The 72,089-nt window shown below is 45.7% G+C and overlaps 1 protein-coding gene across 1 annotated transcript; it reads right to left on the minus strand.

Annotated features, from left to right (window-relative positions):
* Positions 1-29,693: 29,693 nt before the first annotated feature.
* On the minus strand, positions 29,694-55,192 carry Thbs2 (thrombospondin 2). The gene is made up of 21 exons (XM_035440453.1): positions 55,047-55,192; positions 53,029-53,585; positions 51,256-51,340; positions 49,355-49,551; positions 47,645-47,785; positions 46,839-46,935; positions 44,582-44,752; positions 44,156-44,332; positions 43,204-43,377; positions 42,872-42,999; positions 42,643-42,795; positions 41,617-41,835; positions 40,497-40,604; positions 39,696-39,855; positions 37,510-37,628; positions 36,672-36,906; positions 34,792-35,019; positions 34,087-34,358; positions 33,449-33,546; positions 32,172-32,311; positions 29,694-31,060 (listed from the first exon to the last, which is right to left on the minus strand). The coding sequence occupies exons 1-21, from the start codon at positions 55,096-55,098 to the stop codon at positions 31,053-31,055; spliced, it is 3,519 nt and encodes a 1,172-aa protein (XP_035296344.1). The 5' UTR covers positions 55,099-55,192; the 3' UTR covers positions 29,694-31,052.
* Positions 55,193-72,089: the final 16,897 nt, after the last annotated feature.

Raw genomic sequence — 72,089 nt, forward strand, 5'->3', positions numbered from 1 at the left:
CAACTTGTCTTTCTTGGTCACTTCAGACTATTTTGACAAGTTAAATAGTATCCGCCTTTTGCTTTCCATTCCATAGGCCTCCTTCCAGAAGCTACACGCTCAAAGAAAAATATTTTCCAGACAGAGAAATGACCTACCCCCAGTGGAGAGGCATATTCAAAACAACCAGTAGGGAAGACTAAGAAATTCACACAGGAAAACCGCTGGAAGGGTCCTATGGAAAACTGAATTGGACCTGTACTTTGGAACATCTGTCACCTGTAATATTTCAAAAGCATCTGAATATACATTTCAGAAATGCAGCTAAAACTGCCCAATAAAAATATTTTTAAAGCTATCATATTCCCAAACTGTCTCTATAAATCAACACATACTCTTGTCATCGTCTATACATATGTTCTAAGTTAAAAGGAATTTTATGAGCTCTGAACATCTTTTATTCATTTTTTTAGTATCTTAGTACTAAACTAGTGTATTTTCCCTAGCAAGATCATGTACAGTGTGAAGCAATATTAACATGAGCAGAGAAAACAAACCTAAAATTTAAATTGGCATTGCAGGACATAGTATCAAGTCATGTTAGGTTACCCCTGTTTCATGGACTGCCAAGACTTAAGCAACACTAGCTGTAAATAGCCATATTCTCATAACATTTAAAATGAAGAAATGCCTTTGCCTTCTGAGAGGAAAAGATGGAAGTTCATATCAACTAATATGTCCACAAAATGTAAGTACACATTTATCTGTGTGTCATTCAGAATTCTTAGATGTCACGGATGTCCAGTTGGGCCCTCCAGATAGGATGAGGATCTTAAGCTAGGTGACACCTATTATCTCTGCTGTACCCCTTTATCTGAGTTGCCACAGTAAAGTTAACAGTGTTTTAAAGAACACTGTACAAAATTATCTTGGTTTTTTTTTTTTTTTTTGGTTTTTTGAGACAGGGTTTCTCTGTGTAGCTTTGGAGCCTATCCTGGCACTCGCTCTGGAGACCAGGCTGGCCTTGACTCACAGAGATCCACCTGCCTCTGCCTCCTGAGTGCTGGAATTAAAGGCATGTGCCACCAACACCCAGCACAAAATTATCTTGTGATATAGCTTCTCTTGCCGAAGTGAAGTAACAAACTATGAAAATGGACCCACTGTGGTAGGAAGAGGGACACACAATCAAGTGTGTGACTGAGAAAAAGGGGAAACCCAGACTTTACCCAAGAAACAAGGAGAAAGTACAACACACAGTGTACGAGTACAATGGCAAAGGCAGGGGACAGTTTGGCTGCTACCTAAATAAGCCACCAAAGTTCTCTACTGAGGATTTTATCAGCTCCGTGAGTTCCTTAACAACATGTCCCAGCTGCAACTAAACTTCTTAACCATCCACAGAACTAGAACAATCTAAAACAAAACACACAACACAACAAAACAACAACAGAAAGGGTGATCAACAAACACACAGATGACATAGACTTAGGGATTATCTGGTGAACTGTACAGCAGCCATTACAACAATGCTTCAAGAGGGGAGGTGATTCTGAGAACAGAAGGTCATGCCCATGGTGTTCCGTGAGCACAAAAAGTTCAAAGCACCCATCAGTGATGGAATTGCCTCCTCCCGTCTCTGTAAATTCCTCTTTATGTCAGCCAGGCTGATGTGCCCAGTGACTGGCGGACATCCCAGCTGCACCTGTGTCACACAGGCATGGTGCCCATTTGTCCTGGCTTCTCTCATAGAGACTAGAAGTGTCTTCTATGGGATTGCAATGAGAAAAAGTACAACAGGGAAGATTCTTTCTAGGCTACTATTCTCATCACCCTAGTGTCTTCCACTTTGAAACACTACTGATCTTGAATCTTGAGATCTTAAAAATAAATAGAAATAAACCTTCAGATACTTTCCAACTGAGCTTTCCCTGATGACAATATCTGCTCTTGGAGACTGAGGACTGATGGCCCCTACAAGTGGTCAAGGACACAGTAGTGGTCCACAAGGACTGTCAAGGTACCAACTGGCTCATAAAGCCCTACCAGGATAGCACTGTTGACTTGGTGGAAGTGTATCCAGCCTTGAGAACTCATTCGAGACTGCTTTGAGAAGCAATGCTGAGTGCCCTTTCCCTGTAAACATGGCTTCATTCACAGCTCAGGCATTAGAATGGCCATAGCATGGGAAAGCCACCAGCTGCATGAACACACATGAAGCCGAATTCCAACCTGTGGTGGCATATCTCACCATAAGTAGCCGTGACTTAGAAACAGGTCACCAACAAAACACATCCTGACAAAAGTCTGTGTCTGTATCTGCCGTCCTTTCTCTGTGGATGCACAGGTAGCCTGTGCCGCTCTCCTTCCAGAAATGCTTACACATGCATTCCTTGTCTACCTGTGAACATATTCTGTGGAAATTATAGGCCATATGTTGACTGAGGCTTAAAGATCAAGAAAACCAGAGGCAGCTTCTGGAATGACTGAAATGGAGAATGCAGGAAGCTGTGGTCTGTCAGTCCCAGGGCCATGGCTGCAGAGGAGGGGAGCATCTTAATCCAAACAAATAACATGTGAAGCCAATTGATCCTGGAACCCGTGAAAGCTCCTTCACACCTCTCCCGAGCATCCTATGCAGACCCTCACTTTAGACATGCCCCTGTGGCTATTCCTCTGTCAGAATGACCCAGAATGGGATCATGTTGAATGTGTTGAAGAGGGAGGAGAGAGAAGGAGAAATAGAGAAGAGAAATGTGGCCAGGTATTGGTGGCGCATGCCTTTAATCCCAGCACTTGGGAGGCAGAGGCAGGTGGATCTCTGTGAGTTCGAGACCTGCCTGGTCTACAAGAGCTAGTTCCAGGACAGCCTCCAAAGCCACAAAGAAACCCTGTCTCAAAAAACCAAGAGAGAGAGAGAGAGAGAGAAAGAGAGAGAGAGAGAGAGAGAGAGAGAGAGAGAGAGAGAGAGAGAAAAGAAATGTGGGAAGAGATGGTGAAAGATAGGAGGGGAATGAAAGGGAGGAAGAGAGACACTATAGGAGGCGAGAGGGAGAGGGGAGAATCAGAAGCAAGGTCAGTTCATGGATCTCAGCTTCTTGCAAAAGCAGGTAAGGTAGTGAATGTTTTCACAGTTGCCGCTGCTGTGCCATGGGAGAGACAACCAGAGCTATCAAATACAATCATCTCCTCTGGAGCCAATGTCTGGAGTGAGGGACTCGGGTGTTGGAGAGAAACATGACTATACTTCCTTAAGAATTCCTTTAGTAAAAAGGTCTAATTAAGGGCATACATTGGATTTGGTCTCCAATATCCCAGTTGTGTTTATGCATTTGTGGATCCCTGGATGACAGAACACCCTCTGTCTACTACCGAACAATATTCAATGATAATGTCCTACAAATGAAGCTTAAAACTGCATTCTAGAAGAGAGTTGTAAGTAGAGAGCTTAGGATCCCTGTCTTTTAAACAGTATAAGTGTGAGAGAGGCATACAAGAGAGAAAGAAATGGAGAGAAATGTAAAAAAAAAAAAGGAAGAGAGGGTTCGTGAGAGATAGAGAAAAAGAAAAGTGTTTAAGATGGAGGAGAAAGATAGAGAAATGGAGGGAAAGATGGGACAAGGTAGGAAACGACAGATGGGCAGGGATAGAAAGGGAAGAGGAGAGAAGAAGGTGGGAGAAGAGGGGGAGAAGGGAGAATAAGAAGCCTGGGAAGTGCCACATGAGGAATGGAAAGTGGTGATTCCAGTGAAGAGGAGTGGAAGGCTAATCTATCCTTGTGAAGGACACACCCACATGGGGAGCTGGAACAGGCTGAGTGGGTCAAGGAGCTGACACAGAACCAGTGTGGCTGAGCACCACAAGCAGTAAACTACACTGCTAACAGGATGGTGGTGAAGTGAGAGCTGACTTTGACTAGGTGCACAGTGAAGATATCACTGAAGCCACTGAGGTCAGGGTTGTATTTCTGGTGGCTATCATGTGTGTAATATGGATGTTGATTTAGCAGGAGACCAGAGCAGGCGTGTGTGTGTGTGTGTGTGTGTGTGTGTGTGTTCGCGCACGGGCTTGCAGGGTGGGGTGGGGGGGCACTAAGGTTCTACAGGGCCCAATACAGCATGACAGCTTCCTTTCCTGATGCCCTGGGGCTGGAAATGAGGTGAACCAAGAGGAACCGGAGAGGCAAAGCTGAACTGAACCAGGCAGTTGACTGAAATAACACAGCTGTCAACAACAGCACCACAGAAGAGAGTCGTGATTCGCTGAGTCACATCAGAGAATTCTGGTGAGCCAATGAGACAAGGGCAAGAAACAGAGCTGTGTGTGGATGGGAAAAGGGTATGGGGATGGCCTCTCTGGAGGCAGAGAATCCTGGGAGGTCTCACTCCTGTTTCAGCATAGTTAATCTAGGGAAATCTTCCGTGTGTTCTCAACCGAAAAACATACTCTGCAGTCTCTGTCTGCATGTGCTGGATGCCATGGGCAGAGTGTCAATGCCCTCTCAAATTCAGATGTTGAAATTCTTAGCCCTGACATGATGGTGCTGTGGGTGATGAGGTCATAAGGGTGAAGGTCCTGACTGCAATTGACACCCCTGTAAAAGGGACCTCCCAGGGCTCCTTGTCTTCTGTATCATGTGGCCCATAGTGAGATGGTGGTACCAGGACAGAGAGAGCTGATGTAGAAGAGGGGTATGGGGAAGCATCCTCACCACGCACCCTGTGAAGCTCTTATGACACCCTTCTGAGCAGATGTACCATCTCAATAACCAAGAAGCAACTCTCTGTTCTGTTGCACTCAGTGTAGTGTCTTCTGGTGGCTCCCACAGCCTGAGGACCAGGAGTCTTCCAGGTGGGGTCTTTCACCCCAGCTGCTTGTTGCTGTACTTCTTTCTTGGCCAGTTTCCTCAGTTATAGTATTGGATCTCTGTCATGTGGCTATGGTTTCTCAACTTTCTCTTCATGTCCATCTTTGCCTTATGTATTTTGAAACCACTTTTAGATGTTCTAAACAGCCTTTATTAAATTAAAACCTAAATTTTATTTATGTTGATAATCAGTACATCTTCTAAGGACATTCCTAGAAAAAAATAAGGGTCATAATACCATCTTTCTTATCTAGTAATGTTAGGAATGTTTTCCCTTTCCATGGTATCTTTCCTTCCCTTTGACCTCTGAATATTTTTTTTTTTTACTTTTTTAATCCAGTCCAACAGTATTTTTGATGGATTAGTATAACATCATCCCCACTATATTTGGATTTAAACTCTCTCATCCTGTTTTCCTTTATCCCCTCTCAATACTTTCCCTTTGCTAGTTTCATTATTTCTACATTAATCAAGTGTGCTAATTTTAATTGTCATCATTCTTTACTGTTTTTCTAAAGCATAACCCAAAGAGCAAGACACGCATTCTGAGCTTAATTCTGATTAATGTAAGCTGTCACAGTTGCTGGGACCTCAAAACACTTCAACATGGCGTCATGATCCTCCCGCTTGTGTGCTAATTTGGACATGTCTTAATTCTGTTTTATTTTTAGGGTCATCAAAACTGAGCCAATGCTCATCAGCAGAAAATGACCTTGATTTGCCTGGGGCACCCCTCTATCTGAGTTTCCAGGATCACATTCCTTCTGATTGCTGGACACTCTGAATTGAACAATGAGGTGGAAGCTGATGCAGAAAAATGTTTGTTTGCCCAAAATTCTTCATCTTTGTGGTTGAAGAAAATAGTCTTCCCATCAGTTACCTCCCCTCAACATTTACACATCACATTGGGTCTTCTGACACATCAGTGGTGTGTCTTTGGCCCCTGCTGTCCTCATCCCTGTCTCCCTCCACTCCCCTCCTCTTCCTCCTCTTTTTTTCCTCCTCCATTGGTGTTATCATTGTCAATGTCATCATTGTTCTCATCAATTACCCAGTCTTACCATCGATCATTTAGTTCTTAGGTTTTCTTATCAGTAGATTTGATTTGGATTTCTCTAAGAGCTGGCTGAGTTACCTACCTTTTACAGCTCACTGAATTCTCTGGGAAAACATGAGTTGGGGTCCTTTTCCCTTTCAGTGGTTCTGTCCCAACCCCCAACCCAACATCCACTGAGTTTCAGGACCTCTGAGTGAAATACCAATGTGGACAATCTCCAGCTCAGAACAGAGCTGAGCAGTACTCTCCGAGTCATCTGCAAGTCGAAATCACAGATATTTCCTTTTCATAATGGGATGCTGACGAATGTCATTCATTGAGCCCCTCCTGCAGAACCCCAGACTGCCAAGCAACTCTACTTCTGGGTCAATCCATTCACAAATATTTACGGGAAACCTTTATGTGTGAAGCACTTTAAGAGGCCTTAAACACAAATTCCAGTGAGATAAATAAAGAGATTATTAAATAAGACAGATGCAATGAATAAAAGGTACCTTGGAGGTCAGGAAGAGCTACATCAATAAAAGAGAAAAGAACACAGAGAGAGGCTGAGATGTAGGGCAGAGGATGACAGGTCCCCTGGAAAGTGGCATTTTAAAAAATCATGACAAAGAGAAGAAATTGGCCAGATGATTTCTCCAAGGGCCCACAGCCAAGCTTGCCTCATCCTGAGTCCCCAATCAAGATACCCCATAACTCTGCTTGGAGACTCAGCAGCCACCATGAGATGGTTGTCAAGGCTGGAGGCTTTTACTGCAGTAACTCTGACGTGGGAAAGTGGAGAAAGTTGACACCAAGCGCTGAGGAACTCCAGACCATTTGGCTGAGAGTTCTAAGACAAAGAAAAATCAGAGCCATCTCCCAAGTCCTTCCTGCACCTCATATCCCGACATAATTTTCACTGCTTGAATTACTTCCAGAAGAAAAGCCATTAAACTGAAAATGCCCATCACCCTAGAAATGGGCGAATGTTTGCCAGCTCCCAAGCAACACATGCCAGCATGCAGACACCCACTTATGACCTCTGCCTAGGTTTCATTTTTATTTTTTATTTTTTTTGAAGAAGAAGAAAATGAAAGCACACATATTAAGTTCTCATACTGTAATTCCTGGAAATCATTTTGGAGTCAAAGAATTTTGACTGTTAAGAGCAAAAACAAACATTGAGAGATTTCCTGCAGTTCCGGGAGTATTGCCAGTGCATGGGGCTTCAACCTCCTCCTGCTGCCAGAACTTCGACGTGGCAAGCAGAGGCCAGGCTTTGTGAGCAGGGACAAGGACTTACTGACAACTACAGCATGGCAGCTGGAAACCAGGCTCCAAGGTCAGGCAGCAGCTATCTGAGTGCAAAAACCAGCCTCCAAATACAGGGAGCAAACCTCCACTGAGAACTGCAACAGGCCTGTTGGAAGCCAAACTCTAGGGTCAGGCAGCCTCCAAGTATGGTGAACAGGTGACCACTCAAGCAGGACAGTGTTGGGGTTCTTGTGGTGGAGAGAGGTAACAATGAGAAGGAGACCTAGGAGGTGAAGGAAATTAAAAAAACAATCTAAAAGGTAAAACTTCAGTATGAATCAGGCCAACCCCATGTGACCATCTGTGGTCCTGATACTAACCTGTTAGCCAAAGGACAACCTAGAATTTAATATGTAAAGAGTCTTGGGATGGAGACAATTCAGCAATATTGCATTTAAAAGGAAGTATTTTGGATTTTCATTCATAAACCACGGATAGTGCCATGGCTTCCATTTACAGTGGGCTCCTGGGTGTTTCAGGCTGTAGTTAAAAGGAGTTTCTGGAGCCATCGGGACTAGTGTCTCACTAAAGTACTCCACCCATCAAAATCATCCTTGACAGATAAGTATTATAGATTTGGAACCTTCAGAGGCAGGTCACTGTCCTTCACAGCAAAGTGTTCATCCCATCTGCCTTAGGAATCATAGGATCTATGCATGTCTCAAGAACAGAAACCTTATAACTATTCATGATTGGTTCTGGAGGTTAATGCTGAGTCATTTTGTCAAGGTTTGAAAGTTACCCGGAAGTTAGTCTTAATTCCAGCCCCCACCAGAAAATTTGTAGTAATACTGACTGGCTTTACCAAACTCCATGAAGGCTCCTGTGATCTACAATAGAAGCATGGCACTGACCGTTGGCATTGCCTTTTCCTTTGGCGTTTCCCAGAGTTCCCGTGCCTTTGTCAAGTAGGATTTTGTAAGATCCCATCTATAATGACTACTGTCACAGCTCTGCTTCTGACTTGAGGGACTAAGGCAAGATGGCTGTGCAGAAGGAGGGGGGCAGGCAAAGTGGAAAGAACTTGGTTTTATGTTGTAAAATAAAGTGAGAATGGACATGCCCACACCCATTAACTCTGTCTTCTTGTAGACTAGGTCTTAGACAAGTAGCTATGAAGTAGGCAGGACCAAATGAGGATGCTACCCTTAAGGGATGCAGGACAGAAGGATCAAGGCATGGCTATCTTGGCAGACTAGAGCCATTCAGCTGCTGGCAGGACGTCCTTTCATGCTGTATTTGTAGTAGAAGACTATCCACCTTCTACTCAGGCACCTAGACTGTAGAAATGTTGTTACACCCCTTGAGTGCAGATCCTCATGCCATGCCATCTTGCAGGGTTCTGGGCTGGCAGAGCCCCCTCCTCCAGTCACCCCATTTAATTCTTGTAACAAGTGAAACAGCAAGGACTTCTGTTTCCCAAGTTTTCTGGAGGAGGACCGGGTTTTCAGAATCCAGCCTGGGGTGCATTCAAACTGGTGTGACCCTGAGCATTGAGAAACAAGTCTGGACAATTAAAAGATATACTGTCAGGGTCCCTGAAGCCTTATGGAACTACAGTTTGGGTGCTTGACTACTTTGATAGCATTTCTGGTTCTTCCTCACAGTGCGGTCATAGCAGCAGGTCAGTGACACTCAGTTCTACACGTGAGTAACTGACACAGAGCCTGGCTCCTTTCCACAGATCTGGAAGCCGGGGGTCAAAGCAAGGGACAGCTGACTGGTTTCTTCCCAGAATTCCTTTCCCAACTGCCAGACCACCTACTCCTAGAAGTGTCCTCACATTCTCTTCCCTCTTTGTGATACTTGCCGGCCACATCCTCTACTTAGAGACAAAGATCCTATAAGTTTATGGTTTCATGGGGTCACCATGTGGTGTCCTGACCTCTGAGGATTTCATTTCCAAGTACAGTCTAGGTCTTCAATGAATGAATTTGGTACTAGCAGTGGATTCCATATAGCTAAACTGGATGACCCATCTTCCTTCTCTGACCCAGGAGACTAATTGGGAAGGACCAGAAGTCCTGCCCTACTGAAGCAACAACGTGACCCTTTGTAAGCACTCCATGACCCTTTCCTTGGCTCTACTCCACTGATATGTTTGCCTTTTTAGAGTCATTTTCTTCTCTCTCTGGATGGCCAATATCCCTGCTCCATGCATTCTAAATACCATGAGTTACTTTCAACACCTTGGTTTACTGCAGTCTCCACTTTGCAAACCTTGTGTTGAATTTGATGAAAACATATATTTCCGTTTAAATCCTCCCAGACTCCTGAGAACACCATGTTTAGAGCTCCAAGCATTTACGGAGGCATTTGATGTGAAGTGATTAAAATGAATCTAAAGACCGGGCTGGGACATCTGCAATGGGGAACACAAGGAAGACTTGATAGAACTTCCAAGTGTGAAGGTGGGAAGGCCAGAATGGTGCCCCTCTATCAGAGGACCAGTAAAAGACAGTGGACAAGATTCACCTTCAGCAAATGACAGAGGAAAGATGAACCCCAGGTGCACAAAATAAAAAGAAAAAAGGGAGGGAGGAAGGGAGAGAGGGAGGGAGGGAGGGAGGGAGGAGGGAGAGAGGGAGGGAGGGAGAGAGGGAGGGAGGGAGGGAGGGCCAAGAGAAAAGATGAACAGACTAGGGTGCTTCCCCAGTGAGTAATGGGGAGAAGTCCCCAAGTATGCCCGTTGTTTTATCACAAAAGGGAAATTGAAATTCCTAGACAATTCTTTTAGATTTTTAACTAGTATGTAAATGTATAGAACAAGGCAGCATTCAGATTGATAAGCACCTTGGTCTTTTCCTCCTTCACAGGCTTCTAAATGGTTCAATGGCCCCACAGCAACCCTAGAGGAGTGCAAAGAGTGCTGCAGGAGGCAGTGTTTCTGGGAACCTCTTGGGTTCCCAGAAGGTAGTGAGGAGGAAGTGGGTGGTGAGGAGACAGGGATAGCCATAAGTCCTAGTTTTCACATTATCAGGGTAGAAGTGGAAGGCATCGAAAATTTAAAAGTCTTATTTCAGCTTACACCTTTGGTTTCTGATGAATTTGAATAGACAAGTCCTGGATTTTCTTTTTTTCTAAGAGTCAATTGCAAAAGGAATACCTTGACAATGGTTATGGTATGAAGTCTTGGGGTGGCAAACCTTTAGCACTCTCTGCTAGGGCTGGGCTTCATTTTCCAGGTCTCATGAAGACTGTGCTTAGAGGCCCCTGACAGAAAGAGCCAGGCACATTCTCCTCTTGCTAAGTCAGCCCTGGGCAGGGACAATGTGGCAGCCCTCCCCAAGGACCCAGCCCAGGAAAGGGAGAGCAGGGGAAATGGAAAGAGGGGGCTGGTGTTTTGTTGCAAAGCGAGTTGAGAGAAGGCAAATTACCAGCAATTTTGTCTGGCCAAATTATACTTTTGAGCTCAGGTCTGTACTTTATATTTTAGAAGCTTAAATTAGTTTATAATCTCCTGAAATCTCATCTTGCCATTTGTTTTTAATAGCACGTCTACTACCTTTAAAAACATTTCTCCACTTTGGATTAAGAAGTAGTATTCATTTAAGGCCAACTACTGGACTGTTTTATGCCACTCCTTAAAAAAATATTTTACTAGTTTTTTTTTAAGAGTTTCATACAACGTGTTTTGATCATAGTCACCCCCCAATTCTCCCTAGATCCCTCTCCCTTTATACCCGTCCAAATTTGTATCTTTTTATCTTTAAACGCCCACCAAGACCAGTTTGTGCTGCCCAAATATTCTTGGATGTGTGATCTTCCACTGGAGTGTGGCTGACTTAGCAGGACCTACAATTTATGTGTCTCCCTTATTATGATGTAAATCAGTGAAATGACTTAACCCTTTCGTGTCCTGTTGAAACAGTACCGATTTCACAAGCACCATGTCATACAGAGCTGCTAGTTCCAATAATGACCTTATTGGTCATTCTAATGTGCCCACTTCTACCTCTCAAGTGCTGGGATTACATGTATGTGCTGCCATGCCATCCATGCACTGCTAAGCATGAAACCCAGGGCTTCATGCATGCTAGGCAAGCCCTCTACAGATGACTACACCCCCCAGCCCAGTGAGGTCAATTGCAAGAGCAGAGGAGGAAGCTGGGTCTCTGCTAAGCTAGGCAAGTTACTGTTAACACAACAGCAAAGCCCAGTCAGTTTGGTGTAACTGTAAGGAAATGGCTGAGGCAAATTGACTTCACAGAGGAGGAATATTCAGTTTTCCATTTTGGAGGTTGAGCCCCAGGTTGGTTAGCCTTAGTGTCTGAACTCTGCTGAGGGGCCATGGTGGATGACACCCTAGTGGGCTTGTTCAGTGGGAAGTGACCACATCTCCAATCAGGAAGCTAGAAAACGATCCATGGATTGGGTTTACTTTTGTAATTGCTTACTCTTGCTAGAACTCAGGATTCCCTTTTCAAGTCAATGCCCCTAATAACATAAAGACCTTTCAGTAAGGCCTTCATCACCTCTTTTTTATGATACATATTAAGTAGGAATTGTGTTTAGAACTGTTCTCCCCAAAGAGGGATTGAGTAACTGAAGATGATCTGTGTGTTAACTTGCTCCTCCCTAGTACCCATTTTACTCTCCAGTTGCATTGTTATCTCACAGTGTGATTTATTTAAAGAAAGCAGAGGTTGCCTCATTGCAGCAACCAAGCCCAATTCAGAGGATAAAACCTCACCTTCAATGAGAGTCACCAATAGTTGTAACATGATCTCCCCACTTTTTATTTTACTTTTTAAAATCTGCAGTCACAGTGACATGACAACAATTGAAGGTTAGCAAAGAGCAGAGAATCTCCTCCTGGAATCTTACAAAGAGAACATCTAGGGACTGGAAAGATGGCTCAGTCAGTGAAATATTTGCCTCAAGAACATGAGGACCTGAGTTCAGATCCCAGTATCCATGTAAATCCGAGGGTGCCAGCACATACCCATAATAGGCAGGAAATACAGAAGGGTCACTAGAGCTGGTTGCTGGACAGCTAGTCTAGCTGGATCACCAAGCATCAATGAGAGACTATCTCAAAATGTGAGGTGCAGAAGATACCTCATTGCTTCCAGCCTCCACACATATGCACAGACAAGCATGCACACACAGAGATGTACGTACACACACACACACACACACACACACACACACACACATGCAGATGCACCTAATCTAATCCTGAAAGTGGTGGCATTTGCCTCGGGTACTCTATGGATATCTAGCCCACCCAGAGCTGTGCCATTTCTCTCTGTTCACTCCGTTGTGTTTCTGGAGAAGGTAGTTAGCCCCTCTCCATATTTTGGGACTGTCTTAAGGATGGCTGGCTCTGTGGGTCAACTTTATGCAAAGGTTCCACATGCAAAGGTTTATTTACCAGGAAAGTTTACAGAAAGTCAGTTTCATTGTCACAGGAAAGCTGAATGTTCCCTAGGTCCCATGCCTCATCCTTCTCTTGAGAGCTACTAAATATTTTTTTTTTCTTAGCAAATTCCTCCTACACACAAATGTTCCCTGGAGACAACAAACCCGTGCATGTGTGGCCCAGACTCTCCTTTAGATTCATCCTTCCATATGGTTCTGTAAAAGCTGCCTGGGGGGGTCATGTTTTCACACTTAATAGTGCCCCAGCACTATTCAGCAGAAATTCTCCAAGCTCAGGACAAGGCACTGAGACCCTGCCTACACCTGGCACCTACTTGTGAGTCCAGTCCATTTGAATCTTTTCAGCTCTCCCTGGGACACTGGAGATGGAGAATGGCCAAAACTGGTTTCCAGCCGCTGCTGAAGATTGGCCAGTTCTACTCTAACTCCCTTCTGCTGTGATTCTACTTCAGTCTTTCACCTGTGGATGAAATCAATGATTGCATGGAGCCTTGAGGGTGTGCGTTGTGTTTGCTAAAGACACACCAGTTGCATAGACAGTCATGCCCGTGGTGTGACTGTCTCACAGCTCAGCTGTTGACCGTCACCTCTTATCATTTTTCTTCCAAGCCCTCACTAGCCTTTCCAGAACTGCTTGGCAATCCATGCTGGCTGGTAACCTGGAGACCTTATATGGAAATCCCTCTGCTGTAGCAAGGAACATATGGAATCATGCCACTTGGAAGCCAGGTGGGCATGGAAAGACAGTCATTCAACCTCTGATCTGTCTACTGTGAATGCAAGAGAGTACCTAGGAGATTTGGAAAGTTACTAGTAGATGAGGTGAGGTGACAGTGGTATGGAGGACTAGTCAATGGTCTCTTCATCTTGACTGAGAAATGTGCTCATCGGCTGTAATCAGCACTCAATGGGCCAAGGCTGTGTGCTGAAGGCTAACCTGGAATACAGAGATTATGTCTCAAATAACAACCAAAAGATTTTACTCTTGTGTCTTTGCCTCAGATGCCTCAGGCCATACCTCTTCCTGTACTTGCTGCCACCTAGGCCCTTCTAACTCTTTACCCATCTTTGAATAATTCCTTAAACCCTGATTCTTCACTAACAACTATGACAGTATTTCCCTACTCCAATAACCAGTGACACCTTGGCCTCCAAGCTGGACTGTCTCTGGTTGAACAGCCAGCCACAGGTCACATGGTCTCTGGGTTTGGGACATGTCTTTAGTTCTGGACCTATGTCACACAGACAGGCCCCTTAGCTCTGGTCACCTACTGCAATGATAGACATTTGACCCAGTGGTCTGTGATGTCTTCTCTAGAGGGAGAGTCAAGTCTGATGTATTCTTCCAGGTACTAGATCTATTAAGCTCCAAGACCATGCAAATTACTTTGACTTAAAGACCACCAGTGAGATAAACCTGTCCAGGGGACACCCTTGGCTCTCTGGGTCACAGGTAGACAGTTTTCAATGTGAGTGGTGTTTGGCACCTTCAATAACAGCACTAGATGACAGGTGGGTTTGTATGTAGAAGATCACACCAGGGTCACTAGAGATCCCAAATGAGCACAGAGCACAACACTGGGGAAGGTCTTTTCTAAGGCTTATATTACAGATTCAACATGACAGAGAATCTGGCAAGGGCATAATTTAGAATAAACCCTGACTTTTAGACAGGAGATCTGCTTGATGACAAGATGCAAGTCCCTTACTAATGGCTGGCCCCCCAGGTGTTAAAGTGGGAAACTCTCTTCAGTTATCATGGTCACAAGCTCCTCTCATAGGACTTCTGCTCCTTATTTTGTGAGGCAGGAATGAAGAAGGTTCCATGTTGTGGAGCTTCCCACAGCCGTTTCACCCCAAATAAACACAGACACTATATTAGTTATAAAACTATTAGCTGATGACTAGGGCTTCTTATTGGCTAGCTCTGTCTTAATTATTAACCCATTTCTATTAATTTCCATTTCTAGTATTTCCATGTGGTCTTATCATACCAGAGAAGGGTCTGGACCTGTTACTCCTTTGGCGGCTACATGGAGACAGTTCTGGAAGCGCCCTCTCTGCCTACCTTTCCCAGAATTCTCCTTGTCTCCTAGTCCCACCTATCTCCTTGTCTCTATTGGCCACAGGGTTTTATTTATCAACAAATAAGAGAAACATATATACAGAAGGATTTCCCGCATCAATTCCGTGTTCACCCATTAGTTCAGGGGTGAGCTTTGGAAGCATCCCATCAGCACACAGCACCATCACTCTAGTGGCAGAGAGAGTCTGGAGCTGCCTGCACAATGAGCCTTGTCTTATTCTAGCTAAGCAGAAACAGATACATTTTTTAAAAAGTGTCCATATTTGTGCTTCAGAGTAGTACATAACTCCCTCCTTCCCCCCAAAAAAAATTAGAGGCAGAGCATGTTTTATCATTGGGGACAAAGATGAGGATGGAGGAATGAACTGTAACATGCTGAACACAGTTCCTAGTTGCTGAGCTTCTGTGAAGGCAGACAGGGCAGTAGCTAAGAGTAAAACACCACTTCTGTGGCCTGTCAACTCCTTTCAATGAGCTCCTTCTGTTTTATTGCTCTGGTTTCAGAGTTCTCCCAGTCAGCAGAGTGCATGTTACATGACTCTCTTCAGTGGAGTTGGGTTCACTGGCATGCAGGAAGCCAAAGCCAAGGTTGGGTGTCTGAGCTAGTCCCTGCTAATTAGATGGCGCCTGCCTTGTCATGCACTGGGTTTCTCTGCATTCCACCTGGCTTTCTGTTTTCCAAATCTGGAGCCCAAGTATGGTGGCAGCCCCTTCAGATATTATCAAATAGTTGCATGAAACTCGGATATGACTGCCATTGGATGGAAGACATATGGAATTTGGTAAGTTTATTGCTGCTCCTGACATGTACTAACATGTGTCTGCGGTGGCTGTCTTCAGGCAATGCTGTTCATGTGTCACTGAGCGTAGCTGACTGTCAAAGCATCTCTCCCTTTATAATCAGTTGTTGCCAAGGCTATTGCTGAACAATGACTACTTTGATACATTCAAGATCCCACATTGGGGTCACTCTGAAGGTAGGGTTTGCACTTCCTTTCTCCCTCTGAAGATGCCCAAAGAACTTTCCAGACAAAGTCTATGTGTGGGCTGTGTACCTGTGCCTGCCCTCTACTGAGGTTTACCACAGCAGGGCAAGAAGACACAGGCAACAGAAATGAACTAGAAGCCTCCCTCCTACTCCACCAACTGTATTAGTTATTTGTCTTGTTGCTGCAACTAAATATGTGAAAAAGCAACATAAGGAAGAAGTTATTTGGGTTTCTCAGCTAGGGGATGTAGTCCACAGGGAAGGGATGGCTGTGGGAGCAGGAAGTGTCTGGTCACATTACATCTGCAGTCAGAAAGTGGAGAGGGATTAATGTTGGCATGCAGTTTGCTTTCTCATTTTTACTGTCTGGAACCCCACATTTTACTGTCTGGAATAGTGCCCAACATTTAGTGTGGGTCCTCTTTATTCAATTAACCTAATCTAGAGCATCCCTCACAAATAGGCCAAGAGATCTGATTTCATGGTGACTCTAATGCCATTAAATTGACAAACATGAGTAACCATCACACCATCTCTTTCTCTCTCATGGAAGTTCATGATTTTTTTCAAAAAAGATTAAATACACAGAGTATTTATTCCTACATGAGCTGTTCATTTCATACACAATTAATTTGAATCTTAACACCACAAGAATTTTAGTTTTTGTGCAATCTTGATGGAGAACTCCCACCTGAGTGGCTCACTGCTGCACTCGTGATTGTCACTCATCGTGGCCCACCATGGCAATGTTTCATTCACACTGGGGACATTTGCACCATTAGCTTGGTGCTTATCACACTGCTGTATGGCACCTGTAGCACATTGTCACAGGTTGGTGGCACTGCTGTTTAGGTACACAGGCACAGTGTTACCTTGGACCCTCTTTTAGAAAAATGAGAACATGAAGTTGAGTAAGTGATAGCATCTTGCCTATGGAGCCTCCTCATCCTTGTCCCAGGGCTCTGTTCTCCTGCACGCCCTGAATCAGTGGTCTGCTTGTCTTTCACCAGTATTTAGAAGGACAATTCTACACACAGATAATGGCAAGCCATGTCCCTTTTCTCTCTGAAAAAGTATAGACTCACTGACTTTCATTTCAGGGAGTGGTGATTTTAGGAAATATGTAAAAGCAATGTGACCTTGAAATTACTACATAAAAGAAATGCTATAGAAGATGAAATTTACTTGTTGAAAACTAAACAGAGAAATGAAAGCTACATCAGAGGTCTGCACTGTTCGTAGAATTCATTTTAGTAATGGCCTTTCACTCCATTCTGAAGATAAAATAATAATTCATGAGAACAAATTAATTGTGCTTGTTGCTTGTTCTTATCACTATATTTAGAACCACCAGTGATTTATCCTTATGAAAATGTGAATATAGAGCCTCATTTATGTTATATGTATGTATTAGTTTTAGCTTGCTACAACCCACTAACTTGTTACATCCTCTGTGAAACAAGTAGAAATATGTATCATTTTTATGCAAGAAATTGATGCAGAAATGTGAATTCCAATGGTCTTTTCAGTTTCTCAAATTATTGGCAATCACATTTGTTTTATGAAAGCCTTCTGTACATGATTTGTCCAGAATAGCCTGGAGAAGAAGTATTTGGGGAGTAGGCCATAGGTCCTTGTTTAACCCTGGAAAACATTTTTAGGCACCAAAGAAGTGATTACATTTATAAGTCATTAGTTTTAATAACTGAGACATATAAATCCCTTCTACCTATTAGCTTGGAATTCCATACTCCTGAGAAAATGGTTACCAATATCTTCCTTCTCATTGACTACTGCCATTTGTCTTTCTACATGACAAGACATTATTTGACTTCACCCTCAGGTGTGGGACAGAAAACTGTCATGTCTTTTAAATTGCATGGGTCAGCTAATAAATTCTGGGTGGGTGTTTCTCTTGTAATGTGTGTATATATGTGTGAACTCATATTTGGAATAGGCAAGGAAGCAATTTATATCAGCAACCCTCATTCCTTGTCCAGAAATATGTGAGCCTGCCAATGAATGTTTTACAGATTCTCTGTGTCCTTCTAAAACACAGAATACTTGTACTGAAAATTCAACTCAGACCGGTAATAAAAACCATCTACAGATGTCACTAAAAACATGGTTATCTCAAAGAAAGCAACGTGTTTGCTGTCAAAAGCAAACAGAAGCATCTTGTTTGTTTCCAGGCAAACAGTACAGTCTGATATAGCAGAGTAAAGAGGGATGCTCACACCATGGAATGATGGCATTTATGTGGAAAAGGGGAGTGGGTAGTGGAAGGGCTGGCTGTCAGACCATGAGAAGTGGGGATCTATGGATGGGCTTTGTCTGCAACTTGCTTTTGTATCTTGTGCTGGGGCTGTGTGTTTTCCTATTAAGATTATTTCCTCCTGAGGTTGTTACACTGGGAGTGGTCTGCCTCCCCTGCTGTGCACTTGAAGAGTATAAATGTGAAAGCAGCCGCCTGTGTTCTTTTGCTCTACTTGGACAGAAATCTTGGAATGGGTAAGAGGCAGCTTCCTTAGTGTTGATGACCCTGAGTTCCAGCAGTCCAGAGGCTGGGCTTTCCCACTGCACGCTTACAGTGCTAAGCCTTGAGAACTAGAAGCTAATGGCTCCAGCATTTCAAGCAGAAGGCTTGCTTCTCTGGGTGCTGAAGGCAGTCTTGTTGCTCCGGGTGCTCAAGGCAGAGGCCTGCTGCTCAGATTTAGAACACAGATGCCCATCAACCAGAGTGACAGCTCTTGAGTCTAAAGTTCATGATGTCAATTCTATGAGCCTTGGCAGTTTTCTCGGACTTTTCTAGTGATGAGGCTTTCAGTTCTCCCAGCCCAGGTCCCACCTTTGACCCCTCCTTCCTTTCATCTTCTACAGCCTCAACTTCCCTCCTCAGCTCCCCTCCTTAGCTACTAGCAGTAGCTCCGGTTCCCTGGGACTCTCAGCTGTTTCCTGGTATGACAGCTCTGAGCTTTGGGTTCCAAGGACCCTCAGCCCTCAGTACCTGAGCTCTTCAGCAGTCTCCTCCTTGCTGCTGCTGAAGCTGGAAATCACAAGGTTTTGTCTGCTTCTTGTGTGACCAGCTCAGCCACTCTGGCCATTAGAAAATGCCACAAGTTGGCAAAACACCTTTTGGGAGAAGTCTTTAGTGGGGCCTAATGTTGTAGCACAATACAACACATACATACAGGAAAAGCCTCCCAAACCAACTAGAAGAGTGGCACACAGCCTGCTTTGGTGGCCTGAAGGGTGATGGGACATACTGTTGACTGATTATAATGTAAAGATGCCAGTTACATTGATTACAAGCCTCACATAAATGCCAATCACAGGTCTTTTTGTTGAGTCACTGGGCAGATGTCCCTTCCTGTCAGTACTATTGACAAGAGCTGTAGGGTGAGCAGTCATCTAGAGTCACCAGGAGATGGCTGGAATGGCTGTGGCTGGAGCAGGGCGGTCTGGAGGAGAAGCCTACGGTTCCAACAGCTGAGTGGTTTATAGTGTCCCAAGAAACTGACTAGAGTTTCTTTGATGTTTCTGAAGCATTCATAGCAGCTAAGAGGACATGGTAACGGTACCATTAGTCAGCAAGAGGGTCTTCTGGGTCAATAAGCCCAAGCTTAGGGCTACAAGGCTTTTCTGACAGTTGACAATCAAGGGGTCAAGTTGGCCTAGCCCCCAACAGTTCAGCTTCTTTGAAAAATAAACCATAAAAGGCGTTCACAATAATGACCTATAGTAAAGTAATGATTTGAACAGGTTTTTTTTTTTTTAAGTGTTATCCAAACACCCTCATGCAGAGTTGAGTCATTTTATATCAAAGGGAAGAGTTTTAGTCTGTCTTAGCAAATCAAGGAAGGAGAAGAAACCAGCCTTCCCTGTGGCATTTTACATTTCCAGCCTACACAGGTACGCAAAGCCTCAGAGTCCTATCATACTACCAGGCATCCATGGAGCAACACCAGAGCATCCCTGTCAGGAGATGAATAGCCAGGGATCATAGGTGTTATGGTCCCAGGACAGAGCCCTCCCAGTGAGAGGCAGAGTGCTAGACCCACAAACAATGAAGGCTAAGGACAGAGGGAGGGTACTGGCTATGAGACAGTGGAGCATGCACTAGGAACTGGTATGCGGACATTGGGAAAGCCTGCTGTGTTGGATAGACTCAAAGGAACATTGTCCTCTTTTTTGGAGAAGGAGGCTGAAAGACACAGGGCCCAGGGTCACACCAGCGAGCCACAGGACACATGACCCTGATATCCATGAGGGTGAGACTAGTCCTGTGTCATCACACCACATCCCACGCTCCCACAGAGAGTAAGGAACTGAGGTGGCATTCTGCAAGACACTGTCCCAGGGGTGAGTGAAAGAATCGAAGGACTTCACATCTTTTGCAGTCAGAGATTTTCTGATTTCCCTGGGAACTGTCCCTCCACTCTGGGCCTCATTTACCTTCGTGATCATTTGGTCTCTCCCTCCCAGTGTGAAGCTTTTTCAGGAAAGGATGAGCCTCAAATCGTGGGTCATCGTCTATACATCCAGAAGGACCCCTGAGTTAGGAGCAGTCCTGACCAGAAAGGAATATCTCCCCCATTGCTTCATTTCCCTGGGGTCATCAGAGAGGCAAGCTCCGGAGGAAATTGCTTTGTGGAAAGCCTTGTGAGCCGCTGGGGCCTAGCTTGGGTGTTTTCTGTCTTAGATCATTGCTTGGAGCTTTTCTGAGAAACTTAAAATCTTAGTTGTCTGATGAAGTTCGTGGTAATTCTTTAAAAGGTAAATGTTAAAATTTTCCATTACATAATCAAATCAAAGCTAGCTATAGTCTTACTGGCCACTAAGCAAACCACAAATGGTTAGCTGATTGTTTTTTCAAATACATATTTTCTCTTGTTTTGACCAGAAATACAACTATTCCCCCTGGGAGAGGAGATTTCCTTGAATAAGAATTCTGGATTTAAACTTTCGAAAGCCCCTTAAATGTAAAAAGTAACAAATATACATAACATTGTAAAAAGATTAACACTACATAACAGGGGTAACTAAACGAGCAAAACTACAAGGGGAAACCCGAAATCAAAATGAGCCAGGTACTAGGAGCTACAACTGGTATAGAAAAAAACACCAAACAACTTAAATCTTGACTAGGTAGTTCCTCCAGCCCATGATGGGCCTGGTGGGAGTGGATTTTGAGGAAGTTTCTGAAGAAGTCGGATAATAAAAGTCACAGTGACCCACAGGGACTCTGCATCTTTTTAACATTGAAGTACTACTCCATGAGCCAACCAGAAAGTGGATTTCTGGGAGCTCAGTGAAAGCCGGGGTCATAGCAGGTAAGATAGAATTAATTCCTTGTACACCTGAAAGACATTTTTTTTTATTTTGTTTTTAGAGAAAAGTGATCAAACAGGTGCCTAGGAACCTGAAGACAAGGATTAGCAAGCCCTTACTGATTAGCTGTGTGGTGGAGCCACAGGATTGGCTCCACCTCTTTCAGCTACACTCCCCTTTCTAAACCCCCGTCCTCATCCACTGAAAGGCAGATGCAGTGCAGTGTACCTGAACCAACTCCTTTGTCACTAAAATACGGAGAGAAAGTAAGGTATCGAGACAATTTGTATAATTGAATTGTATTTCAAACGTGCCTTTATTCTGTCTGAACTGTTTTCCCTTCCACCACTGAGCTGGTAACCAAAATGAGTAACAGGTTAAGGGAGAGTGGGAGAGGGGAAAGACAAGATGGGAGGGTCCCTGCTTTCATTCACAGTACTCCTGGGACCTATGACAATGCCAAATGTCTTACTTGTTCCAGAGACCTAGTAGCTTTCTGCAGGACAACTCCTCCTGGGGGAGGGTTACTTCCCTCTCCAGATGTATACTATGTATATATGCGCCTTCTCACAGGACTCTGAGAGATCATCAGGACAGACTCACACCTGTACCTGGGAAGGCTCTTCCACAGCCTTCTGCCTTCATCTGGTTGAACCAGATGAACTGATGACCTGTGTTTACCCTCAGCCTAACCTTGCTGAGCTTGGAGTCTAAATATTCTCTCTCCATCCCACACTGCCTGCCCTCTTTCTGGAGTCATCATTCCCCTGCATATAATGCAGTCTTTGACAGGGACTGGAAATTCCTTTGATGGCAAAGCTCTTCCAAGCACCTCCGCTGTGTCGGACACTTGAAGGGTCCTGTTTCTTTGGCTGAAAGAGGTACAAAGACAAGTTGGAAACCAGAATTGGCTTATAGCATTAAAATTCACACCGGCTGAGAACACTTAACTAAAACCCAGGATGCGAGCCTGGATTCAGGACTTGTTCTGTGCAGTCCAGGACGGGGAACTAAGTCTGAGCTGTCACCCAGAATGGTGCAGTCTGTACCAAGAGAACAGGGTGGATGAGCTGGGTCTCATGCACCACATCCAGGCCCCATCTCTAAACTAATTTCCTGCAGAGGGACTGAAGTGGGGAACGCCTCTCTCATTTTCTGACTCACATTGTGGTAGCCCTGATAGGAATGAAGATACTCTAAAGAGACACTTGTGCCCCTCCTTATGGCTGTCAGATTACTGATATGATGAACCCAAGAAATTACTCTTTCCTCAGGAATCTCTGATGGGGAGAAGGGAAGTCTGGGAGGCCTGGTGTCAGCCACAGAGACAGCTTTTCTCCCAGGAAAGATGTCACACTGTTCTGACAAATGGTCAGGCTATCCCGCAAAACAGAATATGTTTTGCTAAGCTATGATAGGTGGGACCACACCTTCAGGACTGCTTAGCTGTGCAGGACTCTTCTGTTTAAACCCGGACCCTCCCAGACCTCCAGGTAGGACCTTGAAGTTACACATCATAGTGTGTATCTTCATATCAAATCAATCTCCCGTGGTCCACGTTTACTTCTTCTTTTTTTTTTTTTAATTGTCCTATGGGGATGATATCTAAGCCTGGCTTCTCTATCCCCAGGTTTTGATTCCAACACTTTTCTGTTTGTTTGTTTTGCTTCTCCTACAGGAAGCAGTTAAGGGCCAGGGTGTGGGGAATCCAGATGACAAAGGCCTTTCCTAGGCTCCTTCCTTCAGAGAACAGCCCTGTCCTATCCTTAGGTCAGTCTAGGGGTCCACCTGTTTACATTGGTGGCTCACTAAGTGATAAGCACACACCTCAGTTCCCCCATCATTCCACAGCTTCTGGGGTCACTTGTGCATCAAATGGGGTGGCCTACGCCTACACCAGTGCTCTGCTCCAAGCTAAGGCAAGGCCTAGTCACAAAGCAGCCTTGGATAATGGAGAATTGCACAAGGAATGTGGTTGACTGTTATAATAGCTCTACTCATGGATATGGGACAAACATGAGGTCACGCTTCTCCAGTCACCAGAATGTGACCCTGTTAGGGCATTCTCAGCTCCATGGTGAGCTCTAATGACTCTGGCTCCCTCCCAACTCTGCTGCAGCCCTCAGCTCCAGGCCTCACTGTCTTTTCCCCATCAACTCAGTTATTTTTCTAAAGTACATTAACTCACAGGGGAACTGATTTGAGCTTTTAAAATTAAATTCCTCTGGAAATGCACACCCAAGATGGTTTGATTAGGATTTGGGAGTTGGTTAACTCTTTAGCATCCCATGTGGAGTTGTTCATAGGAGTTTTCCCTGTGCAGCAGTGACCTCACTGCCCATGTTCTGCGGCTCATGATTTCCTCATTCTTCATGGTCTCTTTGATGCTGTTGTTCAGACAGAGGCTTCTTGTAGCTGTGGGTGATTCTCTCACCACCTCAAGGTGATGCACAGTACATGCCCTGTCCCAGGTCTGTTATGTCCATTCTCTCTTCTTTCACACTATCATTTCCTTTCTGTCTATCTACTTCAAAACATCCAAATGAGGAGGTTAGTTTATCTTATCACTATTGGTTTCAGTCAATTCTCACAGTACCCCCTGTCTTCATTAGGGTTTCAATTGCTGTGATGAGACACCATGACCAAAAATCAAATTGGAGAGGAAAGGGTTTGTTTAACTAACACTTCTACAAAGTAGTCCATCATCAAAGGAAGTCAGGACAGGAGCTCAAACAGGGCAAGAACGAACCTGGAGGCTGGAACTGATGCAGAGGCCATGGAGGAGTGCTGCTTACTGGCTTGCTCCCATAGCTGGCTCAGCCTGCTTTCTTATAGAACCCAGGACCACCAGCCCAGTGGTGATCCAGCCAGAATGGGCTGGGCCCTCCCCCACCAATCACTAATAAAGAAACCCCCCCCCCACGGGCTGCCCTACACCTCCCCTTTATGGAGGCATTTTCTCAATTAATGTATCCTCTACTCAATGACTCTCACTTAGATCAAGTTGACATAGCCAGTGCACCCCCACCTAAGCAAAAGATTATTCCTGCTCCATAATGGATAAGGATTTAACACTCAGAATGTGTAGATAGCTTGATCAGTGTTACACAGCCAGACTGGGCTGAGCCACTCTGTGAAGGAGGGCAGAATGCCTGTGCAACTTCCCTGACCAAGAAGTCTCTAATTTCCTCAAAGGTACAATCAGTGGCACACTTCCATGCAAGGGAAAATAATTAAAAACTAATTTTTGCTATTAATGTATATACCATCATCTCAGACTGCTCCAGGTAAACTGTATAGCTTAAACATCAAAGCCCTTGTGAATATGTTGAACCTCTGTCCTCATTTCACAAGATAAGTTTGAACAATCCAGAGATGTCTGCTCATCCCAGCCAAATAAGTGACATGTCTGAATGCATGCCTACCCCAAAGGTCAGGAGCCTAGCTCACACTGCATTCCCTACAGACCCAATCATTCACTGCATTCCCTATAGACCCAATCACTGCACTGCATTCCCTACAGACCCAGTCACTGCACTGCATTCCCTATAGACCCAATCACTGCACTGAATCCCCTACAGACCCAATCACTGCACTGCATTCCCTGTAGACTCACTCACTGCACTGCATTCCCTACAGACCCAATCACTGCACTGCATTCCCTGCAGACCCAATCACTGCACTGCATTCCCTGTAGACTCACTCACTGCACTGCATTCCCTACAGACCCAATCACTGCACTGCATTCCCTGTAGACCCAATCACTGCACTGCATTCCCTACAGACCCAGTCACTGCACTGCATTCCCTATAGACCCAATCACTGCACTGAATCCCCTACAGACCCAGACCCAATCACTGCACTGCATTCCCTGTAGACTCACTCACTGCACTGCATTCCCTACAGACCCAATCACTGCACTGCATTCCCTACAGACCCAATCACTGCACTGCATTCCCTGCAGACCCAATCACTACACTGCATTCCCTACAGACCCAATCACTGCACTGCATTCCCTACAGACCCAATCACTGCACTGCATTCCCTGTAGACTCAATCACTGCACTGCATTCCCTGTAGACTCAATCACTGCACTGCATTCCCTACAGACCCAATCACTGCACTGCATCCCCTGTAGACTCACTCACTGCACTACATTCCCTACAGACCCAATCACTGCACTGCATTCCCTATAGACTCAATCACTGCACTGCATCCCCTGTAGACTCACTCACTGTACTGCATTCCTTACAGACCCACTGACTGCACTGAATTCCCTATAGACCTAGTCACTGCACTGCATTCCCTATAGACCCACCATTGCACTGTACTGCATACTGTACAGATCCACACACTGCACTGCATTGTACACCCTACAAAGCAAACACTACACTGCATACCCTACAGACCAAACACTACATTGCACTACATACTCTACAGACCCAATCACTGCACTGAATTCCCTACAGACCCAATCACTGCACTGCATCCCCTGTAGACTCACTCACTGCACTACATTCCCTACAGACCCAATCACTGCACTGCATTCCCTATATACTCAATCACTGCACTGCATCCCCTGTAGACTCACTCACTGTACTGCATTCCTTACAGACCCACTGACTGCACTGAATTCCCTATAGACCTAGTCACTGCACTGCATTCCCTATAGATCCACCATTGCACTGTACTGCATACTGTACAGATCCACACACTGCACTGCATTGTACACCCTACAAAGCAAACACTACACTGCATACCCTACAGACCAAACACTACATTGCACTACATACTCTACAGACCCAATCACTGCACTGAATTCCCTACAGACCCAATCACTGCACTGCATACCCTGTAGACTCACTCACTGCACTGCATCCCCTGTAGACTCACTCACTGCACTACATACCCTACAGACCCACTCATTACACTGTACTGCATACCTTACACACACACATACACCATGCGCGTGCACACACACATACACACACACACACACACACACACACACACACACACACACACACCACTGTACTGCACACTCTACACATATACATACTGCACTGATGCCTGGATAATGCTGGCCCATTCCTACTCCAGTTCATTTGTTTGTATACTGAGAACAAACAGAACCTACAAAAATGATTTGAAAGTGTGTGTGTGTGTGTGTGTGTGTGTGTGTGTGTGTGTGTGTGTGTACAGCATTAATCCCAATGGTGAGCATAGACTGACTCATTAAATACACATCTATACACCTCTTCCACCCAAGCATGCACAGACATGCACCTTACCTTATATGAGCAGAGACCCACACAATGTGCCCCGTGGTTTCTTAGACATCTGCTACAGAAGTGTGGCCACCTCCTCCTCCACCTCCTCCTCCTCCACCTCCTCCTTCACCTCCTCCTCCACCTCTACAGTTGCAACCTGCCACTGTGAGCAGACAAACATCCTCCACATGTCCACAGAGCAGTGAATTTAGATCTGATCCTCTGGCTTCTGGGCCAAGGCATGGGGAAAGCGTGTCCTCATGGGAATTCCAGTGCTAAAATATCACTTCTCATGACACATAATGTGCTCGGAGTGAAAAGGCCATCATATGGCTCAAAGGCATCTAAACATAAAAACCTGAGATCAGCCGATAAGTAGTGGTGTCCTGCCACAGATAACAGCAACACACAGTGCTTCTGAGCAAAGTGGGGATGGCTACCTAGTCTTAAGGCCAACCCATGCTCCAGAACCTCACCTGGAATGAGAAAGGTCAGGAGTGACCTCTCTTCCTGTGTTGCATAGATGCAACAAAACGTAAGTGGTGCCTGGTGATGGGGTTGTCCTTCTGTATATGTTTATCTTATTGGTTGATGAATAAAACACTGTTGGCCAATAGGGCAGCAAGATAAGTGGGTCTAGGAGATATGGAGGATTCAAAGAGGAGCCATCATGTAATCCTGGGAAGAGAAGATTGAGTCAGGCATTCTCCAGTAAGATAAGACCACATGGAAATACATAGATTAATAGAAATTGGTTCATAATTAAGACGGAGCTAGCTGAATAAGAAGTCCTAGTCACTGGCCAACAGTTTCATAAATAATATAGTGTCTGTGTATTCATTTGGGGCAAGGCCATTGCAGAACTGGGTGGGAAATCCCATAACAGCCTGGGGCAGACACTTGGTGGCTTGCGGCACAGGCTTCTTGGCAGAAATACCTAAGTGGATTCCCAGGCTACTGTCCTAACTATCTCAGCAGTGAGTTCTCTCAGCAGAACAGTATTGCCAAGCATATCCCCTGGGAGCAGAGCAGCACCCACCCCTCGGAAGGCAGTTGGCATGGCCACCAATGCCCTCAGTTCTCTCAACTGCACCACTAGCACTGGGGTGTTAGCTCTGGAAAACATGGGTGAGGGAAGAAATATATAACACAAATGTCTCATGTGCACTTTCATTCTCAGAAGAACCCCAATGTCTGTGTTACCAGTTCTGTTCCACTGTTGCTCATTGATCCCTGGCCCCAAAACCAGCAAAGAAACCCTGACTCCCCTAAACTGGTTCTTGCAAACCCAGTGACCATGCTACTTTATGGGGCTGGAAAGACTGCTTTAGATACCCAGAGCAAAAAGGAAAAGGCAGCCCAAAGTTCCCAAAAGTCTCATAGACATTGAAGGTTCCAAAATTCCCCATGTCCATAGAACAAGTTCAGCCTAGCACTGGGAGAATCACACAGTCAAGACTGGTATCACCATTATCAATCTTCAGCCCCAGAATTTCCTCCATGTCTGGCAACCACATACTTGGGGAACAAGACGGCTGTTATAACATGGACTCCTTCATCGCACTCAGAGTTCACACTGTGGGGTTCCAGACAACTAACATCCACAGCCAATAGTCTCAGCTTCCAGAATGGTGGCATTTGGCCGTGGGCTAAAGGTGTTGCAGCCTGCAGATCCTGCAGAATTTGTGAGAAGCAGAAGTGAGGATTCATTGGGCCATTCTCTCATATAAGCCACCAGATTCCAGGGACCCTCCTCACTCCTAGTCATGTCATGGACACACAAGACTCAGTCCTGATGGCAGTGACTCTAATGTGCCTGGGGCCATGGGGTGGGGGAAAACCCTGTCAGGAAACTTATTTGTGCATAGATAATCAAACAGAAAAACAAAATGTACAAATGAGCAGTTGAGCAATGTTCCACGTTAAGGCTGGCTTTCTCGTCACTATGAGAAAATCCTTCCCTGTGTCTTGAATTAAACATGCATTAAGTGTCCTTCCATACTGACCAGCTAAGGTCACATCCCACCCCTTACCACTGTGGTTCTGAGTTTTTCAAAGTCTTGCTTACTGATGTCTAATGCCTAACCTCTTCCTCTATAATTACGGGTGCAAGTCCACCAGCTCAACTTGATCAAGCCAGGGGCTTCACTGCCCATCATGTCCACAGAGAATGTGGTCCTCATATCACCTTACCGATGGCTGTCAGACCCACTACTGCAGCCAAAGACACCCACTCTGTTTCTGACCCCACCAATTTTTCTTCTACCTCTGTGGCGCTCTCTCATGTCTCCATCTGTTTAACACCTCTGCCATGTCCATAAACCTTCCCATCAGCTGGGTATGGAAGAAATATCTCAGGCTGCATGTAGTACTGTGGTCACCCCTTCTCTGTACCAGACAAGGGCTTGTTTTGAGGTGTGCTTTATGATCTTTGCTCCTTCCTCTGCTTGGGATCAGTAGGGCAAGTGGAGCCCTACTGTAATCACGGGCAGTCCCTTGTGTCTCAGCTTTCTCTGAATTCTTTTGTGATTCTTATTGGAGTCACTGAAAGATTCTGTTCCTGTCTGACAAGAAGAACCAACAGCCGGGGCCATGTGCACACCAGAGCCTTCAATGGAAGGAGGACCCGTGTCAAAGCTTTGAACCTTGAACTTGCGCACATACTAGGAAAACTTCCAGTCAAGGGACACCATTTCTTTCAGTTTCAAGAAACAAAATGTCCGTTCTCCCTAGGTGAAATGCCCGACCCTCTTCCAGAAGGAATCCCACTAATTCCTTTTAAAAAAGGGAGAGAGATTCACTTATAGAAACCTTTTTATAATTTATTTGCTGTTGTTAATCTTCAGTATAAAAATGAAGCTCTAGCTAAACGTAGGGTTTCAGTGGTGAAGGTTTGACCCAATGAACAAATAAATAAATATTTACAATCTTTGGCAAGAACAATGTTTCATTAACGTATATGAGAAGCTCTTGTTTTTTTAAAAAACTACATAAATAATTTACAAAAAAAATATGGTACATTGAACGTATTCACATCGTCCCCACCGCCTTGTACCATTCAGCCAAATGCCCCAAGTGAAAGCCTAAATGTTCTTCACAGCCTCACAGTCTGAAGTCTCATGTGGGCCTTGGGAATACAGTCCCACAGAAAGTAAAAAGTGCAGGGTAACAAAACACAAGGAAACTCACCCTCAAAGACACTAACACAAATAACTGCACTGAGACAAATTGGGGAAATTCAAAGTCATGGATTCTTTCAATCTGACTTAGAAATGCAACTACCATTACCAGAAAAGGGATCCTGCTCCACTCCCTTCACAGGGACAAGATCTACTCTGACTGAACTCATATGAAGTGAAAGAGACAGTATTTCCTGCTGCTGGGAGATCAGGCAGCTCAAAGCAATAAAATAAAATAAAATAAAATAAACCAAGCATATGTCTGTTATGGTGTGACTGATTAATGGGTGTGTCTGGGGGGGAGGTGTTTTCTTCAACATTAAAATATAAAAAACCTATACACAGCACATAGATAACAGTAAAAAGAACTTAATTAAAATCATTGGCAACTGTGCGTATTAAGGTCCCATTTTGTCATGGCTTAGAGCCTTGTATTTCAACCAACAGCTATTTTGATAAGTGTATCTTTATATCATTATATCCTTGTCATATGCTTATTTCTAGAAATTATTCTACATATTTGTTATTTTGTATGGTAAAAATAAGTTATTGCTGAGTGGGGCTACATTGCAAATTCATTTAATAAATATTAACAAAACAGTTGCACTTGGAAACTTAATGAAATAAGTTTCCAAATTAGGCAAGAGCAACTTCTGCGTTATTCAGAAGCCTAGACTAGGAGTAGGGTACCAAAGTGCATTTGCCAACTTATCTCCCAGTCTGTTTCCTAGTAACAGGAGCAAGAAAGGATGCCCAGATGGAGATCCTAGCAGTCATTATACAGAGCCCTTTCACTTCCAGCCTAGGCTCTCCACAAGGCTGGCCCCGGCAGCCATCTTAATAGGAGGTGCTTGCCTCCACTGAGCTTTTGTTCTGAAAGCTCTGAAAAGTCCACATCTGGAGACCTGAAAGATCCCCTTTTGCAATGGCACACTGCCTTTGTCTATGTCAAGTCAGCCTTACTCCAAGAGGAGTAAGAAGTGCTTTTCATCTAATTTTGCAATCATTTTCTATGTTCCGGATTAGTCAGGGTTTAATATCACTGGACAAGGGGCCACAGTCATGTGACTATCTTCTGGCCTCTTCCTTACTGCAGCCAAGTTCACCTGATCTTTCTTTAAAATTGACCTTACAGGATTTGTGTGTCATTGTAGAACAGCACGAATCCAAGAATAGTGACAACATTAAGCATTGAAAGTAGGTGAGCAATATTTTTCATGCTTAATTTATGAGAATGACTTATACACAATATTCCCTTCAACTCCATATACACATAAATACTGCAAGTAATTACATTTTACATGTAAACGTCATTCTTTTTAAACAAACAAGGAAAGGCAATGCAGCAACATGCTCGGTTTTCACTCCACAGTGAGTCTCATAGTTCCTTTAACTTTTCCCAGAAGCAGGCTAGATGCCTATCTTGCAGCTCCCTTGATTATTTGTCATTTGAAGGCACTTGGACTTGGTGCTGATGAAGGAGGTGAAGATCCACTCAGTTAAGGTCAAGAAACAGGAAATGCCAAAAGAGAAAGAAGCTGCAAGTATCAAGACGGACCGACTTTTCTAGGAAACAGTGTCTGTAGCACATGGATGGAACTGTAGCCTTGCTCTCTAGACATCTAGAAGAAGAGAAGGGACAATGCGATTAGGATGGAACAACCAAGGGTTATTTTATTATGTTTCTTTGTTTGCTCATCTCATACTGAAGCCCAGGCTGACTTGCTATATAGCTCAGACTGACCTCAAATGAAGCAATCCTCCTGTCTAGGGCTCCAAAATCCTAATATTACATGTATCTGTTTTACCTATAACCCCAATTATCATCATATTAATTTTAAGATGTATCACATAAAATAGATGGATAGAGCAGACTGACAGATGACTGATAGATGTTTGGATGATGAGTAGATGAGAGATGAGTGGATGGACAGAATGATAGAAGGATGGATGAGTGTTTGGATGGACAAATAGACAAACAGGATTTGGGAAAAATGGGTGCATAGATGGATAGATTAATGAGTGGACACATTGAAAAAAAAAGAAATCTCTTCAATGGAGTCCTATCATCAGAAAAAGACCTTCAGTGGAAGGAGAGAAAATAATGTTCTTATCTTTGCTTCTCTTTGATCTGTGTATCATTCTCAAGGTATGAGCATTGACAAACATTTCTGAGTGTTACTGATCTCCTCTGAAGAAGGCATGTCATTAGACTACACGGGAGTCAAGTTTGCTTTTGGGTTTGTACTTTGGTTCAGAGTACTTCTCTGAACCAAACTTCTAGCAGTAAAACAAAGAAGTAGACTCCTTTCTTCTCTCACTTCTTCCTTCTACCACTCTTTCCCTCCTCCCTTCTCCTTTTCCTTCTTCCTTTCCTTCCTTCTTTCAATTTTTAGTGAAGATAGTAATCTAAAATGCCCCTAGAAACTCAGAGAGTATGGAAAGAGGACACTATAGGACTAAGTACAGTGGCAGATTGCCTGTGGACTATAAGAAAATATTTATCCTACCAAAGACATTTAGATTCGATTTAAAACAAAAGAAACCAGAGAGAGAGAGAGAGAGAGAGAGAGAGAGAGAGAGAGAGAGAGAGAGAGAGGAGGAAAGGAGGGAGGGAGGGAGGGAGGGAGGGAGGGAGGAGGGAGGGAATGGTGGGAGGGAGGGAGGAAGGACATAAATTGCCTAAACTTGCCCTTCCTCATCATTCATTCCCTGTTGAGACCATGCACTCACCTCTGCATTCATACTTGAGGTCTGAGAAGTAGACCATTTCTTGGGAGAAGACAAACAGGCCCAGCCGTCCGCCAGCATAGGTTTGGTCATAGATCGGTCCTGAATCAGCCATGACTTGCTTTCCTTCATGCACTAAGACTCTAAAACAGGTAAGGAAGTAAACATTAAAAAGAGAACTTGAACTCTGCCACACATTCACCGGAGAATAGTGGCTGATTCTGGATGCCAGCTGTTGATCAAGATGAATCTACTCTCCCTGTTTGGTGCTAAAGATGAAAGCATGGCCTTGAATTTGCTGACCAAGAGTTCTCTGCTCTACCACAGAGCTACACTCAGGAATCTGTAGTCCATTCTCTGGTCAGCATTGTAGCAACTGTGCCAGGCTTGCCTTTCCTGTAGGAATACAGAGTCCCTATCAGGCAGCAGGGTCTGAAGGGCCCATTTCTTCTCACAAGCAAAGCTGCTACACCCTCAGTATGTGTGTGACTACAATCACCCAGGTTTGAAAAAGGTTGCCTTTAAGAGCCAAGGCAGTGTGAAGATTGAAAGGTGTTTCCTGATTGCCTGTAGGGGATGGGTGCCTTTTTCTCTTCCCTGGAGCCAGGTCTTCCCCTGAGTATGGCCCTCTTAGCTTTCATTTTCCATGAAAATCTCAAGTCCCATCTTTGTCCCATTATAAGAGCTGTCTGATAGTGGGGACTATCTTCCTGGCCCAAGTGGGAAGTAATGTCACAGAACTCCCTAATGGAGTACATAGCAGATGGGGCCCCTTTGCAGGGATATCACACCCTACACACCAGTTTACTCCTCACCTGCCCAGACCCTCAAGGATCTGCAAACACAAGACAACCAGTAGGGGTGTGATTCAGTGATAAAACATTTGCTTATCATATACAAAATCCTAGATTCTATCCAGATGGATGTGGAATGGGTTTTCACATCACCCAACAAGTATCTTAAGACATAGATTTGTTTCAAGATTTTAAAGTAAGTGATGCATAGTAAGAATGCAAGATAGATGAGAAAAGTCATTTAAAACTGAGGAACCCAGAGAAGATATGAAAGAGTTCATACGGCACAGTTATCTGTTGATACACTCTGATGGGAGGGAAGACAAAGAAGGCAGATTGTCTACCCAATGAAAAAGCACTCTGTCTATCCAATGAAAAGCAGAGTAACTGTACAGCCAATGAAAAGCCATCTGGCCATCCAATGGGAAAGCAGACTGGTTATCCAATGGGAAGAGAGTTCCCAGGGGCCTATCTCTGGACCCTTACCTCATGTAGCCTGTCTTAGGCCTGTGAGTCAGGTGCCACCTGTAGGCGGTATAGTCTTTCCAGCCAATGTTTTTGGGGTCATGCCATAGCGTGCGCACCTGTGGGGAAGCATCATTGTTGAAGGATGAGATACATGCCTTTCTACCATTCTTTGCCCCCCTGGACTGTGCAAAGTAAGACCCCACTTACTGGATTGCCTCTCTGATATATTTTGCTTTATATGCTATATTTTTCAGACACTGTATATCATCTACCCTACTATGCACTATGCACACCTATGGGCACCTACAATGGGCACCTAAATCCAATGCATAGTGTGTTACAGTTAATACCAAGAGCATGAACACTTGGCCCAGACAGTCATGGGTCTGAATTCAGATCTTCTCTCCTTGTGTGTGAAACTATGAACAGGACACTGACACTGGCAAGTCCTGACTCTGTAAGAGATTGGACAAGTGTTCAAGCTTGTCAACTATGCTGGCAGGAGCACTGGGCATTCTGTGTTTAATGAAGTAGATATTCAATACCAACTATTAAAATGATTTCTACTTGATTAAAAATTAACCAAGAACATAATTTAAAATTAATGAGAGTGTAGGGTCTGTCTGGAAGAGATCATCAATTGCCCAGTCCCTCACCTGGCCTTCTGTGTTCCCTGTGTGCCACAGGGCATTCCTCAGATGCTCGCCAGTACCAGTCGTGGAGTTTACCACTTTGAGTGACACGCCAGAGTAGCCATAAGCCCGACTTGGCTTGTCTTCCCAGTAGGTCTGAGTAACCTGCTTCCACATCACCACATAGAAGCGGCTGCTTGACTGATAGCCAAAGACAAAGCCAGCATAGTCGTCATCCCGGTCAGTGTTGACGTAGAATGTACCACTGAAGTCCACAGACCCAAACTCATCAAAACCTGGACACAGAGAAAATATGCATAGTTTGGAGGCCCAGGAAAAAGCATCTCAGGGATCCCCTTTGGGCTCCATGTCACAGAAACATGGGTCTAAGCAACTTAGATTGGCTTTGCCCCATGAACTTCATAGAGATTAGCAAAAGTTACAAGAATTATAACCTAACCAATACTTCTGTTGGGCTCCAGAACACAGAGGTCCCACTGTGTCATGTACCATTTCAGACAGTCCATAATATGAGCTGGCTTATTGAACATCAAATAGACACGAGAGGCAAACCTGTGCTTTCCCATAGCCCCTTACCTGGTTATGAAGGGAGACTATTCTACACACCAAGGAAGGGTAAGGCTACCAGAAAATATCATCTTGAATCCTGTCCACATGGCCTCACTTGGCCACTCAAAAGCATCACCTCACTTGGGATCTCAGGCTCACCTACAGCAATGCCAGGGTCTGAGTTCGCTGTCTGTACCAGCTCTTTGCCTTGGTGACGTATTACCCAGTTAGGATCGATTTGTGTAGTTCCCTTGGGATCCAGAGGAACCATCTGGAAGTTCCTGAAATCTGTCTCAGTGATAGCATTGTTCTCGGGGCACACGTCATCAATATCTGGGACGTTGTCATTGTCAAAGTCATCTTTACAAATATCGCCTCGGCCATCGCCTGTGGATAAGGAAGAAAGAAGCACAGGGGACAAGGTGGGTGATTTGCACTTGTTTTGCAGTGCATAAGCAGACTCCTCTGGGCCCCTAAGATCTGAGGCTGAGTACCTTGCAGATAACCATGAATTGAGAGTCAGCTACCTCCTAAGCATTGAGCTTGTAAAGCTGTGAAGACTCCTGGAGATACTTTTAAAAACATCACAGCAAATCCTGCAGCCGAGGATAGCGAGGATAGCGTGGTAAGGCCCTCACAAGAGCTCCACCCTTCACACTCAGAGGCAGCTGACAATGTCTCTCTAAGCTCATCTCTGCCATTCTTAATAATTGGAGCCATTTTAATTTATTTGGTATTTAAAATAGAACCTTTGCAACACACATGACTTTCCCTAGGGAGATTGGGCCCAAAGAGGTTGGTATGCAAAGGGGGATAGGTCATGCCAGTGACCCAGCCCTCTGCCACAGTGAGATGCCCCTAGGCAGAGGCAATGAGGTAGACAGGGCACTCTGCTGTAACCTCTTATTTCAAAAGGAAGAAAAGAAACCATATTTGGTATCAAGATTGGTATCTTCATTCTACCATTCTCCAAGCTAGTTTCCAGTTCTGCAACCACCATCACAAGCTCCCCTACTGTGTGACACACATAATTAGTTGTACAGGCATTTTCTTTTCTTGAGACAGGGAGGGCCTTGTAGGGCTTACCTCAAGGATGACTTTGAACTTCTGGTCTACCTCCTGAGTTCTATATAGGTATTCATCCCTATGCTTTGTCTGTGTAGTGCTGAGTTTCATGAACACCAGGCAAGTGCCCTTCCAGTTAAGCTACATCCCTAGCCTTAATAATGGCATCTTAAAAGTGTTAATAGTGTCTGCCTAGGTATGCCAACCTCTCCTCCTTCCCAGTCCCCTTCCAAGATGAGCCAAATCCCTCCCTCATCCCACCCTCCCCCTGTCTACACTGTGGTCTGCATCAAGCTGGGAGCTTTCTGCTGAAAATCCTCTTCCCTGTGCCGGGAAGATCAGAGCTGCCCTTGGGCCTTGGCCAGCCTTTTCACGTGCTTCTGAGTCACATTGGCTCAACACCCCAGGACTCCTGGTCTCCATTTGTTCAGGATAAATGTCTTCCAAATAGTGCTTGGATCATGCTGGCAGTTGGGAGGGAGTTACTGCCAGCCTATCAGCAGGCACAGCTGCGTGCTTTGTTATTCAGGGTTGTAGTCCTTTCTGGGGTATGACTTCCTCCAGAGCTTGCACAGCTACAGACCACAGATTTACACAAGACCTTCCATTTCACACTTTCCCTATTTTAGTTACTAGATACAAAATAACACTCCCCAAATCATGTCACCAGTGACCCTTTTTCTTCATAAGCGATTGCCAAAGGTTTTCAAAAGTACATGGATATTGAGAGGGCTCCTTATCCTGGCATACACAAACACATTTCTCCTCTATCATTGGTAGAATAGTAAATACAGAAGAAGAGGCTGAAACTGCCAAGAGGGCTAGACAGAAAAACAGCCATACCTGTGGACAGCCCCCTAAGATAGCCATCCTGCTGACTTTTAAAGTGGCCTCATTATAACCAGAGAAGTTCTGCCTCTGTGGGATTACTCATGCAGTTTGCAATACACATATGAGCTGAGGGAGGCACCCACCATCTGAGTCTTCCTGATCTGGGTTGAAGACCAGTCTGCAGTTGTCCCTGTCATCTGGAACACCATCATTGTCATCATCAGAGTCACAAGCATCACCCTTGCCGTCATTGTCATGGTCAGCCTGATTGGAGTTGGAGATGTATGGGCAGTTGTCTTGGTTGTTCTGGTGGCCATCATCATCTATGTCTTCATTGTTATCACACTGATCTCCAACAAGATCATTGTCCATATCCATCTGAAGGACAGAACACGAAGTGAACACCATGAATACCCCTTGAGGAAGCACATGAAGGCTAGGGTGCTAGACTGTAGACCGCCCCCATTGTGTTACAGGCCAGCACTGGGGGCAGGGGGTACAACACAAAACAGTACCTGGAAGAATCCAGACGCCTGAGTTCAGGTTCTCCCAGCCTGTGCCCAGTCCCACAGGGAACTTACTGTAGTTAACTACCACTCAACAATCACGGGTACCACTTTCCCCACCATTTGTTACTGTACCCTCTGCAGGCCATATTTCTAGGTCACATCCTCCTTGTCTCTTCCAAAGACAAGTCTGGAGATTTAGCTGATTCTGGGTTTGCCTCAGGGTAACCATGGAGACAAATTTCCCCACTTCCTTACTTGGCCTGTGGCCACCTAGATACAATGGGTTCTCTAAGAGGCCCAAGATGAGATTATAGAAAAATCTATGTTGTCATCTTGGCAGAACAGAAGAGAACCACACAGGATCGTCTTTATGGAGCTGTTTGAGGATGTGGAATGCCCTGTTCTGAGATGCTGGTCACCCTCACAGGCTCAGCTTAGGATCACAGATCCCTGTTGGGAGACATGCCGTCACCTGATCTGGGTTGTGCATCAGGGGGCAATTGTCACAGTGGTCGCCCACACCATCACCGTCTGTGTCTCTCTGGTCAGTGTTGTAGACATAGGGGCAGTTGTCTCGTTCATTGAAAACATCTGTTGGTGGAAGAAACAAAGTAGTAATGCACAAAGTTCAGGGAAAGTATGTCATTTTCCCATCCTAAGATGCAAACTCTCACTAAGAAAATGGCAAAAATGTAAAGATTATTAGATTCATGGAAGAGTGTATGATATATTTTCCATTAAAATTTGAATTCCCAGTGAGACCATGTCTCAAAAAAAAAAAGTCCCAATTCCCTTAGCCTAAAATTAGTTAATGTTGGGAATTCTCTGTGGTGATGCTGCCCAATGTGAACAGGGTGAATGTGGCCTATCTCTGTGCTTGCAGCATTGGCTATTCTCACTTAGATCTCAGAAAATATGTGTTAAGACCACAGGAATGTATTAGGCTCTGAGTGATGCTGCCTCCACATCTATGAACGGGAGGAGAGAAGCAATGGTGGAGATAGATTGGCCAGGGTTTTAGCAATCTGAAAATAGGTAACAAAGTCCACCAGTACTGGAGAAATGATAATTCTTAAAAAGATACAGTGGCAAAGTGAAGGGTTATAACTAGCAAATCGGAAAGAAGGGACCCTGACCACTGGCCTTGCCTCAGCCCAAGGAAGAGAAGGGCATTTGAGGGAGGTATGAAGGCCAATAGAAAGAAATCCCTAAAATGACAGGGTATAAAGAATCTGAGGCCCCAGCCAGTGTAACAGATGTACTAGCCTACATCAAGATGGAATGAGGTACCTGCTGACCACATCAAGCTCTGAGAAGGCAGAGTGGTCCAGACTGTCCTGAGGATAAGGCTGGATGTAAAAGCTCACTGGAAAGCTCTACAAAAAGACACACTTTGAGATGGGTCCAAATATCAGGGTAGAGTGAGTCAAAGTGGATGAAGGGACTCCAGGCTGGGAAGGGGTAAGGAGAGGGGGGACTGAGACTCACAGGGTACACAAAGAAGTAGAGCAGAGCAGTGATCTGAGTGTCTCCTGGCTCTACAGTGACCCCCTAAGACAGAGAGGCCACCAGGTCTCAAGGTCAAATGTCAGCCTGCAGTGACGTCAGAGCTCTCAGGGTACACCCATTTCACTCCACCTCCGGAGGGACCCAGTTGCTGTGTTTAGACCTTATCAATAAACAACAAGAAATGGAACAAAGGTGAGACAGCTCTCCTCAAGCCTTTCTCAGAGCAGACAGGTGAGGCTTGGATGTTTGAGATGCACATTCGCTGAGGGAGATGCAATGAAGGGAGTAAGCTATGGCAGCTGTGGAGCTGGCATTAATGGAAGAAGATGCAGGAGATTGTGGTTTTCTAAGAACGAGCCCAAGGCTTATGGGAGAAGGCAGGCTATTTAAGGGATCAGTTTCGTAAGATAAAAAGTTGAGCTCCTCCAAGAAGTTCAGAATTGTGAGTGCAATTGGCCCTGGCATACATAGAAGGTTGCTACCAGGATCCACAGAATGTCCAAACCCATTACACAAAAATGGTGTATATTTACAAACAATCTAGTTGCTACCTCCTACGTACTTAAAAGTCATCTCTACGCTATAATTTTGTTGTTTCATTTAATGACAAGATAAAGGTCTAGCGGTTAGTAAGATGGCTTAGTGGGTAAAAGTGCTTGCAATACAAGCCTGATGACCCAAGTTTGATCCTCAGAATTTCACATCAAAACCAAACAGACAAACAAAACCCAGATGCAGTGGTTAGTATCTGTAACCCCAGCCCCTCCACGGCAAGATGAGCAGAAGATAAGGAGAATCATCTGGGTGGTCCCAGATTAGCTTGTCTGGAGTGCAATGAGACAGAAGGCAAAGAGGTCCTGTCTCAAGAAGGTGGAAGGAGAGAACCAACTCCGGCAAGTTGTTTTCTGACCCCCACATGCACAGGGCGGCACCCTCCCCCTCCAGACACCTCAGACACACATAAATAAATGAGCTTTAAAGTCTGTACATGCTCATTGGATGCAATCTCTTTTTCAACTCTCTATCTAGGGTTAGCTGATGTGTGTCTGTAGAGCTGAGTGCACAAAGGGTCCACTCACTTGTAACCCTGATCTGAGTCACTAAAAGAAGCAGAGACACTGAGTCACTAAAAGAAGCAGAGCCACTGACCGTCCCCATCAATGTCCACAGAGCAGGCATCGCCTTCCCCGTTGTTGTCGGTGTCAATCTGTGCTGGGTTGTGCACATAAGGGCAGTTATCACATCGGTCTCCAACCTCATCCTTGTCATAGTCTAACTGACGGGGATTGAAGAGAAGCTGACAGTTGTCCTAGAAACACCAGAAAAAGGACTTCAGAAAGGACACAGAACATGTACCAGATTGCCATAAGACAGTCCAGTACTTATAAGAAAACCAACAAAGAGGCAAAAAAAATGAGCCAGTCCAGCCCTCCACAAGCTCCTTTTCAATATCGTGTGGTGTTACAATTATGTATACAGCTGTCCTGTCCCATAAGGATTAAGGTTTCCTATTGCAAATTGGCTGTTTCATCTGCTTCACAGGGAAGCCAAATGGATGAGAGTATAGGTGAGTGAACGGATGGATGGATGGATGGATGGATGGATGGATGGATGGATGAGCAGTGAAGAACACTGAACCTCCCCATCAAGAACCCATCCTCAGGGGGCTTTGTGAGCCACATGTTAAACCTCCTGCTTGTAGCACTTGTCACTTCCCTCAAGCACAGCTCACCAGATGAAAGGGAAGCTAATAAGGGCTTTTAAAGAAAGTGACATTGCTGAGCAGTTTCTGCATTGTATCACGGGGAGACCCATGCACCAGCTGATCAGCATTTGCAATGACAGCTTTCCATACTGGTGGCTTCTGGGAACTATTCACAAATATGTGTCAGTAGACCAGCTTTGGGGGGACATTGTTTAAGAGTCCTGGTCTCGCAGCACCCATCCTACCTTCTCATCGCTCACACCGTCATTGTCGTCATCCTCATCACAAGCATCTCCAATTCCATCTTTATCAAAATCCTCCTGCCCAGAATTTGGCAGTTTGGGGCAGTTGTCCTGTGATTTGGAGAGGAAGAACAACTATGAAAGCATTCCAAAGTGACCTTTCCAAAAACAAGGAAAAATAAAACAAGACTTGTGAAGCCAAGGATATAAATATCAGATACAAGTCCTCAGATAAAAGCAGAGGAATGGTGATCAGAGCCAGCTGGCCTGGACGTGTGCTGTGCTTTTAAGTCCTACCCCAGGAATTATGTCACTGCTACACAGGACAAAAGGAGCCCTGTCCTGAGCCCAGGATCCCCAGGAAGGGAACAGACACATGGGAGGACAGAGGAAAGTGAGGAGAGCCTGTCCCAGGAGAGGAAGAGCAGCAGATGCTCAGAGTCCGGTTCTTTCCCACAGCCCCAGTATGTATGCAAGCTTGGCCCTCACTGGCCAATAGGCCTCAGAGGAAGAAGCCTCCTCATAGGTGCAGATGTGATGGAGTGGGTTTAGGTCTGAGGCTGGACAGGTGGTGCTCTCTTGCTTCTGGTCGGGTCACGGAGGGGACCCCAGGTGAACCCTTGGAGCTTGAACTTGCAGCCGTCACCATCTTCTTGTATAAGTGCATTCTCCCCGAATAAACTTCATTTAACCTGTACTGAGTCTAGTGAATCTTGATTCCCACACAATAGATACCTGTACACTCCACAATCAGACCCAAGCTCTCTTCATGCCTGCAGTTGTAGAAAAATGTGTAGCTTTAACACCATCCAGTCTCAAAGTAGGAAGTTCATGTGGAGTGTGGGAGGGAACAAGACAATTTGGAGTTTCTCACTATTTAGATCATTGCTTCCAAATTGGCCCAATCTTTTCTGGCAGTGAATCATTGAAGAGGAACTAAGGGACAGACTTTTACACTGACTGAAGAGAATTGAGGGGTAGAACCCTATGCTGATGAAGAGAGATAGAGAGCAAAATCCTGCACCAATGAAGAGGGATTAAGGCATAGACCCCTGCCACTGACTGAAAGAGAGACTGAAGCACACAGTCCTAGCTCTTGGCCTGAGATAAATGTGAGTCTCACCTTGATGCAATGGTAGGTGGCATTGGTAGCACACACCAGGTTGCTGTTGGGCCAGCCATCCAGGTCTGAGTCCTCCCCACAGATGAGCCCGTCACCGGCATAGCCAGTCTGGCACTCACATTTGTACATGGGGTCACTGAAGTGGCCTAAGTAGATGCACTCTGCATGCTTGTGGCAGTTGTGAGTCTTGTCCTTGCATGGATTTTCTGGCTCGCATACCTGCAAGACCAAGAGTAGTAAGAACTACAGACAGGACATACTAGGACAGAAGTGGCCATGGGTACCCACGAGAATGCCAAGAGGCTCATTGTATGTGGACTTAGGGGGTATGGCATCATGCTGGGCTCCCAAAGTACTAATTTGGATCTCTCAGGAAGCAGGCTTGTATATTTTTAATGGTTATCTGAGCCAGATAAATATTGTTTCTGAATTTACCATGTGACACAACCCACAATGACTTTGTTGTGATCCCCAAGCCATGTGTTAGAATCTATGTCCCAGTGTGGTGGCTGAAGGAAGTGAAGTCTCATTGGAGGTGTGGTCATCAGGCTCCTCCCACTTCAGCATATCAAAGCTGAATCTCTCTCTCTCTCTTTCTGTATCTATCTTTGTCTCTTGGTCTCTCCCTCTCCCTCCCCACCCCCCCCCTCCTGCCATGCAATGCAATGACAACACAAAGACCTGGCTTAGCCTGGTCCTTAGTCTAGGATTTTCAGTCTCCAAAATTATGATAAATAAGTGTCCTTCCTTTATCTCTACCCTGCCATTTTGCTATAGCATCCAAGAACTGACCAAGGTGTCACTGCTGCCAGAAGTTCACAGGCCCTTTGCATGAAAACATGGATTCCCCGTGTCAGTAGGAGAGGCCCCAGATGAACAGCACATGAGAGGCTTCTGTAAGGTAAGCTGTCTCCATCCCTCTCTCAACAATGTTGTCCGTTCTCTTCCCTATCCCATCTCCACTTACCTAGACTTCTCTGACTTTTTTAAGACTTTAGAAACACAGGTAAGGTCAGCACCACTTACTTGTTTCTCTGTCCTAGCAGCCTCCAGGCCAACCCCAAAGGGCTGGCTTCCCTTGTAGCGTGGGGGACAAGGCAGGCAGTGGAAACCAGGGTTGGTGTTGACACAACGGGAAGCTTTGTTGGTTGAGAAGCAAATATCTGTGACCACAGCGCACTGTGAGGACAAACAGAAGTGAGCCTCTCTCCATATCTCCACAGGACACCCTGCTGCCCAAGGTGGAGGTACCAACCTCATCTAGGTCCTCACAATGGGTGCCATTGCCCAGGAAGCCCATTGGGCAGGAGCCACAGGACCAGGACCCATCAGGGAAGCTGTTGCACTTGGCTCCAGGAAAACACGGGTTGGATAAGCACCCATCTGCATGGGGGATGAGGGACAGGGCTATGACCGGATGCCACACGCATATGCACATGTGGGCATGCACACACACACACACACACACACACACACACACACACACACAAGAGTGCATGCCCTGGTACCCACCAGTGGGGCAGCTCCTTTCATACACACATGCATGCACACATGCAGACACACATGCAGACATGCCCTTTTACTCACCAATAGGACAACTTCTCTTGTTGCACATTTGATGCTCCTTCACATCCCCCACACAGTCCTTCCCACCATACTGAGGCTCCGGGTTGTTGCAAACACGTGTCCGTTCACGGATCCCTCCAGCACAGGTGACTGTACAGGCTGACCAAGGAGACCAGGGGCTCCAACGGCCATCAACTGTAGAGAAAACCAGAAAAGATGTCTGAGAGGCAGATGGAGGACTGGATGTATTATTGGCACTGACAAGGGCAGAGGGAAGATGACACTGATACCCTGGCTATTCAAAGCAGTTGAAGAGACTGGTGTATAAATGAAAGGGGAGGGGCTGGCCTACTGTGGATTTCCACAGCCATGATTCAGGGAGTGGTATTAATTGCAGAATTGCTGATAGACTGCTTTGTCTCTGAGAGAAAATCTTTATAATCATTTATAGCCAGAAGCCTGTTTCCTTACTGAGCCAGTTCTCCAGTGTAGACCAGTCTCCAGTCTGAAACACTTTATGGAATTGATTCTTATTGCATTGGGCAGAGAGGCAGTGAAGATCTGGGTACTACAGAAGCACCCTCCCCCCCCCCCGGGAGGTGCTGGTATGCTAAGCTGTGTGTCCCTTAAATTACAACTTGCTGTGGCTTCAACAGTCCTGTCCTGAGACCCACTCTGCTTGTTTCCCGCTCCAAGTCTGGCTTATTTTTCTGCAAATGACAATCTCTGTCCACTTGATTGCTCTGGGCAAGATACAAAGACATCAGGTTAACTAGGAGGTCAGGGTGGGGATCCATGGATGGGCAAGATCTCACATTAAAGACAACCACACCCTCCCAGCTCAAGCTGGGCTGGCTTTTGATTTGGAGACCAGATTAAGCTTGTGTGGGCCGTGGTGGCCCACTCTACAAGCCATCATAGAGAGATGTCCCACTCAGGCAGGACATCACTGCTCCCAGCATCACCTACTTACCCGGGCATGGTGAACCCTGGCAAGCCTTGGTCTCCCGGCCACTGCCTTTGCAGTTCTTGCCACCCATTTGGGGTACTGGAGAGTTGCAGAGACGTATGCGAGTGACGTTGCCAACTCCACAAGTCACGGAGCATGAAGACCAGGGTGACCAGTGACTCCAGCCACCATTCTGGCGGACTGACATAAAGAGCACAAAGAGGCTGTGATCCCAGGCTAGGCAATCCCCAAATCTGTTTTCCCAGCTAATCCCTGTTTCCACTGAAGAGGGCAGGCAAAAGGCACCATCTTCACCCAGAAGAAAGCTTCTCCATTGGCAAAAACCTTCCCTGACACCGTAGCCTCCAGACATCGGCAAATAGCCGTTGCTAGCATACCCACATGGAGAGCCATCCACCCTACCCTGGCATATGGCAGGGGTACACTCACTTCGTGTATCACATTTTCCCAGGCTGCATGCCCTTGTCTGAATGGAGGGGCCCAGGCAGGTGTTGCTGGTGACATCACAAGACCTTCCTCTCTGCTGGGTCCCAGAGCCACAGGTGACAGAACACTCAGTCCACTCTGCCCACGGAGACCAGTCCTCGTCATTGTCTGAAGCTAACCAAGAAAGTACACGCACACATGAGGTTGGATTCTCCCTCTTCATATGCCCCAGGGAAGTCAGGTACTGCAGCCATGTGGGGACTACTTTAGAGACATCTTAACAGGGAGGGGTTGGCAGGAGGGAAATTCTATGGGCAGAGGCCCACCCTCTGGGCAAGAATTGGAGTTCCTTCAAAGGGAAGAGCAAATCTCAGGGAAGAAAACATGGGGTGATTAAAAAAAAAAGAGTAATCTATGATGGGGGAAGTACTTCTGTGTATGTTTATCTTATTGATTGTTAAATAAAATACTGTTTGGCCAATGAGACGGCAAGTTAGACGGGACTAGGAGTCAAAGAGGATTCTGGGAAATGTAGTAGAGAAGTGGTGATCCAGGCAGGAAGTGACATAGCAAGGAGACTCATATTTAAGCAAAGGAAAGAGGAAGGGTTCCCCTTTTCCCCTCCACTCTTCCTCCAGCAGAGCAATGTGATCCACCGACAAGGAGGGAAGCCAATAAGGCGTCCGATAAGATAAGTCTTATAAAATATATAGATTTATGATAATTAAGACTGAGCTAACAGATGAAAATCCTAGTCATTGGCCAAGCAGCATTTGAACCTAATACAAGTCTCTCTGTGTATTAATTGGGGCCCTAACTCAGGCAGGCAGCTGGCATAAAGCGCACATGTGGCAGTGGGACTCAGCGGCTTTTGGCGGAAAGATTTATCATAACAAATCTAGATGTGTTTAAGGAAGCTAGTCCACAGAGTGGAGGAGATGGCGCCTAAAGAAAGTGTCTACAGGCAGCATTTTCAAAGTCACCAAGAGGTCATTTCTGCACAGCTTCTGTTGACACATATAAGGTAACAACATGTCAACCACGGGTTGGAATTACGGCTTGCATAATGTATTTCCAAACACTTTTTAAAAAATTTAATAAAAAGACAATTTTCTTGAAGAAATTTTTTCCCACAGGCACACAGGGTATGGTGTCCCAGTGCTGGGACTTGAACTAAAGGTACAGTATATAGTAGGTCTCTTAGTAGGGGTCTCATAGTAGGGGTCTCTCAGCAGGGATCTCTTAGTAGGGAGTCTCTTATTAGGAGTCCTTTTGGACAATAAAGGAAAGAAAGAAGAGCAGCTGCAAGAACAGCATTGAGCACAGGCAGCCAGAGCACCCAGGCTGCCTGCTGTGCTCTCGTCCTCACCGATTTAGGGGAAGCAGATTCAGGCACCCAGTACTGTGGTAGTGGCATTGCTGTGTTGAACAAGTAACTGGGATTCTGGACACATACAAGAAAGACAGACTGGGATAAAACCTGAGCTGAGGCATCCAGAACACTCAGGGATGGTGACTGGGTTGGGAACCTGAGTTTGAGTCTGATGCCTGACACAGGGTGACTGGGTTGGAAGGGCTGCCCACCGTGTGGGGAAGCTGCAGTTGAGCATCACCCGGAGGCCAGATCCAGAGCATTGGCACAGGGATCCAAGACCAGAGGGGATTTTGAGTGAGGCTTTGAGCTGAGTCTAAAAGGGGCAGCTCAGGGGCTTCTAGAATTCATCAGAGCCTCCAGGACTCCCTTCACACCAGCCCAGCTCCATCTCTACAGTTTCAGACCTCACAGAACTGGCTCCACCATAGTCCAATTCTGTGTCACTTGGACCATGTCTCTGTAACTTGAATGCATCATTGAGTAACTGTCTCTGGATTCTGTGTTTATTTACTGTATCATGGGTTTCACAGCAACTGCTCAGTCATCACTCAGCCCAGGTCTAGCTGAAGCTCTTGCTCACACTGGCTACTGACACAGGGGCCTAGTTCTTGGCTTGGGAGTTGGGACATTGGTCACTGCAGGATCACTAGGGGCCTGTTGTCTGGGATGAGCCAGAACAGGACAGCTGCAGGCACTTACTTTCTAGAGCTCAATAGCTTCCTGGCCACTGGCTAGTGGCTGAAGTAGAGCCTTAGCCTTGCCTCTGCTCCTCCTCCACTGCCTGCCTCTAGGAATCCCAGCCTCACCCTCCTCTAGTCAAACCACAAAACAAATAAACAGAAGCAACCACTAGGGCTCACAGCTTTCTTACCACAGGAGACTTACAATGGGAACAGGATGGACAGCACTCGCCTTCCACAAAAGATGGGTTGGCACAAGTGGCCGGTGAGCAAGTGATTTGATGGCACACTGTTTTAAATTTCTGAAACAATAGAAAAATATTTGGAAAAACAGTTATCTAATGTAACAGGCATTGCCACGGAAGCTGGATGAAGAAAGATCAGCAAGATAGCTAGGCCTTTTTCTGTCTACAAATCCTACTTCAAATACAGGGTTTATGCAGGCCCAAGGGGACTCTGCAAGCACTGACACTTTGCCCTCCCACCATGAGCAAAGAGATGACAACATCAGCTTTTGAGCCCTCTGGGTGGAGAAGAAGAAGAATGACAGAATATTCCAAGATCCCCCGATATATAGGTCAACACACGGACAGGGAGTGATGAGAAGAAACTAAACCACTTCGGTCTTCTTGGTAATGACTATGCTTCCCAGACATCTCTGTGAGCACTGAGGCCCTGTCAGAGATGAATGGGATCAAATACACACTAGTGGAGAACGATACAGCTGTGTCCCCACTGTCTCTCTGCACATGGTAATGCTGCACAAGCCACTCCACCCTCCAGGGTATGATTTCTTTATGCATAGCACCAAGAGGTCAATTTAAGTTACCTCTATGTTCCCTTCCATGTCTATGGCTCTCATGTTGAGCCTTCCGTGTATCTAAACACCTTTTATACATATGTGCTGAGTAGGTCATTGCCAGCCATTAGGATCTACACATGTCAATTTGAACATGCCTGCCCTGTGCAGGGCACTTCTGTCTCCAGAAGGACTTGTCTCTGAAAACTCACCTTGCAGGTGCATGTGGTACAGCTGTCTACAACCCAAGTTTCATTTTCTGCAAAGATTCGGCCCTCCTGCACACAGGCTGACATGTTCCTTGTCTTCAGAGGGCCTCCAATGAGCTCCAAAAGGAACTGGTTATCATTGGACTGAAAACAGAGGTGAGAATTGGGATAAGGATTCAATGGCCCTCCTCCATGGAGGAGCTGAGGTCAAGCGCTAAAGCCCCAGGTGTAGATGAAACTGCATGAGGATACTAGGTACTGATAAAAAACTGATGGTACTGCAAAACCACTCGAACTTCTGCAACCAAGACCTCATCACAGAACTTGGCTATACACACTGGTCTCCCTACCCCTTCCCTACCCACAGCTAATATCCACCACACAGACATGCATAAGTACCATTCCCTCAACCCCTGGGCTAACCAAGCCTCAAAAAACACTACTGTGCACAGTGGGCAGAGGTCAAGGGAGGGGGGAGAGGCCAGTTTATGAATTCACCGGCTCTTCCTTTTGCTCAGCGATAGGACATGAAAGATGAGTGCTGAGGTAATAACAAGGAAGAAGATGGCCACAATATTGACCACCTGGACATTATACCAGGGGTGAAACCTGACCAAATGCCACTAAACATGTATACATTTGCCATAGCCGCCTCAGAACTCTGTTGGTTCCCCCAAGGTACAATGTCTGAACTTGGGGTAATAGGCCTTGGGGATCAGAGGAATGTCAGGAACCTTCAACTACAAATACACACAGAAACACACCATCTCTGTGGCTTCCTGCAGCTTCAGGGGTTCACATGTTTCCTTGACCTCTGACTTCATGTTAAGTAATAATGGAACACATTGCAGTTGTAGGGAGCTGCCAGGCCCCATGCTCAACCCCTGTCTTTTCTGAGCTCTGCTGTCTGGTCATCTGGCAAGCCAGCCAGGACCACCACTATGCACTGAACTCAGTAATTCCTGGTATAGCAATGAATTAAATGATGCCACCAGGGGACCTTAAGTAAGAGGCCAACTGAAGCAGAAGCCTCTGTCCCAAAGAGCACTCTGCACAGGCTTTGGATGGGACTTTCTCCCCCAGAAATAGGGGAGCCTTTCAGGAAGTGTTTGTGTGGAGCTCCCCCTGCCCCTCTCTGCTTCTCGAAATTCCATGGGCATCCCAGGACACTGTAGCCAGGAGAGACTACAACTCTCATCTCACTCTTCAAAGCCATAAAGCACCCACTCTGGAGTGTGCAACTCCGTCCCCTGCTTCTGCACACTTTGGGGCACACATATTCAGCCATAAAAACCATAGGGTTGAGACATTCCTCAAGCCTGCAGGCTACTCCTCTCAACACTCAGTCCTGCACATAAAATGTCTTCCTGTGCATGGATGTCTTTTCTTCTCTGGAAGATGCATTTTCCTGAAGCACAGGTTTATCATGGAGAACTTTTGTCTGCTGATTGTGTTGTTATTTGCAATACTTCCTAGTATCTCTCTATCTTTCCGCTCACTAACTTCGTGGTAGACCAGCATCCTGAAGGGCCCGACCTGGATAGCCTCTTAATGTGGCTTTCTAATCAGTTTTCCCCAAGGCACTGAAGTAGTGGTCCTCGGAGGCCCGAGTGCCTGGTTGGTGGGAGGGCTGGCTCTGGAGTCTTCCCTGAAAGACTACCATCTGTTCCCACTACCCTCACTTGCCAACTCTGCCATCCACTAGGCACTCACCACTCTCTCCAGGTTCTTGCTCAGCTGGTTCACCATGACATGCAATCCAGACAGCTCGTTTATCATGTTGCTCAACTCTTCACAGGAGTGTGTGCATACCTCCTGCGTCTTCTCCACACCCTGGCCCACCAGGTCTGTGGTGATATGAGGGCTCAGGTGGAGTGTCTCTGTGTGCTCACTGATGGTGTTGACTTCAGCTAAGGGAGAGAAAGCATGGTCAGTGCAGCACAGCCCCTGAGGTGTCACCCATGAAGCTGTCTGCTTTCTTGGGGTGGCCACATGCTAAATTGTATCTGCCAACACAAGGACATTTGGTGTCAACCACTCTGTATGACTATATGGTTCCCCAGCAGGGTTGAGGTCCAGCCTAAGGACAGAGAAAGGCAGAGAAGAGCAATGGGAGACAAGTAATTTGTAATGCAGGGCCACACATAACACACCTCAATAAAGCTGAGTTGAGGGATAGAGCCTTGTCCTCAACCCTAACCCCAAGTCTGTTCCTCCAACACAGTCTGTATACTTAGCCCTCCCTGTCACTCTTCCTATGCCCCATGGTAACCCGCTTGTTCATTATAGGGACTTCCTTTCAGAATAAAAGCAAACTCAAGTATCTTCATAGCAGGAACACACACCTCCAGTAAACACTGTTTGCTCTCCACACAGTATGCTCTGCTGCTCAGTGGCTCCTCAGAGCGAAGGTAGACACTCAAAGCCCTGGCCCAATCACAGGGAGTCTGCCTGAACCATGAATTCACAGACTCCTCAATTCTCAAATTGTAGACAAGTCCAAAAATAGTTGCCCTCAGCTAATCCAGAGTGAAGGGCTCCAGGGAAGGGAGCGCTCCAGGGAGGGAAGAAGGAAGGGATGACAGACTTCACTCCACAACTGAGTGCTTATTGCTTGGGCTCAAAAATGTGTGGCAATCCACATGGCTCCTGGAAGCCCATATACCCAGTGTAATTCCAACCATAGAAGTGGTGCTAATACAAGTACTTGTATAACTAAGTAGACAGGGACACTCTTAAATAGATTTTGAGTAGATTTTATTCAGCACTTTTTTTCATTTATGGTTTTTAAAATCTTTAGCATATCTAAGATACCTATTTTTCGTGTCCTAGACTTAAGCAAAACAAACCAATTTGTGCCTTCACTCATTCCTGCCTCTGCTGTTGATGGGTTTGGGTTTGGGCTGATGACAGACCTATGTTTGAGCTAAACCAGTTTCTGCTGTGGCTGTGAAGTTGGAATGGCTTAGCCTTGAAACAGAGACATTCTCACTTTAACAAACATCAAAGAATCCATGAGACTAGGCTCATGAAATCGCCTTCCAAATGAATGTAATATTCAAGTCTGACATGACCAGTGGAAGATAATGGGAGTCTCTGACAGGCCCAAGGTCTGAGTGGAGAACTCACAATGGGTCCTGACACATGGATAAAAGTACATAAATCCAACTAGTCCATTCTTGTCTCCATCTTAAGAGAACAGATTTAGACTCCTGTGAAAGTCCAGTTTATTGAGAAGGGCTCAGAACTTCTGGAAATGCTTAAGTGTTTGCTTTTAACAGTTCTGTGTATTGTTGACTTGTAACTGAGAGTCTAAAATGTCATGTTGAAGGAACCACCATGTTAGAATATGTTCAGAAGCCATGAGAGGTGTGAATGGTCTTAATCATAGACTGGACTATCTCCCCAGAATGTCCCCCAAAATTGGATTGTTATTCTTAAAATATATTGAGAATCAATCCTTGACCATTTGCCATTGTCAAGGACTAAGAAGCCTAAGCTGGCTAGCAAATTTGCCCACTTAATCCAAATCTGCAGCAGAGCACACAGACATACATGGCCCACCAGCAACCCACCAGGAAAGAACAAAAACTCCTAGATCAGAGATCACCCACCTCCCTGGCTGTGTTGACAGCCTTTCTTGCTTAGAACATCTTCTATAGAATCTGCAAACACAAGATGGACATTCTGCAGCAAGCCCTGGAGGGAGACAGAGAACAAAATTTTAGCTAAACCATGAGCTTCATGGAGACTGATGACACTTTATAGATGCAGAATAGAAGATTCCAATAGCATGGAGTTGTCTCTGCTTTATCCATTAGGTCTGAAGTTTCTTCGTATCAGTTCCCCTATTCCTGCTACTTTGGAAATGTTACCCCCCCCACACACACACACACACATGCACTTGCACACATGCATGCAAAGATAGCATAAAATTCTAACTAGGAGTAAATTAATCTTAGAGAAGAATGAGGGAGGCCTAGGGATAGGAGAATTTTGTTCCCTATATGTTCCCAGGTGGACATGCTGGCTATTTCCTCACATGGAACTGGAAGGCCATGTCCTTGTTTGTAATTCAAGTCTCAGAAACATCTATTGGTTCAGATAAGGTAGCCCTGGGTCACACCAGGAGGAAAGAGCCATTGATGTAACATGAATGGGCCAGTCAGACAGTCAGGGCAGCATCTCCAAAGTGTGGGCATCTAGGCCTTTTACCCAAATAACTAAGCTTTGACATACATTCACTTCCACAAATAAGTTCATGCCTGCCTCCAAGAGAGCAATATTCAAATGTCCCTTAACCTGTCGTGAGAGAGGAATGGATATACTCATCAGAAGATAAAACGCCATAAGTTGAAAATGCATTTAACACACTTTACCTACAGGATACACCATTGGTTGCCTTTGCCCAGCATTGAGAGGGAGGACCAGAGTGCAATATTGACGGACCACTGAGAGTCAAAACACAGAGCCTCAGTATGATTCCACTGTCAGGAGAAAGATGAATAAACCCCAGGAAAGCCATTGTAATAAGGGGCATTGCAGATTCTAAACCAAACGTCTTTAGCCACAATGAGGGGTCAGGGAGGCACTCACTCACAAAGCAGCAACTTTTCCTTGAGGAACTCAGTTCCTCTTTAGTGCCCCAGTCCCTTCATTCCCAGAGCAAAGGCTAGGATGTGGCTTCAGTCTAATAAAGTAACCTGGGGTTCCTGGGATCATGAAAGTTCCTACCTCAGCCGTTGACTTGGGCATCCACATGCAGCATACCTGTGACACAGCTCTGCCTCTCATAGCTTAGGAATGTGTTTTCTATGCACACTGAGTTGATCATGTCTTATGAATATGCACTGTTGTTAGTATGTGCACGGGTGCCATGTGGGCAGAGGTGTGATGCACATGTGTGTACACAACTTCTTATGTGTCCTTTGTGTATGTATGTATGCATGCACATATGTATATAATTCCGTATGCCCGAATTGTATTTGTGAGTGCAAGTGTGAGTGTCTGTTGTGTGCACACGTGTGTACATGTGCATATGTGTGAGGGTGTGTGGGCATGGTGTGCATGCTTCTGCCTGCTGGTGCAGTGAGCGTGAATGTGTGGTGTGTTCACGTGTTGTGTGAGCAACTGTGCTATACAAGTGAGCACGTGTTTGCATATCATGTAAGTTTAGGTGCCACACAAGTGAGCATGTGTGATGTGTACGAATGTATATGAGGTATGTGCAGGTGTGTAGAGTGTACACACGTGTGCCACACTAAGTGCTACTACACCTTTCCTCAAGGCAAGATTAACCCTTTCCAACACAAAAGCTACACTGAGTTGCCCCATGTTGTGAGCCCTCAGCAAAGCTCTATCATGTGCCTGCTATGCTGCACACTCACCCTGAAGTGGCTCTCTCGGGATGCACCTTTGGCCACGTACATCCTGCTTCTGTCTGCTTCCAGCTGCTCATAGAATGGTTCTTCCAGGGTGACACTGTCAATGAGATCGCAGCCCACGTACAGGCTATAGGTGTCGCTAGCCACCTGCACAGTTACATTCCTCCACTGGGAGTCAGCCAGACCCACATCCTCCAGGTAGTTGGTATGCTGGGTGCCTTCTACCCAGTAGTTGAGGTCCAAGGTATCCCCTGGGCCATTGGACACAATCTCAAACTGCCTCTGGGAGGTGCCAGGGCCTTCCAACACCAGGAGTGTGCCTCGAGACTTGCGGTCCTGCTTCAGCTGGGCTGTGAGGAAGAAGCCCTCCTTTCTCCTTGCAAGCTTCACAATCCTGCTGAGGTCGTCTGTCTTCACTGGGGGGATGTAGTCAAAGCGTACAAAACGGTAAGCGGGAACCCCAGGGTCAGGCCCTCGAAACTGCTTGGCACCGATGGTCTTCCGGTTTATGTTGCTGATGCTGAAAAGGTCAAATGAAGTGTCTTCACCCTGGTCACCAGCTGCCAAAGGGAACCACAGAGTGACAGTTACCCATAGGCTGAAGGTAAGGATTTCCAAAACACAGGCTGGAGAATCACAAGCCCGCAAGTGACAAGATGCAGAGTTTATCTTGCATCTCCGTCTCCCACCCTGGCTGAGCCATAGCAGGCTCCTTGCAATGCTAAAGGCTGGCTTTCTCCAGGGCTACAGTACAGAAAGGTTTCTGTGCCTTCTTCCATAAACGCCAGCACTGTGACACCTGCCCAAATCTCACTGCAGACTAGGCCTCTGAATTCCAACCCCTGGTCCCTGTTGTTCTTTGTCCCAGATTTGGGTTGAGCACAGCCAGCCCTCCATCATGTGACTGGGGAAGAGGAGAACTGAAAAAAAAAAAGTAGACCTTTGAATTTGAATTCTGACTGTGGGATTTGAGGGCCCCCTAAATCCTATGTTGCTTTCTTAGGATGGGATGATATTCTCACTTAAACAGATGGTATAGGCATCTTTTCACTTCTACAGAAATACCTTCAATGGATACCTTCAATGGACTAGTGTGCCCTATGGGTCAGGATCTGAGACAACAATGGACCTCATGACTATCAGTGAGTGGTCTGAAGTCACTGTCTAGCTGCCAATGACAAAAGTCACCAGATCTCATCAAAATTAGAACAGGCTCAATAATCTGAAAGAATACACTGACTAGAAAGTGAAAACAAAGCATAGCTTCTCATCAGGTGCCCAGAAACTAAAAACAAAATTAACTACTGCTTACAGAAGCACAGATATTATCATTTTTAATAAAGATATTGGTGGTAACACAATTAAAATAATTAGAATCTGTGACTTTTGCTACTAAAAATGGAAGCCCATGTGTGAAGCAAGTACTTCACTACTAGTTTGATGGAGGATGTTCTTCTGTATATATGTTTCTTTTATTGGTTGATGAATAAAACACTGTTTGGCCAATAGCCAGCAGAGGCAGGAAGATAGGTGGGGCTAGGAGACGAGGAGAATTCTGGGAAAGGTAGGCAGAGAGGCACTGGAGGAGATGCCATGTAGGCTGCCAAAAGAATAACAGGTCTGGGCATTCTCCTGTAAGCCAAGACCATGTGGAAATAATAGATTTATAGGAATGGGTTAATAATTAAGACAGAGCTAGCCAATAAGAAGCTCCAGCCATCAGCAAACAATTTAATAATTGATATAAGTCTTTGTGTACCTATTTGGGGCAAGGCGGTTGAAGGACGGGGCTGGAAAGAACCTCCAGTAACACTAATTGCAGTGCACTTGTGTCTATTCCTAACGTCTCCAAAAAACAATCTCTTCACACTATACAGACTCAAAAGCCAATGGGTTTTTTTTATTTATAAGCATATTAAGAAAGTTTCCCATGCGAGATGTAGAGGACAAGATGCTTTCTGGTCTCCTGCCTGCAGCTAAGCCACACTGCAAACACAGACAAGGGTTATGTCCATACTCACCATAAGCTCTTGGACCCAAGCCCAGAGCCAGCAGGGCCAGTGCCCAAAGCATCCTGTCTCCACCCGTGACAATCAAGAGAACCAGTCTCGTGGGTGATGAGCACACAGCTGCAGCCTGAGTGTCACTGGGAAGTTTGCTCACACGTGACCTTTGAGGGGAAAAAATAACAAAACAGTTTTTGCACAAAAATCAGAAGCAAATGTATCCATGGGAAGCAAAACTCTAGACAAGAAACTTCCTTTCCAACTAGGTTCTTCTAATTGCTTCAAGCATTTATTTCACTACTTCTCCATGACACAGAGATGAGGGTGTTCTAAACACTCTTGCTGTGAGGTCACCATAACAACTTGGGGTTCCTGTGACTGAGACCATGGCCCCTGCTCTTCGGAGGAGCAAATGGGAGGGTTGTGCCAGAGCATTGTTTCCCGGAGGAACTCTGCTATAGACCAGTTGCCAAGACTTAAGTCCAGGAGAGCTGGACCCCGACAAATATCCTGTGGGGTGAAAAGAATCTGGACAGGCATTCTATGTATATGTCCAGGGAAAACCAGTGGTGCATACCTTAAACACAATACTAATTGCAGTTCAAAGTTAGGAATGAACACAACGCATCTTCTTAGGACAAGCAGAAGCTTTTACTCAGTGAGGATTTCACCCCACTTTCCTGGTCTCCTGCAAGCCTGTTTTTCCATTCTCAGGGATTCTAAGTTGGCTCACTGGACTCTGGATCAGAAGTCAGGAGGCCTGGCTTGAAGCCCAGCTACTCTGCTCCTGCTCTGTTAGTTAACTCCTTGTGAGCATCCTTGTGCCCGGGTCTCAGCTCCCCATCCTTCAGAGAGGAAGGAGTCTGGAGCAGGCTCTCTTCTATGTCTTACCCTGCAATGTGTAAATTGACCCACACACTATAGTCCCTCATCTCTGTTAGATGGCTAAAATGGCTTAGCTTCTCATTGACAAGGTACCTAACCAGTCCCCCTCTCCGGAGCACTTAGGCAAGCTAGAAGCAGTTTCCTCTCTAGGGAAAGGCAATCAGGGAAGACCCTCAGTTTTCTAGTCTGGTCCAGATTCCCACAGCACTGCCTGGTGCTCATCTACTGGGTCATGTTGCAGGATAAAGCCAAGAACAGCATCCCACCTAGGCCCATAACACCAGCTTGTCCACCCATGCAATCCTTTTATCTTCTGACTCAGTTCATTATCTGTGGCTCAAAACAAAACATTACTCTTAAAACATCTGCCTAGCTGAGTTAGAGAGAGGCCCTAATGTAAATGAATGAGGCACTGCAAATAGGCCTGCAGTGGGACTGGGGCTTGGAGGACTCTTAACACTATGTCCCAAGGTATCGTTTTTTCTGAAAATTAAATAGCAAGACAGACCTTGTCAGGTGCTTAGAACAGAACTCAGACTACTGAGAAAGTGGAGAATCTCAATTTAGTCCACATCTGAAGGCTGCAGCCTGCCCTGTCCTTGAATCCCTAATCCTATGTGTGCTACAGGACACCTGCCCTAAACCCTCATCCCCACATTTCACCTTAAACTAAGGATAGTTGTAAGATGCTAGCTCCGCCAAGGCGAGCTTCATCTCAAAACGATATTCTGCAAGCAGAGTACACGGAACCGTGTTTCGGTGAAAACCAACCAGGAGTGCCACAAACCATTAGCAGTGTTTTCTACAATCACATCTCATCTTGATGCCTACCCCAAACCAGAACAAAGGAGTGAAGAGAATCTGGTACTGAGCAAGCCTCCCAGCAGCCAGTGTAATCGCATCCCAGCTCCATGAGCACCAGGCACGTGCACACACTACTCCCCTGAGCCGGAGCCTCTTCCCTGACCACAAGTTCACACCGAAGGCTTATGGGTAGATGTTCAAGAAGGTTTTTCCTCAACAGGGTACTATCACAACTTATATGGGTCTTGCACAAGCTCATCTCACAGGAACAACCAAAGTGAAAGTGCCTTTGCTGGGTGGTCTCTTTGCCCCTTCAACACCTATTGCTCTGTCTTCCTCCCCTCCCTCCTCCCACCCCACTAGAATACTCTTTCAGCTGCTGCAGCATACCAGCTGCAACCCAAACCCACTCCCTTCAGCGCCCCAGCCCACCCCGATGTACATTATAATGACAGCAACACTTTGTTCAGCTGCTAATAATGTTTAGAATTTGGATCACTGTAATCCCTCTGATTATTTTCACATTTTCAAGGGATCCTTCAACATTCCTTTCTCTGCTTCCTCTTCCATAACAAATTTCAGTGTAGAAACGTCTTATTTTGAAGTAGAAGATGTCAGTGCTTTTCCCTTAGCAGCCTAGGAATAAAGCTTGTCAGACGCTCCCCTCACTGGGATCCTGCTGTGGGAGACCCTGTGGCCAAGACAAGAGCAACTGTTCCTGGCAGGTCTCTAACTGTGCAAGGAAAACTTGGGGTGAGAGAGCCACTCTGCTAAGTGTAGGAGGGCACAGCTGTACTTTTCCCCTCCAGCCTCCTGCAAACCACAAGCCTATTCTGAAAAAATCAAGCCCAATGAAATGTCTTAGAAATAAAAAGGTACCTTGTGTATTTGAAAATGAATGATGACCGACGTCAGTATTCTAAGTCTGTCCTGAGGAGTGACCTGGCCAGGGAGGCTGCAGACAGCGGAGGATTTCGCTGCCTCCAGGCAGTGACCAGCTCCTTTATACGCCCTTTCCCCAAGAGGCCTGTCAATCAGACACACGCGGAGGCACGTTTAATTCATTCTTTCGAAGGAGTGTCATGATTCCTCCTCTGCTCTCACCATTTGCTCAGAGTACCTGGTGTCCCAGTCCAAATCCAGCCCCTCAGAGCTGACGCCCCTCCTACATGTCCACCCAGACTTTCCAGACAGGGGCCAGGGGTGGAGTCAGACAAGAGGGGCAGGCGCGGACTCACTTTTCCTGTCTTCTCTCAGGAAATAAAATGCTATAAATAAAACCAGCGAGATTGGCTGGGACTCCCCATTTTGCTGAGGAGGGAAAAAAAGCCAATTCTATGTTTAAATGTGTTTCAAATTACCCAGTGTGATACTGGCCTTTCCAAACCAAGTGAGTGACAACCAAAAAGACGGGAGAGACAGCACGTTCATCACTGTGCTGAGAAGTTACTCTATTCAAAGAACTGATTTTGTCATATGCAAAAAGAAATTACTGTAAAAGAGAGCCCACACATTTTATCTCCCAGAGCTTTGCTTAGGGAGAACAGATTTTAATCTAAACTCATTTCCTCTGTTCAGTCAGGGCCCTGAAACCCTATGTGACCAAGTCTTTCTGAGAGAACTTAGTCCTCAGCCAAGTCTTATTGGGATGGCTAGCTTTCCCAAGAGTGGGAATCCTGTAGTCAGAAACAGTCTTCACAGTTAATAAGACAGGGTGGGGCAGATCAGGGACAGAAGCTGATGCTCCCCCCATACCCTGTAATTTATACCAACCAAGCCAGATGGGATGGATCATAAATACAGGAAGAGGAAGAGGAAGGAAGGCCAGTACCTGGGTGGGTGATAGCTAGATTGAAGGTGGAGTTTAAATGAGCACCAGACCCAAGATAAATGATAAATAGGTGTTTATTAGGGAAGGACTTCCACAGATAAGAGTAAATAACCACCGAGGCCTTCCTGCTCCTGAAGATGCAGTCTCTGCTCTTTGGATGCTCTTTGAGACCCAAGAAAGCAGGAACCAGCCCCTCTTCTAGCTTATAATGGGTCATGTCTACACCTGAAACCATGCCCAAAAGGTGTGGACAACACTACAAGTTCACTGGCAAGGCAAGATGCCACTACACTAGATGGGAGGAGGGTCGTCACCCAAGGAAGACAGTCAAAACATAGGAGATGGGGGCAGTGATGCCACCAGAGCCCAACACAGACGGCAGATCTGTGGTATCTCCCACAACCCTTGCTTGGGCTTCATCCTATGCAGATGGCAAAGTTTTCTAGACATTGCTCTGAGTTGACACATGATGATAACTAAGTCAGCGCTCATTCACAGAACAGGAAAGAGAAATGAAATGGAGAAAATGCTTAGCCACTTGCTGATCTTGGTCGGAGACTTCACTGAAGTATCCTGGCACTCACTGTGCTGGGTCTACTTAGCTTGGGACCAAAGTGGGCAGAGAGTCAGCAGATACCACCACAGGAGAAAACCCTGCTGGGTGAGGGGAGATGTATAAGATAGTGAGAGGAGGCTGCAATTGCAGAAGTATTTGTTTCTTATGAAGACTCTTCTTTTATTACTCCCTAAGAAATATTGGTTTCTACCCAGGTGGTGGTAGCACACGCCTTTGATCCTAGCAATTGGGAGGCAGAGGCAGGTGGATCTCTGTGAATTTGAGGCTGGCCTGGTCTACAGAGTGAGATCCGGGACAACCAAGGCTACACAGAGAAACCCTGTCTTGAAAAACAAACAAAAAAGAAGAAAAAGAAGAGGAAGAAGAAGAAGAAGAAGAAGAAGAAGAAGAAGAAGAAGAAGAAGAAGAAGAAGAAGAACAACAACAACAACAACAACAACAACAACAACAACAACAACAGCAACAAGAGGAAGGAGGAGAAGGAGGAGGAGAAGGAGGAGGAGGAGGAGGAGGAGGAGGAGAAGGAGAAGAAGAAGAAGAAGAAGAAGAAGAAGAAGAAGAAGAAGAAGAAGAAGAAGAAGAAGAAGAAGAAGAAGAAATTTCAGTTCAATTATCAGATTCTGGACCAACAACATATCTCAGGAATAAAGCACTTGCTATGAACCTCACAACCTACAATGGATCCTTTGAACCTACACGGTGGAAGAAGAAAACTGACTCCCATAAGTTGTCCTCTGACTTCTACTCATTTGCTGTGATACACATGCACACACTCCTGAGCACATACACATCTGAAAATATACACATCAATTAATCAAATATGATAAAAATTTAAAAATAAATATGTCTCTGGCTCACAGATAGGAAAGATTAGCCTGTGATAATACACATGTTTTCCTTCTTTGAAGGAAGATGCATTGCTTTGAGTCACTTAGCTGATGACCAAAGTCTTAATTTTAACTAACATAATTAGATTCAAATTTACATTTGGATCTAAAGCTGAAGGGAAAATGTCACCAGGCTCCCTGAAAGGGTTTCAGTGCCTACCTGCCCCACTGCTATTCACAGATTCATGCCCTCTGTGGTAGATATTGCAAGGTGAAGCAGAGGGGATAGGGTGTGGGAAGATTATGCACACTCTGCAGCCTGCTCAGCCTGAAGGGCTCCAAGCTACTGCTGATGTATAGAAAGATTTTTTTCCTTTGAGACCTCCCATAAAGAAAACCAAGAAGGGATGATGGAAGAGGTGACAAGAGTTGATGGTGCATGATGTGTGGGTAAAATATTGAGAAGGCCAGGAACAGCCCAGGCAGAGACATGAATGTAGTAGACTCAGTGTTGAAATGAATGTCTAGGGTTAGAAGTTGCTGAGGGTAATGGTTGAGTCCAGCGGTGACCACATGACTGTCCCAGACAGGAAGTTGTGGGGCTAGTGACATTGGCCTTCACGACCCTATTATAGCACAAAGGGGACTCTCCCAGATACCTTCCTTCTCAGTGTCCTTGGAAGGGGTGTGATGCACCAACAGAGTCAGTAGAAAGATGGTAGAGCAGCTGGGGGTTCTCAAGCCCATGGAGACTTCCATGAAATGTGCAGAGTAAGGAAGGGACATGTCACAGAAAAGGGTTGACAGTGAAGATCTGAGGGATTATGTCCAATGGAATCCATGGGTGTTAATTTCCTGGGACCAGGGTCTGCATATAGAAGGAAACTAAAATGAAGTCAGGTTGAAGGACATCATCTTCATCAACTAATTCTGCTCTCATTAGAGGAGAAAAATTTCAACCCAGTGAAAGAATGATACTGATGAGAGGGACCTGGCTACCCCTGGATGGCAGCAGCAGGAGCTGAGCACCGTAAAGCCCAGCTGAATGCTGCTACGGTCGTCAATTCTGTGCCAAGCTTGCATTAGGTCTTTGCTGCAAACACACCATGCTTTCTATGAGTGACTGGAACTGCCCAAAGTGGCCATTGACACACCCTTCCCCTACCTGGCAGCTTTCGGAAGAGAACTGTCAGACAAGCAGCCTGTTTTATGACACCAGCTATACTGCCTACACAGCAAGTTGGTGACTTCGTACACTTTACACTCATTCTAAGGACCCTCGGGCAGACTCAGAGGATCAATCCAATCATGGCTGAAGACATGTTCCAGCCATGGCCTCACCAGAAAGCCTACAGTAATGAACTCTAGCTGACCCTGCAGTTATATTCATCTAGGCCAAAGGAAAGCGCTTTCCCTGGTGGACCAAAAGAAGAGCTGTGATTGGTACAATACTATCTTTCCTTTGCATGAAGAGCTGTGCTGTGACTGATCTAAATTCCCTTGTCATTTCCCTTTCTGTTTACATAAGCAGGTTCTCTTTTCAAGTCAACTGGAGGACACCCTTCTATATTACCTCAGGGACTGAAACATTGGGCCCAATAAAATTATTCTTCCAATGGTCTTGTCTTTGCTGACTTCTGATTTTGTCACAAATAGAGAAGCCCACTCTGATAACACAAAGAAGGGATCACAGAGAAGGGCCAACAACCACAGCAGCAGAGCCAACTGTATAGCATATGGCAGCAAGAAGGAGGCTCAGAAGAGTTCCAGAGAGTGGCTGGGGGCACAGCCAGTATGACCAGAGATGTCAGAGATCAGTGAGAGTGCAAAGAGGGTTGCAAATGAACCTGGAGCCCCATTCCTGGGAATATTCCTAGTCTTAAGGCTGAGGATCCTCACATCCCCGGCATCCAGGCTTTAGAACTGTGACATTTGATGCCATTAGAAACCATGTATCATGACAGAGAAGGCTTGAGAGCTGTAACATAAGATGGTTCTGGTTGCTTCTCCTATAGCAGCTTTCAGGAACCAAAGACTGAAGCCTAGGGCAGTAAGACTCCAAGCTGAGTATCTAGAGATATGTATCTCTGACCCTAGAAGCAGGACCTCAAGTCTGTCCTCTTCTGCTCAGAGCCTGGCCTAGTCACACCCTGACTTCAGACTTCTATCATTTAACCCTCATCTGACAGACAGATACTTCTCATGATGGACATACTTCTCACACAGATACCTTGCCTCAGTGCTACAGAAACTGTTTAAAAGCTAGCCCTGTAATAATAGGCAACCAGCAAATGGTAATTCCCACCACAGAGGACAATTCCCACTGACCTACACTGTCTTAGTTCAGCTCCAGAAGGAGAAGAAAAGTGCCAGTGATGATGACTTAATAGCGGGGGAGAAGGGGCAGAGAACAGGGCAGTGAGTGGGGAGAGGTTGGAGGAAGTACCCCACGCGCCTCAAGCAGGACAAAGGCTTATAGTGATGGCAAGACAGATAGAAGCCCTTGGACATGAAGCAAGAGGTCCTGGCGGGCTGACAAGATGAGCTAATATAATCATACAAACTCTGCCCCGGAGCAGAAGGTCAGTGTGATCCCCACAGACAACAAATTCTGCCAGATCAGTGCTTTAAGAATATGGGTATCGGACGCCCACATGTGGCTGAGCTGTGGTCCACAAAAGGAAGAGACAAGGAAAGCAGTTCAGCTCATCTTTGGAGAGTAGCTGGGATACAGCACACATGACAATGGAGCAAACCAGGAGCCAGTAAGAAACAGCAGATAGGGCTGTGGGCATAACTCCCTGCCCCACCCCCAGATCCTGAGACTGGGCAGAGCATTCTCAGGGGACAGACTGACACAGTGATCAGCTGAGTTCAGTCTGAGCTGAATGTCCATGTGGCCCAGAGCAAGGAGATGCATGTATGGGTAGGATAAGAGGCCTACTTTTTACCTGGAGCCCATGGTGCTTAAAGAGGAGCAGGCAGCCAAACTCAGTAGCACGGCATCAGAGGCCTTCACTGGGGAGAACTTTTCTTCCACGTGCCCAAGCACACCTTCAATGTTGCCCAGTGTGAACGGGAGCTAGGCTCAGACAGGAGCCACTGTGAGTAGAAGGGGCCAAGCCTAGGACTCCAGAAAGAGGATTGGAAATCCAAAATTGAGGATTTGGGGTCCATGCTCACATTTCCAGAAAGTCATTCTGAATCTACAAATAAGAGGAAAGTCAAGTTTAGACTTGGAGTGGCAGGAGTATGCTTGAGGAGCAAGACTCGGCCAGTGGTGATAGGGACCTGGAAGAGAACAGAGATACCAGGAGTGTGGCCCCCAAGGGCACCCATTCACCCACTGGTACAGGGGCTCTTGGAAAGCTGGGGTGCAGAGCCTGAGTGCCATAGCAGCAAAGGATAGATTTGTTTCTCACTGTTTGTTAAGGCTTATATGGGACTGAGCTGCTTCTTGGTGGTATTACATCTATGTCAGTGGTACCTGCTGATACTTGAAGCCATCTCATAGGGTTAGAATATGTACTGGCCTGCTTTGAGTATATGACTTGACCATCAGCTGAATATCACAAGGTCTTGAAGTAGACAAGATCACACAGAGGAACAGAAGAGGAAAGGACAAATGGAGCTGTGTACATTACAAAGTCCTATGAGGAATTGCTTTCTATAATCAGTATCTGGTCAGTATCTGGTCAACACCAACTCCTCCCCCAATGGCGTTTTCTAGCTACTGGATCAAAATTAGGTTAGACAGAGATTTTCAAGTCTGAAAATAGGAAATATGAGCTACATGGGTAGGAAAAATAGGGCATCAAAACCCCAATACATAGGGTGAGAGGAAACAACTCCACATAGGTTCAAATACTCCACGTGCTGTCAAAGCATCCCAGACAGGAAGTACAGAGGAAGCTTGGGTGAGGATCTACATGATCATGATTACATGACTGTGCTTGATGACATCTGCCACTCTGGGAAGGTGTTCTCAGACACAGTATGAAGAAGGAATTAATCACTGGTGGAGGAAGAAAAGGGACAGGCAGGATAGTGAAGGGACAGTAAGAGAACATGTGCAGGTGTCCAGTGACAGAGCCCTAGAATTCCTCTGCCATCAAAGATTGCAAAACTACAGGAGATAGAACCAGTGTCTTACCCTAGTGTGATGGTACAGGCTCTAGTCTTGCCAGTCTAGAGATGGAAGCAGAGAGATTATAGACTTGATGCCAGTCTAGGCACCTTAGTGTGATCGTGTCTCTGAAAAGACAAAAATGTAAGATAGGATACATGCCTGAGGAGACAGGCAGATGAGGCTGTTACAGCATCCTGAGGCCCCATTTACAGGACAAATCTGATACCTACCAGGGACAATGATTGAAATGGCTCAGGGGATTTGGACACAAGACACTGATAGATGTGAGCCCCAAAAAGTCAAAAACACAGTGGTACCCTCCTATCTGGAGACTCAGTATCTTGGAATAGTATCTCCTTTGAGTTAGATGCTGTAGAACCTCAATTATTTCTAATAAATAATTGAACAAAAAGATTTATAGATGAGTACGCAGAATGGCCTCTTGTTTCTGAATGAGCACTGAGTCACTAAAGTGTGAACAGTGCCAAAGGGAGCGAGATTAACTGCCCAGCACTTGGCCTAAGGACCCCAGGGTTCCAGGCCAAAAGGGCCAAGTCAGTGGGCGCCAGAGATAATGTTGCCTTCTTTCCTTTGCAATGAGGAGGTGTCAAGCGCCTGAGACAACCTCCATCTGCTGACACAGTGTCTTGGGGATGCCCCCACAGGTCCTGGCACCCAATGGTCTGTGGACAATAAGTCCAAAAGCTGCTGGGCGGCAAAGTCACAGCCCCAGACATCTGTTTCCTCTTAGTGTGTCCTCAGCTTAGTGAGTAAGCAGCAGGCTCCCGTCCCTCCTTTGGGAGGGAGTTACGGGAACCTACTCTCCTCTAACAAGCAGTGGAAAGACCGGGAATCCAGCATGAGCGCCCCAAGGTTGGTAGCAAAAGGAAGAAAACTCCTCCAAAAGGCTCCTGTGTGGGATCAGGCTAGGTCTGCCTCCCCTCCCTATGAATCAAGTTCCAGAACTTTCTCTGCTTGCATTAGAGTGAAGGAGACCCTTCCTGGAGAGAGGGAGCAATGTTATGTGGGATGAGATGAGAATACAGCCCTGGCCAGACTGGTAAGCCAGCTTGTCATGCTCTGACAACAAACTTGGCCTTTGCTTCCAGTGCAATGGGTACACCAAGAAGCCATTGCCAGGGAGGTGAGGAAGACTATACCTATGAGCTGCTAAGTACTCATACCAAAACAAGCTCACAACACTCTATCCCCAGCCCAAGTCTGTGGGCCATTGTCTGTGAGCCTGGCTGGCTCTATGCAGGTTCCAGCCGAGGGAACCAAACAGCAATTGTGCAGTGACCATTGAAGCCAATTCAAAATTTCCCAGCATGCAAAAAGATGATTGAGACATGCTGCTGGAACACGGGTGAAGTGTGTTAAGTCAGGAAATTCAGTTTTATCTGAGCCTTAGACACACTACACCTCTTTCTTTTCAAATCATCTGAAACTGAGGGGGAGGGAGAGACAGAGGGAGGGGAGGAGAGGGAAAAGGGAAGATAGGGGAAAGGGAGAGAGGGAGAGGGGAGGGGAAGAGAGGAGGGAGAGGTTTAGGGGGAAGGGTATAGGGAGAGGGGAGGGGAAGAGAGATGAGAGGGGGAGAGAGAGGAAGGGAGGAAGGTGAGAGAGAGAGAGAGAGGTTGCTGTGTCAGTAAACATATGATGGAAAAATAGACAGGGTGATAGAACTGCCCAGGGACACACAGAGTAACCTGCAGCTCAGACACAGGACTTCTCTCCAAGGTCACATTGGATTCTGTGTGGATCTCAACTATCCTGCTGGATGTAGCCACCACTCTCCCATCTTTGTGCTTTCACATGGCCTTGCCCTGCCTGTGGTTTAAACATCACCTCCAGACACTAATCACCTGTTTAGCTTTGGACTCATCTGTCCAAATGCAAAACTCCTGCCATGACCAAAGGCTGCTGCGCCCAAGCTTCTTGGCCCAGCAAACCCAACAAGTTTGGCACCCTTAGGCCCAAACCAGGGAACAGTGCTAGTCCTTCCACAGATCCCTGACACACGTGCAAGTGCCGGTAGACCAGCCAATGATCATCTTCCCCTGAAACTGCTACTTAAAAGGTGACACTTAGGGACATAGGGACACTTTGAATGAGTGTCTAGAAGGTTCCAGTCACTTCAAGCATATAGTCTGACCACTTATTAGACAAAACACTTTATTTTTTATTAGTTTATGAACTTTATTATGCATACTCATGAATAAATAAAAATATCACATTTTATATAAACAAAATCAAGCCCAAGCCTTCTTGGGCTGACACCTGCTAACCTGATCTATGTAGACCAGACTGGAACAACCTAAGCACCTCTCAGGGTACTCCATGTCCCAAAGTGCATGCCATCCCTGGAAATGTAAGGAATTATGTATGTAGAAAATGCCCTAAAAAGCATCAGAGGGACCTTGGTGACATAAAATCTTACAACAAATGCCACAGTGCTCCCCCAAGACAGATGAAATGTGTCCCCAGTTGCAAGAATCTTTAGAGTGTCCTTTCTCCTAGTCCCAGAGTAGGCACTTAGCCACAATAACTAACATACAAAGATGCCTGAGGAACTAACAGGCACTGTCCCTCAGGTCTTCTGAGTCACCATGAAGAGAATCCAAAGTAAAGAGTGAAGATCTGAAGACAGTTCTTGGAAACTTCCACTCCCTGAAGTACTGAGATGAATGTCAGTCACTGACTCCTTCTTCAAACCTTTTCATTGGCTTGCATTGAGTGTGCAAGGTGCCAGGTTTCACGTCCACCCTAATGGATTATATACTTCAAGCATATTCATTGCCATGTCCTTTCCTGTCTGTCCTGGTATGCCTCATCCTCTTCCCAAACAGTTCCCCTTTGTACTCTCATAGTGTGTGTGTGTGTGTGTGTGTGTGTGTGTGTGTGTGTGTGTGTGTTTAATCTGGGTTCCACCTACAAGGAAAAATATGATATTGATCTCTCTGCCTCTGACAGAAAGATTTCACCTAATATGACCATCTCTAGTTCTAATCACAGTCCTGAAAATCAGAAGTCAAAATCTAGCATCTACAAGCTCAAAATCCAAAATCTACCTTTGTCAGTGAACTGAAAATCCCAAAGACTCAAGCAAGACCTATAGGAAACAGCCTGTGTCCTTTGCTAGGATCTGACTCTTCTCTGACAACAACTGTTGGCTCTTCCAGCACTAACCACCATCCTTGAGTCATGCCACTTTACGGCAATGATCATACCAGCGTTGATCATACCCAGGGCCACAGCTGAGCAGGCACAAGAAGAAGAAGCTGAAGCAGAGAAGATAGAGGTTGGAGATGTGGCCTGATAATAGAGGCACAGTGTGGGAACTCGCAGAAATACAGTTCTCAGGAATCAGAACCTCTAGTAAGTTGGTAGAGTACATGAAGAAGCTAGGGTATCAAGGAACATTGGGATATCACTCAGTGATGTCAGCAATGTTCTGGGAGAGAGCCTGGAACAGGATTATACCCTGTGCAAAAGAGTAATGACGAGAGAAGGTGTGGGTAGAGGGGATAAACACAGAAGGCTCACAAAGGGCATGGAGCTCAAGAGACAAAATAAAAGTGGGATCCTATAGAATCATGGGTCCACAAACAAAGTAGTCCTAGGAGGGAGGCAGAAAGGCTGTGGAACCACAGCTGCCACCCTACTTGATCAGGACACACTCTAGCATGGGAGAAGGCTGGACTCTGGGCCACTTGTATGTCTAGAGGGCATCTAGAGTTAGGACAAGACAAGCAAGGAAGAACAGGGAAAGCAAGAAAGGTAGAGCACAGTTGGACCTTCAACATGGAATTATTGGAACATCCTTTATTCATGGAAGACAGAACTCATGCAACTGTACTGATATCTTGTTTATACTCTAATAAGGTTTGTCTGAAGATCAGAGGGCAGAGCCAGCCACTAGTTAACCATAGAGGTCTGGAGGTCTGTATGGACAGACAGGAAGTGAGATGGCTGGACAGAGAGAGCAAGTGATACAGCGGGAGGAGACTTCTGCTGGGAAATTGAGTAGGTAAGATGTGCTGTGGTTTTGCTCCTTCGTCTCTCTGATCTCTCAGCATTTCCCCCTATATCTGACTCTGGGATTTTATTATTGAGATCTATTAGAACTCGTGTAACATGCATAACATGAAGATGTTATCATGCACTGCAAACACATCTGCTACTGCCCCAGGGAGGTGGCTACACCATCTCTGCTCTGAGCAAAACTGTCCCTGCTCATTCCCAGAGAGTAGTTTGCCCAGGAAGCTGGAGCTCAGCTGCCCAGAACTGAAACATTGTCTGGTATTTGGTTTTCCAAATCCTGCCAGCTGCTTTTCTCTGATACAAAAGGGTGTCTACACAAGTACTGGGCCTGGGGACACTGTCTCAGCATAATCAGATTTCGTTGCTGCCACTGCACACAACAGCATGAGCACACTGGCACAGTGCTGTGAGATGTTCCTTGCTTGCTAGGCTTCAGTGTGCTATTCTGGTGATGTCCCAGTACAGGGTACATCTGGGGCTGAATCACTCGCCACATCGTCCCCAGAGAATATACACATGGCATCCGGGGTTTCACAAACAGATTCATGTGACTGACATTTGCACAATGTTTTTGTGATTAGGCAGGAATTTGCACATGGAGACCAAGTGGAGGGCCCCAGCCAATGGCCTCGGCATCCTTCTTGCTTGCTGAGTGCATGTGCACGTCACCTTGTCACTGTGGGACCCACAAGTCAATCGAGAAGGCGGGATTCCAACTACTATGAAATACCCTAGTCAGCGCGACAGATGAGAGCCTGATTCCCCACATTAAGCAAGTGTAACCTTTAACAAAAGCATAAACCACAGAAGAGTTTGGTCTTCTTTCTTCTCAGAGTCATCAGGGTTCAATAAGACCAAGTGTTACTGTATGTGATGAGCCACACATCCTCATAAGGACATTGGGGGTACTGTGTTCTCACCTCAATTCTGGATTCTTTTGAAAAGTCCTTAGCGAATTGAATACATAGTCAGGTCTCTCAAGAAAGACAGAACCAATAGGATGTGTGGGTGTATGAGAAGGTGGAGGTGTGTGCAGGGATGGACTGATCATTTAAAAAATGAGCTATGTGATTAAAGAGACTGACAGGTCCTGAGATCTCATTGAGTGAGCAGGAGAACCAGGAGAGATGTGTAGCTCTCCCCAGGGGCCAGTAGACTTTCCCAAAGCCAAAGAGACCACTTAACCTTTTTGGTGTTCATTTGGTCAGGAGACAGGATGGGGCTCACTACACTGGGGAAAATCATTGTTTTCCACATCCATAGAGTTGAACATCCACTTATTGAACAAACCACTCTCAGACTCACCCAGAGTGTTTGTTGGGTATCTGAGCATCCCATGACCAGTCAAGTTGGCATATAAAATAAGCCATCACACCTTGTGGGCAAAGATTAAACCCAACAAAGGAGGAAGCATGGTGGTTACTGTGTTTTATGGATGCTCAGTGGACACAGGTCAGGAAGAGGTCATGAAAACAGTGCCCACATCTGAGATAGATCATTCTTCATATTGTCACCATGAAATATCCATGGATGCGAAAGAGAAAAATGAGCTCATCTTAAAGCCCATTTAACAGAACCCTTTGGTCCTGGAGGTATTTCTTATCATATTCATTTAATTATGATTTTTATAGAAACTGGAGCATGGAAAACATGTAATTTTTTAATGGCCATAGCCTTTTGTAGTATTCTCTTTAATGAGCTCAGAAGATGAGAACAAATACAATGGGGACATCAGAGAGGCCCGTGGTCCCACTGGATTAATTGTTACTGCTTAGAATCACCTACAACTCAAGCCTGCAGAGAGCTTCAGATCCTCTGGGGACCACTGCTCCAGACTCAGCTTTGTCACACAGGGACTTTTGTCTCCTTATCTCCATGACTACAGGTCAAGGATACAGAGCACATCTGCACCAGTACAGAAACTTCAGAAGCCTACAGTAAGCCTGGAAGTCTAGGGCCACCATGCTACCTCCTCTCTGCATTCCCAGATCAGGCCCTGACTTTGTGGGCCACAGCCATGATGCACAGTGACAGGTTGCGGGAATAAAGATGAAATAGACATGGTTAGACTCCCTAGTTCCTGTGTCAATGAGAATAATATGTTTATGTATTGAGTGTTGTGGCATGTAACAGAGTACCAGTGTAACAGAGCCATCCGTGGCTCCACTGTCTGGAGCTCCACTCTCTGTGGTCCATCGCCCATGCTCCAGCCCAGCTGTGTTCTGCAACTGAGTGACAAATGGAGGATACTCAGGCTCCTTTCTGCACTCCCTACAATTGGATGAGCAAGATTTAGACAGAGAAACTCAGCTGGAGCAAGCACAAGAAAAGGCTCAACTACTCATGATCTGGGAGTTTACAGCCACAGAGGACTCCAGAATAAGTAGCTGAAGTCAGAAAAGAAGCTAAAATTTGGAGACTTGTAGATGTGAAAGCAAGGAAGTTGGAAGCAAGAGCTGTGACTCAGCTCCTCAGTCAAGCAAGATGTATCATGTGCACAAAGATGGGCAGCTTTCCTCTCTCCAAACCAGGTCCATCGTGCTATTCCAAAGCCTCCAGAGCTTCATCAACCATGAGCCAAAGTTGCCTATGAAATTGGGCAATAAAGCAGGAAATTCAAAGCCGACTCTGAAGGCCTGTCAGTGCCTACCTCCACACACCTGCATGGGGCTTGCTGGCACCTGAGTGCTTTATCGGGCCTTTCTCACTTACTTTGTAGCACTACGATAAGAGGTAGCCACTCTTTTATCAGATGTTCCTCTTAAGTTCATAGGGACCCCACCCCACACCCAAGGCTAGGGCAGAGCCAGCCCTAACAAGACTTCTCCCAAGAAGCTGTGTGGAAGTCAGTGGGCCATATGCCCAACCCTGGAGTCCAAAGCTGGCTAGGAAAAGATGTCTGGAAGAGGCGTCACAGCCCTGAGTCTGCTAGTGAGAGAGAGCCATTTCTTCTCCCACAGAAGCTGCCTGAGGAGCTATCAATTTTCTGTCACAAACAGAAGAAACAGAAAGGCTTCTTTCCAATCCAGAGAAAATTCAAGACCACCAGGCAACCAAAAACACAGTCTATATGAAATATATGGGAAACCCAGATCACATGAGGTCATAATGTTTCAGATTCTGGGCATCAAGAACAAAGGGTGTGAGAGGGGAACTGCCGAGCTGAGTCCCCTCCTGCCTGTCACAGACCTGGGAAGAATACCAGCTGTGATGGAGCCCAAGGTGATGGAACCCAAGGTGCTCTGTGTTGAGCCAACACATAGAAACTCCTGGAGAGTAAGAATCCACAGGGCAGAGTTGTGAAGAGAAACTCTCAGTAGTGTAGAAAAACACCCTGCCCCAATCTTTTAGACCAGTCCTCACCAGAGCATCCATGTAGAAACTGATACCGCAGAGACACCCAGGGCTTAGGTGGCACCAGGCACCCTCTTTTTCCACAAGCCCGACTACAACCTGTGTTTCTGGAAATGAAGACTTGGAAAACTCTGGCATCTGTCGCTAAATGAATTAGTCCCAAACTATATTGTGCACTACTCCACTCCCTATATCTTAAAAGGGAAGAACAGAAAACATTTAACTATTTTAATAGTTTTACTGGACCCAAAGCTAGAATAGGAATATTATAGGAGTTGGGATACTTGGTGTTTCCGGATGTGGTGACCCACACCTTTAATCACAGCACTCAGGAGGCAGAGGTAAGCTATGAATTCAAAGCCAACCTGGGCTACAAAATGAGTTCCAGGACAGCCAGAGCTACATAGAGAGACCTGTCTCAAAACAAACAAACAAACAAAAAGATGCTTGGTATACTCAAGGTAAATTCACAATTTGTGGTTATGTGACCAAAGATCTGATGAAATATATGGTGAAGGAAACAAGAACGTACAACTTGGAGGACATTCAATACAGTAATGATGACTCACTCTGATTCCTGTGTTCAAACTCTAGAACAAACTCCTAG

The sequence above is a fragment of the Cricetulus griseus genome, chromosome 2, assembly GCF_003668045.3.
Source record: "Cricetulus griseus strain 17A/GY chromosome 2, alternate assembly CriGri-PICRH-1.0, whole genome shotgun sequence".
NCBI classification, from domain to species: Eukaryota; Metazoa; Chordata; class Mammalia; order Rodentia; family Cricetidae; genus Cricetulus; species Cricetulus griseus.

Bases quoted from the DNA above. Each gene is read 5' to 3' on its own strand.
- Thbs2 (XM_035440453.1), bottom strand. From the start codon at position 55,098: ATGCTTTGGGCACTGGCCCTGCTGGCTCTGGGCTTGGGTCCAAGAGCT. The intron at 37,629-39,695 runs GTCAGTGGCTCT...TTCCACCAACAG, and splicing joins TGTGGACATTGATGGGGACG to ATGTTTTCAATGAACGAGAC. The intron at 33,547-34,086 runs GTGAGGGACTGG...GCTTCCCCACAG, and splicing joins CAGGGAACACAGAAGGCCAG to GTGCGCACGCTATGGCATGA.